General features: G+C 44.8%; 1 protein-coding gene, 1 long non-coding RNA gene and 1 pseudogene across 2 annotated transcripts; 1 reads left to right on the top strand and 2 right to left on the bottom strand.

The window, feature by feature from the left end:
- Positions 1 to 25,039: 25,039 nt before the first annotated feature.
- On the bottom strand, positions 25,040 to 45,316 carry LOC143267823 (uncharacterized). Its single transcript, XR_013043388.1, has 3 exons — positions 45,021 to 45,316; positions 27,323 to 27,635; positions 25,040 to 25,411 (listed from the first exon to the last, which is right to left on the bottom strand). It is a non-coding gene; the product is annotated as an uncharacterized LOC143267823 (long non-coding RNA).
- Positions 45,317 to 45,583: 267 nt separating this feature from the next.
- Mgst3 (microsomal glutathione S-transferase 3) lies at positions 45,584 to 68,732 on the top strand. The gene is made up of 6 exons (XM_006983237.4): positions 45,584 to 45,739; positions 62,682 to 62,805; positions 63,753 to 63,826; positions 65,601 to 65,658; positions 67,226 to 67,298; positions 68,482 to 68,732. Exons 2-6 carry the CDS (start codon positions 62,689 to 62,691, stop codon positions 68,616 to 68,618), a joined length of 459 nt encoding a protein of 152 aa, XP_006983299.1. The 5' UTR covers positions 45,584 to 45,739; positions 62,682 to 62,688; the 3' UTR covers positions 68,619 to 68,732.
- On the bottom strand, positions 56,743 to 57,299 carry LOC107401981 (dynein light chain 1, cytoplasmic pseudogene; annotated as a pseudogene).
- Positions 68,733 to 71,941: the final 3,209 nt, after the last annotated feature.

Here is a 71,941-nt window from a genome sequence, read left to right as displayed (position 1 = left end):
TCATGCTTAGCCTCTTTATACAGCCAGGACTAGCCGCTTAGAGGTGGTACCGCCCACAGTGGGCGGGTCCTTCTGGTCTAGGCACTTGAAATGACCCTAGATTGGGTCAACTTGACAATTAAGGCTGATTAACTGGGATATTCGCCCATAGTGAGATTTCCTTAAAGCTAAATCTATTTAAAAAGCTAAAGCTATTTAAAAACTTCCATATAAGAGAGAAAAGATATTTAACCAGACATCTAGCACTAGCTAGATGTACATCTAGCACTAGCATTTTCTAGAAACCATCTCATTTTAATCAATGACAATTATTTCTATCATTGTACATGACAAACTAAGGTTCAAATATATTTAATCAGGTCCTGGGATCACAAAGCTAGCAAATAATGGAAATAGAACAGAGTTCCATCTAATTCCAATGCACTTCATCCTCCAAATTGCCATGTTAACGGATTTTCTAGGAATCAAACCTGGGTCTCCCACACAAGGAGAAAAACAACAAATGAAAACCCGGGAGGACTGTCAATACCACACAGCAAGTTCAAAGCAAACTAGCAGAAGGACATGCACATCAAAACGTCACCTGTGTGAGCTCCTCCTTCCTCCCGAGTCTATCACATGAAGAAGCAGGCCTCCCACCTTCAACTCTGGTGCTCAATCAAGTGCCACCAGATGTAGCAGGAATCTTAAAAATTCTTATTAATAAAATCAAACCCGAGGCCAGTTATTGGGGTGAATACTGGAAGATCAGAGAGACAGAACAAGCCACAGCTATCTCACCTTGCCAGTTCCTCAGCTGGTCCTGTTTCCTCAGACTGGAAGCTTCTATGTCCTCATCCCAATGGCTCTCAGCTGAACTGCTGCTTAAAAGTCTGAATGCTTAACCAGCTACATGTTTAACCAGCCAAATACTTAACCAGCCAAATCTTCTAGTTTCTGGTCCTCAAGCCTTATATATCTTTCTGCTTTCTACCACCACTTCCTGGGATTAAAGGCTGGCTTTCTGGGATTAAAGGCATGTGTCACCATGCTTGGCTATTTCCAATGTGGCCTTGAACTCACAGAGATCCAGGGGGATTTCTGTCTCTGGAATGCTAGGATTAAAGGTGTGAGTGCCACCATTTTCTAGCCTTTGTATCTAGTGGCTGTCTGTTCTCTGATCCCAGATAAGTTTATTAGGGTGCACAATATTTTGGGGAACACAATACCACCACAACCAGACACCAGAAACAAAGATTGCTCTCTATCTCCTTCTCTACAGCCATGTACCCAAGTGACTTTCTGTTATCTGCTCAGTGGTCATAGCTCACCCTGAGATATCCTACCTAAGCCCTGGAGACACCGTGGAAAGGCACAAGCTTTCAATTTAGACAAGTCTAGGTTTAAATTCTGCTCTGCCATTCCCAGCTCTGTGGCCCTGGCACCTTTATCTCTCTAAACGCCAGCTTTCTTGGTAGGTAATGTGGATAATAGCTCCTTCAGTGAGCTGTCTGGAGATCAAACTGAGGTAGAATATTCCCTTTTCCATTGTGGGTGGCAAGCTACTTGCCTTGCTCTGCAGAGGTATTCCAGGCCAGGATGAAGAGCCTAGAATCAGCCTCTCCCTTCACTGACCCCTGTCCTTCCAACGTCTCACCTACTGAGAGACAGTCACCACAGGCACCAACCATACCATTACCAAACTGTGACTACTCAATTTCTGTCCTTTCCATATATTACTTCTAATGGCATAACCTTGAAGTTACATAAATTACAGTATGCTCATTTTAGAGACAGGCAAGCGGCCAGCTGAAGGTTAGAGCTGATCGTCAGATCCCAGGCCACTGACTCTCCCACACATCATGCTGCCCTCCAGCTCCTAGCTGCTAAGTCTCATGGCTATGTCAGTTGCCTTCAGTGAGACTCTTAGAGAAACAAACAAACAAACAAAACAACAAAACAAACAACAAAAACCCTCTCTCCTGGTAGAACTGCACAAACTCTCAAAAAGGCATTAATTGCAAGGCTTATACACCAAAAGCTACAAGTCATTACTGAGTGAAATTAAGGAAGACCCGAATTAATAACCCCCCCCCCCATCTTGAGTCTGTAGAAGCTCAATATTGTTGCCATGGAAATCGCTTCTCCAAAATGATCTATAAGTTGAAACAACACATATATCTCAAATAATTTATCTTGCAAAACTTAAAAAGCTGATATTAGTGTTTACACAGAAATGTAGAAGACTAAGAAAGCCCAGACACTCTCCCACCCCACCTCTCTCTGTATGTGTGCTCATGTGAGAACCAAGGCACAGCCTTGGGCACCCTACTCACATGCTGTCCATCTTGGGTTTTTTATTTGTTTGTTTGTTTTTAAGACAAGATCTCTTACTGGCTTGGAGCTTACCAAGTAAGTTTGGCTGGCTGTCCAGTGGCCCACAAACCTAACTCTCTGCCCCCAAAACCAGGATGACAGGTCTGCAACCACACTGGCTTTAAAAAAAAAATACATTCTTGAAATTGAACTCAGCTCCCCATATTTTCAAGGCAAGCACCCTGCCAACTGAGCTACCTCGCCAACCAAACTTACACTTAGTAACTGCAAAATTTTCCACAAAGCTACATAATGAAGACAGTGTCCTTCCCACTGGACCATACAGAGAAACCATATACTGATGGAACAAGAGTGAAATTCCAAAAACAACCCCTTATATTTAAGACCAATTTATTCTCAACAAAAGCATCAAGCAATTCAAAAGAGAAAAAAGTAAGTGCTTTGAAAAAAAAAGAAGTCCTGGAACAATTGGATATATATATATATATGTGTGTGTGTGTGTGTGTGTGTGTAAATATGGTATATAAATATGGTATATATATCATATATATGGTGTACATATATAAATATGGTATATATATAAATATGGTATATATATACATACCATATTTACATCAAATAGAAGAAATTAACTTGAAATTAATAACACACCAAAATTCAAAAGCTAAAACTATAAAAGCTTTCAAAGAAAATCCAGGAGAAAAATCTTTGTGATCCTGAGGAAGCAAGCGTTTTGCAGGTAAGATCTAAAGCACGATTCAAAAAGGGAAAAAATGGTAGAGTGCACTTCAGTAAACGAGACCACTCATGCTTCAAAATGCATCCACAATAAAGTAAAAAGACAAGGCACAGAGAAAACATTATCTGCAAATCGCATGTCTAAGAAGGGACCTAAAACCTAGCTCTATCAGGAACTGTGGGGAGCTGAGGAAGCCCTGAGTGACTGAGGTCCTGGGAGAATGCATGCTGCTGACATGGGCACAGTCACTTCATGGACCCTAGCATCAAACCCATGAGGAAACTGCGAAGCTTTCTCCAGGCTAGACTCGGGGAAATACCAAAGCCTTCCTTCTTGTCTGAGTGTGAATATTGATATCGTGTGCAGAAAATGTCCATCAAAGCTATCTCCGTCAGGATAGTTACATCCTGAAGACTGCTCCCCTGTACAGACTGCTTCTACTGATACACGCCAACTCGGCCTCCCTGATCCAACTGTTTAGCATAAGCCCTGCCTCCCTGATATCTAAAGGCAACAGCCCCACCCCCCTGTTCAACTGTACATGATAAACATGCTGAGTTTGGGGGATGCTTGGGTTTCTCCATCAGGAGCCCAGTCTGTCTGGCCCCAGCTGTTCCTGTGTGTCTGTCTATGCTTGTCTTTTCTTCATTTCCTCACTACCCCTAGGCAGGTCAAGTCCCCAGGAGCTGAGCAAAATACAACTAACCAGGCAAACCAACTTGTAAAATTACTTTAAAAGACCCACATAGTGGCTCACAATTACCTATAAATCCAGTTCTAGGGATCCAACAGCCTCTGCTGACCTCTGCTGCTGCACCTGAACCAATGTCACACACACACACACACACACACACACACACACACACACACACACACATTCAGGACGACACACAAACTCATAAAATAAAATAACAAATTGTTAAAGAGATTTAAAGTGCTCTTTAGCCAAAGAAGATATATGGATGGCAAACGGGTATATGAGAAGATGCTCAACATGACAAATCACTAAGAAATACAAATATAACTACGGTGAGGTGCCATCTCATCTGCCAACATCAGAATGTCAGGCAAGAGCAAGTGTTGGTGAGGCTGTGGAGAAACAGAGAAAGCAGTTCAGTGGCTTATTTAAAAGTTAAATATGGGCCGGGCAGTGGTGGCGCACGCCTTTGATCCCAGCACTCAGGAGGCAGAGGCAGGTGGATCTCTGTAAGTCCGAGGCCAGCCCGGGCTACAGAGTGAGTTCCAGGAAAGGCACAAAGCTACACAGAGAAACCCTGCCTTGGGGGAAAAAAGTTAAATATGAATTTACCAGACATGAAAGGAGGAGGAAGGAGATGAGCAGGAGTGGGGGAAATGAAGGGGGGAAATGAGATCACAATACAGTATATACCTGCAAAAATACACCGTGAGACCCATTCTACACATAATTGATATGTATTAGTAAAAACTTTTTAAAGCTATATACAACGTTCATACCAGCAGTATTCATAATGTGTATAAAGTGAAAACAATGTAAATGCTCATCCACTAATGGATGGATAAGTTAAAAGAAGCACAGTGAATGCTACTCAGATAAAAGAAAGAAAAATGAGGGGAAGCAGAAAAGAGGAAGAGGGGAAGATAAAAGCAGATTACTAATACATGCTTCCAGGATGACAGAAATACTGCAAGTGAAAGAAGCCAGACACAAAGGAGATAAATTGTATGATTCCATTTATATGAAGTATCTTAAAAAAATAAAATAAAAAAGTAAAAGAAACCATGCCGATTCCAGTTTCTCCGAATTTGAGGCTCAAACAGGCAGGTACAGGGATCTTTAGGGGGGTGACAGAAATGTTCTAAACATAACTGTGGTGATGTTTTAACACTGTACAGCTCTGTAGATTTGCTAAAACTCACTGAGTTATGACAGGTGATGTTTATGGTTTGTGGACTGTATCTTTGTAATCTGTTTTAAGTAGCATTAAGGAGCGTGACAAAGGTCACAAACAATAAATAAGAAGGAGGTCTCCCTATAAGTCTCCTCCCCAGGGTTGTTGTTTTTGATTCTCTGGGAAGGACTTGATTCTTTCTTGCAGCCGCAGCAGCTAACCCAGGCTGTCTCTTAGAAGAGGCAGCGCTGGCATCTAGCAGCAAAGCTCACCTTGCAGAAACACTGTAAGTGTTATAAATACTTTAGGGCCCTGGGGAGCTCTGCGATGGCACCAGTGACCTAGAGCATGTGACTGCCAGGGAGCAGACTGCCTGAGTGGGTGGCAGGCATTCTGGCAAGTACTTGTCTCTTTTGTAGCATGGTTTGAACCTTAAAACATCCTTGTGCTCTTCAAAAGTTAATTCCTACTAAAAGTATAGCCAACCCTCCCAGAAAAGCATTCTGAGCAGGTAATGCCAACAAAAGCCGCTTTCCCCAGTGGACAGGACTGACTCCTGTGTGGTGGGAGGCCCTCAACATTGATGTACAATCACACCACCTAGTGAGGTTTTTTAGAGTCCTGTTCTTGGTACCACCCACAAAGACCTGGATTTAACTCCCCCAGAATGTGGCTTGGGTAGCAATGTTTGTTTTTACCCTCTCTAGATGATTCTACTACATATCCAGGGTGGAGAATCACCAGGAAAACAGAGTAAAGCGAGGTCACCCCTCACTCCAGTGGTTTCCTCAAAGCCTTGCATTGCTGTGTTGTGCCATTTGTTGTCATTTACACTATAGGTGCTGCCCAATTACCTCGGAGCATCCTAAACAAGACAACTGGAAAAGGCTGAATTCTACACTCTGCGCATTCCAGAACCTTTCTGTAGACTGGGGACCACGAATGAAACCAATTGGCACCTAGAACAACAACAACAACAACACAATGTTAAAAACGTTAAAGAAAATAATCAAGCATGAATCTGGGACATCTATGACAGTTTAAGGCAGAGTTCCTTCTGGCTGCAATACACTGGCTGAGCCTCACAGGGCGGCTAGAAATTGAACTTGGAAAACAGAGGAATGAAAGCCACTGTCCAGAGGCAATAACTGCATTAGCTCTTATTTCAAACATTCTTTTATTTATATTTCAGAAATATCTTATATTCTTCATTTTACAGGTGAGAAAAAACCTTAAAAAGGTTAAAAATTGTCCAGTTTCACAGTCAATATGTAGAATCTGAACCGAGAATTCTGACTATAAAATCCAGGTATCCAGGACCAGGAGGGAATCCATTATTAGTGTGTCCTTTTAAAAAAAATTGTTGCATTTATTTCTGTGTGTGCGCGCACGCTTTATGGACATGTAAGAGTCAAAGGACAACTTACAAGAGTCAGTTCTCTACTGTGTGGGTCCTGGGGATGGAACTCAGGTTGTCTGAGATGGTTTGGCTTTGTGAAAAAAAAAAAAAAATCCAGCATGCTGAGAAGGTTAGTTCCTCCCACTGGGAGCAAGAAGAAACTGCCTAACTAGGATATTGTGACCAGAAAGCAGTCACCCCAGTTACTAAGATGACAGAAACAAGGAGAACTGGACCAAAGTGAGCTAAAGGGGGATTTCTTTTTTTAGAAGAGGAAGATGGAAAGAGAATCCAATAGGTTAGTATGAGGAGGGAAGCATAGATCTGGAGAAACCCAGGGGGAAGTATCACTGAGAGGCCTCAAGAAAGGCTGGGAGCCAGCTAGAAGGTTCCTCAGTGTGTGTCTGCTCTACCCATCAGGACCCTCCACAGTGCTGGGAAGGGCAGGTGAGCTAGGAAAGCCAGAGACGCTGGAGGACGTTCACAGAGTTCACTGAGACAACACAGAAAGTAAAGCCATGGCCGGGAAGACAGACAGACAGCTCCACAGCAGAAGGCTAGGGAGACAAACAGACAGCTCCACGGCAGAAGGCTGGGGAGACAGACAGACAGACAGCTCCACGGTAGAAAGCTGGGGAGACAGACAGACAGACAGCTCCACGGTAGAAGGCTAGGGAGACAGACAGCTCCATGGCAGAAGGCTGGGGAGACAGACAGACAGATCCATTGGTAGAAGGCCGGGGAGACAGACAGACAGACAGCTCCACGGCAGAAGGCTGGGGAGACAGACAGACAGATCCACGGTAGAAGGCTGGGGAGACAGACAGACAGATCCATGGTAGAAGGCTTGCTGTACAAGCCTGAGTGCAGGACACCAGCACCCACGTTAGAACAGAAAAAAGGCTGGAAAATGTCTCCCCTGGGCTGACAATGCTCTCTCCGGGAGCCAGAGACCACCTAAAAACAAACAAACAAAGAAAACAAAACACCAGGCATCAGAAGCCTTCTTCTGAGTTGTTGGTAAGGGTTGTCCACAAGACACCCAAAACATAGAAGCTGTTGATATTCCTCTTGGCTGCCCTCCAGAGGTGGAAGGAAAGTCCTCATGTCCACATAAGAATCACGCAGGGTCATTTAATTCCAATATAAACACGACACATTTGCATCAGAGGTCCCCTGTGTGCTCCTGACAAAGCAGACTCTCAGCCATGGAACCTGGGCTCAGGACTACCATGAATCCCTAGGAAGAGCCGGGAGTTCAGGAGCTGCCTGTGACCTGTGTTCTCAGAGCCCTGTACCTGTGGCTACATAACCTCCTACCCAGAACTGCCATCATGAGGTGAACTGAAGTCTTGAGTCATCGGAGAAAGAGGAAATGATAAGTGCAGTGTGATGTGGGTTTGAGGGTGAGGCAGATGCCAATCCAAATCTCCATTTAGCTTCTTCCCTATAGAGTTAGGGAAATAATCAAACCTCTGAGCAGTCGAGCTCCTCACCTGTAAAGTCCTCAAGGAGTGTTGGGAAGGGTAACCATGCAGGGACCATACCTTTTCTCCCTGATGACTTTAACACTAGGCATCTTAGCAGAGATCTTAAAATGTTAATGCCAGTGAGCGTAAGAAATTGAACACCTCTTGGAGCAGTTCCAATGAACACTTGGGTTTGCCCTTAAGTGTTTCATCTTTTTCATTCACCAGGAAATATTGCGCCGACATCCATGGCCCCCAGGACTTTGCAGACGCATTTCTTTCTGAAACACACACACACCTATACCTTTCATATTCTTGTAAATTCATTCTGTGCCTTCAAATTTTATCTCCACTTTAAAACTTCCCAGACTCCACAGCTGCAGCCCACCTTCCCCACACCCACTGCCCAGGATGGCCCACCGAACCTGACTCCACAGCTGTAGCACACCTTCCCCACACCCACTGCCCAGGATGGCCCACAGAACCTGACCAGACTTCACAGTCAGACCTCACTGTATTCGACCAAACTCAGGTTCCCACAGAGCAGTGACTATTCATCTTTATAAGCCCAGCACATAGCAGCATGCCTGCCCCCCCCCCCCCCCCCCCCCCCCCCCCCCCCGGAAGTATTATGTAATTGGCTGAGTTAATACATTCCATATGTAAAATGTGAAAAGTACAAAGTTGATTTTAAAGTCTTATTACTGTTCTTCTCAAAAGCCAGTTGAAATCGGAGGAAAAATAATCACACCAGTTTAGTTTTCCTTTTTAATATAAATCAGAATTACTCATCTTAATCCCCCAGCTTGCCCATTAACTTAGCTCTGAATTACAGAATTCACCTCATAGAAGAAATATTTGCTGAGGGCACCAATGAGACTGTCTCTGACTTTAGAGGCAATGTGAGCCAGTGTGACAAACACTAATAAAAATAATGCATTCTACAAGAATACTTTCCAAACACGGCATCTCTGAGGCAGCCAGCTCTCTCCCCCATATACAGAACTCCTGCCTGGTTTGACAGTCTACATACCATGTCTTGGTTCTTGTATTTCTAATCACAGTTCTGATACAGGGGTAAGAGGCACATTCTACATAAACATGCTGTCCAAGTTTTCCCTTTTAGAGTCCTTGCCCATTCCCTTTTCTTGCCATTTCCCATGCCTTAATTTACCTTTTTGTTCAAACCTGAGATTACAGGTATGCACCACCATGCCTACTAGATGCCTCAAATTCCTATTAAACTAAAATCTATCACTTTTTGAGTGGTTCTATATGACAGCCAAGCTATTAGAGGTTTTATGTACACCAGAACATCTTCAATCTCAGACACTCTATGATCAAGTACTAGAAGCAATCTCATACACATATAACTTAAAAGTGATAGAACCAGATCTCATCCCACCACACAGTTTTTAACCTAGGAAGAGCATGCCTTTTATTAGCTCCTTAAATAATCATATAACAACTCCATTATGGATTCAGGAGATGGCTCAGACAGTAAAAAGCTTACTGTGCAAGACTGAGGCCCTGAGTCTGGATCCCTAGAACCCACATAGAAAGCCTAGTAGAGCAACACTTGCCTGTTACCTCAACACTAGGAAGTTGGAGACACGAAGATTACTGTGGCTCCCGGCCAATCAAGCTAACCTAATTGGTGAGCTCCAGGTTCAGTGACATACCCTGTCTTAAAACTAAAGTCTAGGTCAACTGAGGAAGACAGCCAGCATCAACCTCTGGCCTTTATGCACACATGCACGAATGTGTGTGAATATATGCAAACAAATATGTACATACGCACACATGCGCACACACACAAAATAACTATGGATTACATACTGACTCAAAAGATGTCTCTAATTGATTTCAGATATTTAAACCCTTACAGTAACTCACAGCTTTGTAGCTCTGTGCTGACAGACAGAGTGCCGACATGGACAGAACTGTGGCCAACCTGAAGGAAGGCAATGCTGGGAGGGAGAAAGATGAACCTTCAAGACAGCCGAGCCTTGGTAAAAGAGCACCAATCATCTTTTCGGTCACAGGAACCACTGAATTAAATTTTATTATGACAACGTGAGTATTTATTTCACCCAAAACCTACACTGAACTCCTACCCAGCCCACTAAAGTGGTGATATAGAAAGGGGAGCATGTGGGGATGTACAAGGTCACGGGGGATGAGCCTTTATGAACAGAATGGCACCCTTATAAAAGAGGTCTAAGAGAGACCCCTCACCCCTTCTACTATATAAGGATAGAACAGAGACAGATGATCGGCGAGCCAAGAAACAGGTCCTTGCCAGGTGACTAACATGCCCTAGTCTTACTTTTGGATTTCCCAGTCTCCAAAAACTGGGAGAAGTGAATTCCTGTTGTTTGTAAGGTACTTTATGGTACTTTGTTCTCGCAGCTCAAATGAACCACTTAGCTTTTCAAACTGTTGCTTGCAACCCAGAGCCTTGTCTGATACAAAATGAATACTCAAAATGTTATATTCTAAGTAAGGCAGAGTAGCTTTTTGGGATTGTTTGTTTCACATCTGAAACAAGGCCTCATTATATAGCTCAGGCTAGTGTTGAGCTCAATTCTGCCTCCCAAGTATGGGGGTTGCAAGTACGTACCACCATGCCCGTTAGATGACTTTTTGAAGACCCACAATACCAAAACTTCATTATTCAAATGAGGACAGTTGTTTCAGGGCGAATGAAGTTGCAAATATCAAAGGTGGGAGCTCTGAAAAGATGCCCCCAAATGATAGGGCTGCTTAAGCATTAGCCTGTATTTTAGTTAATGTACATATTTAGAAGTGTAATTACTTCATGTTTTCATAGAAAGTAGCTCAAGCTCAAGCGATAAAAGTGGGGGTTAGTGAGATGGTGAAGTAGTCAGAGCACTTACTGCTCTTTCAGAGGACCTAGGTTCGGTTCCCAGCACCCCCTGACAGCTCACTACCATCTACCATCTCTAACTTCAGCCCCAGAGATCTGATGCTTCTTGACTCCTGATGCGTGTGGTACACAGACATACATTTAGGCACACACACATACAATTAAACTAAAATATATACACATTTAAAAAAAAAAAAAAAAAAACGATTTCCTTCTGGGAGCTGGGAAGAGGACCGAGTGAGCAAAGTGCTTGTGGCATTAGCTTGAGGACCTGAGCTTGAACCCTAAAAACCCACTTAAAGCCAGATGTGATGGTGGATGTCTGTAGCGCAAGCACTCCTACAGCAAGATGGAAGGCAGGGGCAGGAGAATCCCCAGAAGCCTGCAAGCCAGCTAGCCTGTGTACACAGTGACACACAAGACTCTACCTCATACAAAGTGCAATGTGAGGACCAACTCACAGTTGTCCTATGACCTCCACACACATGCTGTGGCACATATGTGCCCTCACTCACACCCAGACATGCACATACAAACACATGCACAGAAAAAAATTAAGAAAAAGAAAAGCATTTGCTTCTGCTCTCATTCAAACTACAGTGTCTTGCTCTATCTGTTAGCTCAAGAGAGGTTCTTCCTGGACATCGGGATGTAAATAATCATCTTCCTACCCACGAACTAACAGACTGCTCAGTTCTCCTCAAAATCAGCCCCAAAGTCCTCAGATGTTCAGACAGTTCAACGTCAGGCTCTACCTTTGGCCTCAGTCTCCTCTCACCAGCCCTGATTCTGTAGAGACTGCGGTTTCTCTCCTGGGACAAGGTCAGTGGTTCAGCTAAGGCAGCACATTTCCATCCGCAGTTCATGAGCAACGGCTGGCAGAGCTGCCCAGACTATTACACCAGCAGGGTCGGGTCACAAGACCTTGCTTACAGCAAACTCGTAGAAAAAAATACAAACCTCCCTTTGGAGCTGTGCTGTTTCTCTCACTGCGAGTGAAAGGATGTCTGAGGTCTTTGGGCAGTTATGGAAGGGCCAGAGGGGTAGCACCAAGAACTTCCTAGTTTAGGACTTCCAAGGTGAAGGCCGTCAGAATGCTAACCTGAGACTGGCCTCCACCAACACAGCCAAGCAGAGGAGTGTGGGGCGTTTACCCACCAACCCCACAGCTCCCCCAGAGTTTTCTTGAGTGTGAGCAGCAGGAAATATTAGATAGAAGGATTTATTGCAGAGAATATTGCAGAATTAAACAAATAGAAAATAAAGAACAGCCTCCAGAGGGCCTGGAACCTATTCCAAATGGGCCCTGACTGTCTCTGTCCCAGGGTATTTATAGAGACACCAAGGGGTGGAGCAGAAGACCTCCTCCCCCAGCACAGCCAAGTGCAGACCATCTCAGACACCTGCACTCAGGCCCGTGGTCCTGATCATCCTCTATGCAGACCTGCTGGGTAAAGCCACGAGGAACCCAAAAACGGGCTCCCACAGAGGAGGGAGAAGCTGTCCATCTGCCTGTTCCCAGAGTCCTCTTCAGCATTGCTGAGCTTGGACTCCACACAAGGCTGACCTCGCCGTCCTGACACAAGTGCACAGGAGCGGGTGAGACGGGGTTTAAAGCTCATGGGAGAAGCTCTGGTAACACGCAGCTGGCCCGGATGTAGAGGAACTGGATCCAGAGAACAAGCTGGCCTTCAGCAAAATCAGGAAAGCAGCAGACAGCTTCACAGTGATGTCTTTTAGAGGCACTGGGGGAACATTCGCTCCTAACAAAAAGAGAACCTCTCAAGAGTCTCCCCCCTCTTCCTACCATCACAGAGCACAGGCTTACTATCAGTTTCATGCCTGATACTCCCCAAACACCCCCAGAACTGTCTCTCAAGTCTCCGTCTGCCTTGCTGTTACTCGCCCCTGCTTCTGTTCCTGAAACCCTCTCTTCCCCGCTGATGCTGCTGTCCTCACCAACAACACAGTCATCCAGTTATCCCTCAGAGGTGCCGTGCACCCAAGAACCTGGTTCTTCTTACAAAGCTGAAGAGAAAGCGGTGTGTGCGTGTGTCCACTTCTGTCCTCTGTCACTTTGGCTCACTGAAAGGCAGACGCAGATGTACGGGAGTCTAAGGTCTGAAGTCAGCTGACCTAGATTGTCTGCCATTGACTTTGAAGCCATCAACCTAAGTTTTCTCCCCCTCGGTTCCTGTGCCACAAAGCACGTCAGCAGCAATATCTTCTTCACTGGGGTGTGCTGATGATTAAACAGAAAAGCATGTTTCGTCATAAAAATTAGCAAACTACACAGCAGGCCAGGACCATGGGTCCCCCAATCCTGACAGCCTTAATTCTCTACATTGGCTAGGATGTTACCAATGCATGGCCCGAGATCACTGTAAAGGGTTAATCATCTACTGAGCGACACAATTTGTTTTCCAAAGAAGCCGCTCTTCTCTATCTTGGCTAGGTTCTTCAAAGCTGGTTTTCTTCCTTGCATATGAGCCATCTGACCTACCAGCCTGTTGTGAGGTACTTCATGAATTAGAATCAGAATTTGTGTACTTCAATACTAAATCTGAACTCCATTCTCAGACCTTTGCTCTCGATAACATTTCTGAACCTCGGTTGACCATAGTATAAAGGTATTGCTGATCTAGGTGTCTCTCCCCTTAATGCATTTCTGGGGCCTCACAATGTTAAGATATACTGAACCGATGAGCTACACCCATGGCCATATGCTGCCTTTGAAAAAACTTTTCTGTTCAAGAAAGCAGAAAGCAGAAGCCTGACAGCGTGAGTTTTGATCCCCTGGCTGTATATGGTAGGAGAGAACTGACTCCTGCAAATTGTCCTTTGACCTACATACATGCATGCCCACACACACACACACACACACACACACACACACACACACACACACACACACATGTTCAAATAAATTAATATAAATTAAAAGCAGACAAGAAATAAAGAGGACTACATCAGAAAGGGAAAGTATATAGGATATAAGACTAAAGGAACAAGAAGTTAAAGTAAGTCACTAGACTACTCACACAAAAATACTAAAATCTTTCCTTCTAAAACAGCTAGAGAAGGGCTGGGTGGTTAAGAGTACTTGCTGCTCTTACAGAAGATACAGGCTTGGTTCCCAGCACCCACATGGCAGTTCACAACCATCTGGAACTCCAGTTCTAGAGGACCCAACATGCTCTTCTGGCGTCCCAGGAACTAGGCACACATATGTTACATGCACACACAGGCAAGCAAATACTCATATACATAAAATAGAAATAAATACAACTTTTAATTAGCAGATTGAAGGGCTAGGTATATGGCTCAGTGGGCAAGAGGGCTTGCTGCACAAGCATCAGGACCTGAGTTCACATCCCTAGAACCTACATTAAAAAACAAAAAAAAAAGTTTGGAGCTGGAGAGATGGCTCAGAGGTTAAGGGCACTGGCTGCTCTTTCAGAGGCCCTGAGTTCAACTCCCGGAAACCACATGGTGGCTCACAACCATGTATGATAAGATTGGGTGCCTTCTTCTATCATGCAGGCAGAACACTGTATACATAATAAATAAATAAATCTTTTAAAAAATTTAAAAAAAAAAGCTGGTCATGGTCAAAAGCACTTGTAAGGTGTGGAGACAGGAGGATTGCTGGAACTTGTTAGTCACCAGCCCAGATCCAGTTTCACTGAAAGTCCCTGTCACAATGGAATGAGATGGAGCGTGACAGAGCCCTGACCTCAACATGGGCACATACACCACACACACACACACACACACACACACACACACACACACACACAAAGTTAATTTTAAATTAAAAAATAAGAAAGCAAGTGAGAATTTTGTGAGCACACAGGGATCTACTGATTTGTAGCAAGAATCTCTTCAAATTACCCCCTTCATTCCTATGTAGAAAGGTGTCAGTATGACTATATTGGAGACTGAGTCAGGGGATACAAAAAGAGGGTGATGAAAACAAAATGGGGCTGGAGGTAATGACTCTGCGGTAAAGCACTTCTTACGCAAGTGTGGGGACCTGAGTTTGGACCCTCAGAACCCTAATAAAGCCAGATGTAGTCATGTGTATATGTAATACTAGAGTTCCATGCTGAAATGGGAGGCAGAGGCAGGAGACTGCCCAGAAGCTCGTGGGACAGCTAGCCTGGTGGTGAACAATAGATAGACAATGCCATCTTAAGGTAGAAAGCAAGGACCAATATCCAAGGTTAGACTCTCAACTCCACATATGTCTTGGCACGTATGTACACATGCAATGATTTAAAAAACAAAGAATGCCCTAGTCACCTGATGGATGAAGTACTGTCACCCTAAGCCAGGGATTGTGATTCAAGTCCCACCTGGGGTACCAAAAGACAGACAGACAGACAGATAGATAGACAGACAGACAGCAGGACTGAAGGAACCTGCACACAGTGGGCTGCTCCCTCCTGGACCCTGGATTAGACACAAACCACACCCAAACATCTATTTTCACAGAGAGATCCTTTATTAAGTGGGAAAGAAAAGTAAAGTGGCTGATTTCTCACGCAGAAAACATCAGCAAATGTTTTTTGGGTGTATGATTTTTTTAAGAGGAAAAAGGGGGAGGTCTGAGTTAGAATGGGCTAGGATGTGGTGGTATGTTTTGATTGGACATGTTAATTAGGGGAGCCAAAAGCAGGTTTTTGGTTAGTGCACTTGAATACTTTGATAGCTGGACCTTGGTGATCAGTCTCAGGAGTGAGTCTGGAATAAGAAAGTGTCCAAATAAGGGACTAGACCTTGGTGGCTAGCTTTAGGGATATAACCTATGGTTTACAAGGGAGAGGGAAGGGGAAGGGCAAGGCCTGCCAGAGCCCTTCAACAACATGGTGGCGAGATATCAGGATCGTGGTACCTACCTCTAGCACCTTCTTGATTTTCAGACTTCACTTCTAGAATTTGCCCAGGTGGAGAAAGACTAAATCCTTGTAGCACCTGCCTGGACAGCACCGAGTATCCTCTTCAACCCAGCCCCCCTCCCATGACTGGCCGTCTCTAGCATGTGATGAAGCAGTTCATGACTGCCCACTGGCTAGTCCAGCCTGAGGAGAAGCAGATGGAAGGGTATGCGATCTTCATTTTACAAGACCAAGGGAAATTACATTTGGTGCTGACTTTGTCTGCTATAGGGTCTGACAAAGAAAGCAGCTGAATTGTTTTTTTTTTCTTTTTTATTCCAGAGGAATTTAACTCCACTAAAGCTGGTAAGAAACTAAGAACTCCAACTGTTGTGTGCTCAAATTAGAAAGTTTAAATTTGACACTGAAATATACATAAATGTTCATAAAGCATTGCCCATTGATCTCTCCTTGGAGTTCCACTACATCATGTTTAACAAACAGCTCATCCACGTGTGGCCAGAGAGGAAAACACCCCCACAGGCCAAAGGAGGCCAACAAGCAGCCGAGGAAACTCCACACTCAAGATCGAATTTCACACTCGGACATTCAGGCACCACCAAACTGGGTTCAGCAACCTGGCTATGGCTTCTGATTCCCGAATCTGGTTCCATCTCTGAGTCAGAAACCTAAAAATGCCATACAGTCATCAGACATGACGATAACCCCGGGGGATGGAGGACTCCAGCCCCACGACAGCACCTTTCCTTTACCTTTATACTCAGCTCCTTGGAGGTGTGTTAGAGAGGATGAACATCTCAAGAACAACCAGGCCGGATGTGGAGATGCTCCAGAGACCTGAAGCTGTGACTTCTCTAGAGTGTATCTGAGGAACCACATGCCTACCTCCACCCTTCTGTTGAAGACACTGACACTCCTCAAAACTAACTTTTCTTTCTTTTCTTTTTCTTTTTCTTTTTGTTTTGTTTTGTTTTGTTTTGTTTTGTTTTTCGAGACAGGGTTTCTCTGTGTAGCTTTGCGCCTTTTCCTGGAACTCACTTGGTAGCCTAGGCTGGCCTTGAACTCACAGAGATCTGCCTGGCTCTGCCTCCCGAGTGCTGGGATTAAAGGCGTGTGCCGCCGCCGCCGCCGCCGCCGCCGCCGCCGCCGCCGCCGCCGCCGCCGCCGCCGCCGCCGCCGCCGCCGCCGCCGCCGCCGCCGCCGCCGCCGCCGCCGCCGCCACCACCACCACCACCGCCCGGCTAAAACTAACTTTTCTTAAATCTTAGCTCTGGGTCTTCACCACCTAGCTGAGAGGTTGCGATACTAGGGAGGTTTGGGCTAAAGAGAAAATGGAGAAGGGCTGACAGAGATCCTGGCAGTGATATTGGTTGTTCATTCGCTCCTTCGAGAAATATTCTTAAGGCTGGAGCAACTGCTTGGCAGTTAAGACACCATACAGCTCTCACTGGAGCTTGGTTCCCGACACCCACATCTGGTGGCTCACGACCACCTGTAGCCAGATGCTTCCTTCTGGCCTCTGCAGACACCTATACTCATGTGCACATACCTACATGAGTATGTAATTTAAAAATAAAAATATTCAGAACAACTCTCACATAGAATGTTATGTGATAGGGAGATAAGGAATATAAAAATAGTTGGTACACCCTGTCCCTAGATAAAGATCTACAGGCAATCAATGGTTGCTGAGACAGAAGTAGTCTTCTCCAAGGTACAGCCCCCCATAAGTTATCCAAATCCAAGTAGGCAGCTCTAAACAAATAACAAATACATGAGCAACACTAAATGGTCTCAGCGGATTGTACTCATGTATACATATGTATGGACACATATATGTAACAGTAATAATTAACCAGAGGTCACAAAGTTGAGAGGGAGTAGGGTACACAGGAAGAGCTACAGGGGAAAGACTGTGGTGTGGAAATGATGTAAATACAGTACTAAGGTGTGAAATTCTCAAACAAATAATAAAATTAATGTTCAAAAAATCAGTCGATACATCCTGGGCCCAGGGGTACAGCTCAACGATTAAATACATGCCTAGAATGAGTAAGGCACTGAATCTAATCTCCAGCAAAACCAAAAAAGTGGGGTGGGGGTAGGGAGACAACACTAACATATTTATCTTCTCTCTCTCTCTCTCTCTCTCTCTCTCTCTCTCTCTCTCTCTCTCTCTCTCTCTCTCAGCAAAGTCTCATATATCTCAGGCTAGCCTTAAACTCACTGTATGCCCAAGGATAGCCTTTCACTTCTGATCCTCTGGCCTCCACAATATGTATGTATCTTATAACAATAAGATAGAAAGCACTGATTTCTTGATGAGCGGTACAAATAAAGTACCATACCATACTCAGGAGCATCTGGGGACGCTTGAAATTATTTCTTGTGGAAGGGATCAAGAAAAACTTGACACACACACACACACACACACACACACACACACACACACACACACACACATCATTTAAAATGACCTGGGAGAGATGGTAGAGTGAAGTGGAAGGACTGGTCTGTGCGATGAGTCTCACAAGACACACAGGGAGCAAGGCATTTGCTTGGGTCCAGCTGAAGAACAACTTCAGCTTCCAGTAGGAACTGGGATTTGCATGCTAAACAAGGCGGGCTGTTGAAGGTTTGTGAGCTGGTGGGTGGTGTGGTGAGGCTTCCGGGCTGAGTGGGCAAGGCAGGTTAGAACAGAACAGAACCAGAGGCAGGTTGAATCAGGACAGACGTACAGTTGGATAGACAAGAGAGAAAGAGACACACAGAGAGACAGAGACAGAGAGAGGAGAGAGAGAGAACACTAGGGTATCAGAGAAGGCCTGCTGTCAAGTCCACAGGATTTCGTCAGTAGTGATCAGTAGAACAGTGACAAAAGATTATCCTGAAGTCCGTCTTCTGGTTGGTTGTCTATAAGGCTAGTAATACCGTTACCATGGAGACTGAGGTTCTCTTTGGGGGTTCTTATACCTATTAATAAAATAATTTAGAAACAGATTCAAAAGAAGCCTTAACAACAATTTTATTAGCATTTAAGAAAAAACTTATAGTACAGGATATGTGACAATCCCTGGCAGCCACCAAGAAAGGAGATGGAGAAAAGGCCACGTCTTTTATGTTAGACATGCAATAGAAACAGACAGCTTCTTTAGGAAGGAAAAAGCATTCTCAAGAATGGAAGTGGGCTAGTGAGCTCAGGAAAGAGCCCTAACAGCATCCGGCCACATAGAGCAGTGCAACACTCCTGTCTACTCCTTGGACTTTGTGTGCAGCTGGCTCCGTTGTTAGATGGCAGGGTAAGGAATGCTTCCAATCGTCCTCTGCAACGCAGCTCTTTTTGTCCCCACTTTCCTTTCACAATGCTGTCAACAAGAAAAGCACCTTAAAGGTGAAGGTGCCTGTGGGAGGGACGTACATGTGTGATATTTGCCATTGGCTAGGTGTGTGAGACTGGATCCAGGGAAAACACGAGTGGACAAATCCAGACCAGGCCCAGTCTCTGTCTTACTTCTCTACTGACCCCTCGCTCCCGGCATTCTCTGCTTGGATTTCTGGAGACTTTCCTTCCTCTGCTCCCCTCCTTCCTCTGTGGCAGCTCTTTCCTAGTCCCCGTGTGGTCCTTTTCTCCTGTTTCTACAAGTGGCCATGCTCCCAGAGCCTCAGCCCCAGTCCTCCACTTCCCCCACCCTCACCCTGTCCCTGCAAGTCTCACCTCTGCCCGTCCTCGTCCTCGCTTCAGCCGCCACCTGCATGAAGACCACTCCTGCCGAATGCAGTGATTGACAGCGCAGGCTGTGGGATCAGCCTGGAATCACATTCACATGCTTTGCCCCTTGTTGGCCATCTGGTTCTTTACAAAGAAGGAAAAAGTCATAGGCCTTGATGCCTCTGTCTTTGCCGTCTGTAAAATGTGGTCACGGCATTGTTGAGAAAATTTAACATGGGGATCAAAACAGAACTGGGCACATGGTACATCCTCAGGAAATGGTGGTTAGTCGTGAACGAACTGGAGATGAAAAACTCCGTCTCTTTCTTGATGGCCGCTTCCGTGCAGCTAGCTGTCATCTGGACAGGATCACGGCCTTCCTTACCCTCCATATTCCTGATACTCCCGACATCCACCCTATCAGGCTGGGAATTATCCCACATTTCCCCATCTCCTTAACTCCTACATCCACGTGCCTATAGCTTGACTTAAGAGTCAAAAGGTGTTATGGTTTAGCCTCTGGGACAATAAAAATAGCATATATGTATTCTACTCAGTAGCACACATTTTTTTTTCTCATGGGTAATTTTACACATTTTCCAAATGTTCTCTGTCAGTCACTTGATTATACTAAGTCAGTTTGGCCTACCTGATGAAAACCAACAAATTTAGAGGAAAGCCTCCTTGCATCCTGATCTTTGAGGCTCTCCTGCCATGGCCTTCCAAGGTCCCTACGATTTCTTAATTGGTTCTTTGACTCTGGGCCTGGCAGTCTTCCCCTGTACAGTGGCAGCTCTGTTTTCAGAGCTGTTTCCCAAAAGATGTTGGCAGCTGAGCTTGCAGTGTGGTGTTTAAAGAGCTGTTGATGAAAGGCTCTCTTCGTAATTCAGAGTGTTACAGGGCCCTCGTGAAGAGCTGGGACAGCACAGCCGCTCAGAGACCCGTGACTTAGACAATGCTGCCACCCATAGGTCAAAATTGAAATTGCCTCTGGCCTTCTCCCCTAATTAAGAGTGACTTAATGGAACATTTCCCAAGGACTTGGAGTGGTTACCAAAATTGTAACTGAATTGTTACTGCCATTATTACTGGTGTTTCAACAATAAGCTTTTGATATTTGCAACACAATTATAGAACAGGCCTATGAGTTTGGGTTGCTGCAGAAATGAGGTTCTGGGAATGCAGAATAAGAAATCAGTTCCAGCCCCCCAAAAGAATACAGGGAAAGAAAAATGGGCAAACTGCCACGGATGGGTGGGGATAAGTGAAAAAATAAGACAGCTCCAGTAGGCTGGGAGCCTCTCCTACACTTGGTGCATATTCGGCAGGTACCGTGTGAGAACGGTGCTTACTCCCAGAGGCACGGGCCAGCTTCTCTGACTTGGGTCTATCTGCCCTGTTCCCTGTCTATTTTCGGTCTGCTAGAGCAGAACCACCTGTGCTGTTCTTGCTCCGAGGACTCTACCTGAACTTGTCCTGATCACAGTTTCCTGCTGGAGTCTTGAGTAAAGCTTTAACATGATGGTTTAGTTGGAAATTTGAAGTGGTGGAGGACAGCTCTCCTGGAAAATTCGGTGCCTCCGATTCTCTTAACTCTTTCAGATTCTTGGCCCATTTTCCCTCCCCTCTAAAACTCTCTGCCTGGCAGTAGATCCAGGAACAGTAGAAAGCTGTGCCATCCCATCTGACAGCCACTACTTCCCAGTAGTTATCGGTACTTGAAATGGCCAGTCCACATCGATACACACCTTGTCTATAAAGCTACACTGATTCTAAAACTTTATGCAAAATATAAGCTCTCTAATGATTTTTATATTGGCAGTACATTAACATCACATTAATTTGGGATATATTAAGTTAAGGATATTGTTAAAATTAACTTCACTGACACTTTTTTACTTTGTAATTTGAAAGTAATTTATTGCATGGATGGGCACCACTATATTTCTATTGAGCATCTGTAGCCCAAAGATACACACACATACTTCTAAAGTAAAGGCATTTCTTATATAATTAGTACAAGATGCCAGGCATGAAACAGAAATCTATTTCCTCCTCAGTTGATGGACAAAAAGCTGCCACCTGAGGCTCAATTAAGACAACTATAATTATTAGCCAGGATTCTCATGTCATGTTGGAAACTAATGAAGCCCGACATTCTCTAGTTGTGTCTCTTGTGGGTGGCTGACTGGTTTGCTAATTATCCTACAGTTCCCATCCTACAGATTCCATTAACAACAGTGTAATTTATGTGCTAGATCAGGCTCAATAAAGAACATTGTATTTCTTACACTAAGGAAAATGAAGGGGGTGGAGAGATGGCTCAGCAGTTAAAAGAGTTTGCAGTGTAAGAGTGAGGACCGGTTCAGATCCCAGAACCCACACAAATACCAAGGGGACCTAGTGGCCCACCTGTATTAAGTCCAGCAAGGCTAGCCATATCTGCAAGCTCTGGGTTTGATTAAGAGACCCTGCCTCAATGAATAGGGTGAAAGATTAGTGGAGAATGATTCCCAACATCAACCCCAGGCCTCTACACACACACACACACACACACACACACACACACACACACACACACACACACACATAAGACATATGTACAACACACACAGGGAAATGGAAATTTTCTTCATGGAGCTCAGAAGTGTCTTCCAAAGAAAGGCTATAGAATGTTCTTAGCCTTGCCTAGTTAGATGCCTTTAAATAAGATAGAATGCTGTTGTGAATTCAAGACTGATCACATCCTAGATTAAACCAATTCAGCTCAAAGGCTCTTTTCCAGACTAACTAGAGTTTCTTGGCTCATCATAAACAACCATGGATAATTGTTGGATTCCTAAATAGAGTGCAAATTCAAAATTCCTAACTAGGGGTTGAAAGGCAGGTGCAGCTAGCAAGTCTCGGGGCTGATAAACGTATAAGCCCATTAATTCAAACTATATGGAATCACTTGGCTGAGGGGCCCTTGGAACAACGGTGAGCTGACACTCCAGTGCCAGCAGGAATGGACCTTGTCTGCCTGAGAATTCTGATGGTGTTCCTTTCACCCCTTATGGTCTACTAACATAATAGTGTGCGTTCCACACTTACATGTTTTATATTTCAAAGTACTCCAGATAAAATGAAACTATTAAGCCACATTCCCAAATCTCTATCCATTATGACACTGACTTTTGGAATAGGAAGACTGATTTCTGAAGTTCACCTTCAAAACTGGACTCTGATTCCTCACTCTTTGCAAAAAGGAACACTCCCAACTCATTAAACCAAAGCGAAAAAGTAACCATCGTCTGAGGTCCCCTAGGAACTCATTTGAACGCTGCACAGTGCAAACCTCAACAGATATCTTCTGCCAGCGCTTTCCAATTTTCTTTGCTATGTGTGATATTTTCCATGGATGAGACCAGAGATGTTTGGTTGCAAATGACTGTCAGATGTTTAAACAATTTTGCTGCTGAAACATGATAATTTCCAGAAGCTCCCTTCTGTACATGGTATCTTCTGGTAAGACCCACCACAAAGAAAATGAATTGTACAAGAAGGATGGCAGAAGATCCGGGAATTAACCAGAAAAAACTAGGCTATAACATGCCTCAAACAAAACAAAAAAAAAGTCATTAATAGGAAACAGGCCGGTTTCCAAGGGTCATGGAAAGAATACGCGCTGGATTCCCAACAACTGGCCACGTTTCAGAGTCAGTAACCTCCAAGTTGTCAGGGAGGATTGCGGTTAATGCTGTGAGAGACGTGTGCTGAAAGATTTCGAGTTGCCCTTAAATTCCTGAATTTCGAGTCAGGACATCATACCACACATGTGCAAAACAGAAAGTCTGGTAAAGTTTAAGTGGCCCCTGCTGTAAGTAAACCCAATATATAACATCTCAACTCATAAAATCAGTGCATTAGAAGGCAATCATTAATATTAAAAAGGAATTGACTCTAAAATAATTTAGTGCAATTTTCCCTATTCACATATTAGGTTAAGTTATATGAAAATACCAATATTTGGTTGTTTTAACAAAAACAAAACTCACACATTCTGATAATTCTGTATGATTCAGCCTATATATTTCATTATGTAAGTGCCAAAGATTTTTTTTCATGTGTATGCATATTTTGTCCACATATATGTATATGTACCACACGCCTGGCACCCATGGAGGCCAGAGGGGTGTGACCGATCCCTGGAATTAGAGTTATAGGCCCTTGTGAACCACCATGTGGGTTCTGGGGATCGAACTCTGATCTTCTGGAAGAGCAGCCAATGCTCTTAACTGCTAGGCCATCTCTCCAGTCTCCAGAAACAAAGATTTAAAAGAACAAAACAAATGGCCAGGCAGTAGTGGCGCACACCTTTAATCCCAGCACTAAGAAGGAGGAGACAGGTGGATCTCTGTGAGTTCAAGGCCAGCCTAGTCTACAAAATGAGTTTCAGGACAGACAGAGCTAAATATAGAAACTCTCTCTCGGGGAGGCGGGGGAGAATCTTCCATGGGGCTAGAGAATATTGTTCAGTCAATAGGATGCTTTTTGTACAAGCCTGAGGGCCTGAGTTGTGGCCTCAGGGCCATAGAAAAGAAAAGGGCCAGGAGTAGTAGTGCACACTGAGATCTGTCTCGGAGAGCACTCTCCACCCAACTTACACGTCCAAATCAAAAAGCCACTGTTGGAAGCTCCGTCTCTAATTCCAAGTGACACTGCTACATTCATCAGAATGCCTGTGGAATGTATCCTTGGAACCATCTTCAAAGCTACCCAAGAAAAACAGAACATTTCTTAATAGTCAATGTTTTTTATTTCTAAGTTCCAAAATGGCATTGGCCAGCTTCTTGTCATACTTATTCCCCAAAGTCCATTCCACATGCTTTTCCATGATTGGTTGAAATACATACATGTAAATTAGAAACTTGGGGAAGGGAACCGTGGCTACACTGGGGGGGGGGGGTGTCTGCACATGCCTGGTATAGTCTTCCCTTGCCATCTCTGTCTGCTCCTCAGCCATCTCCTCCCTCAGCACCCTCACCTGCTCTGGTGTCTTTAAACAGAGGTGATAAGGAATGAGGCAGTGAACTGCCCATCAGGGTGGACAACCCCAATCCCACTGAGAAGGAACAACTTCAGGGTATACCTTTGCATGCTGCACACATCTTACCCCATCCAAAATCACAAAGTAAGTGATCTATCTGCACCTACTTTCAGAATGTGGCAGGCACTTCAGGTGAAATCTCTATCCGAGGGAGAAAAATGCACTGTGGCACACAAATAACAAGCTGTAAACGTCTAATGGGTATTTTTAGAAAGTAAGGAAGATGCTTCTGTGGAAAAGACCAAGGGTAGAGAATAAGGAAAAAGATTTTCAGCTTCCTTATTTTATATAAATATTGACTTATTTTAAATAAATACTGCTCTGCCTGTGTCCAATGCAAGCACAATTTCACTTTAAAGATGGAGAATATAGACACTAAGGAGTAGGGAGTAAAAGTAAGGTTCCCCTTGCTGACAGTGATTAAGCCATTGGGGCTATCCCATCTCTCTTTGTAGATCTGAAGGAGCTGGGGTTTGTGTCCCTGGTTGGGCTCAGCAGACTGCCAGCCAGCCAACCACCAGAGCTTCCGGCTGGAGTGCCCTTGTAGCACTGGAATTGGTTTTCAAACCGAAGACCAGACCACCGGACCGAAGTGCAGGGCGTCCACCCCGGGAGCCAAGCCAACTCCACCCCCCCCAACCCCCCCACTCCCCCGCTCTCGGTGGTACACCAATCCACGCTACCACATGAAACCTGAACCTCGGTGGTCAGGTCCCCTCACCTGTGTGTACAGCAACATTAGCGATTGACTCTGGGTAGATATCCCTGAGAAGCCAAGGCTGTGCAACAAGGCTTCCCGTGGGCACTTGCCAAGGAACCCAGGAAAGGGAGAGTCAGTTGGCTGCTGTGTGGGATGTAGGAAGAGTCCACTGAGCGGCTGTTAGGATGTGGTAAAGCAGAGCTCCTGAGTCAAACCTGCCAACCTTCTCCACCTGGGACACGAGGACTGCAGGGTTTGCTCATCCCGGTAGATTAAAAACCAAGTCATATAAGAGTCGGTGATTGTGCAAGCTCAAAGAAGTAAGAGTCTGAAAGGAAAAAGAAAATGAGATTTCAGGGCGAGGGAATACTGTCAGGAGAAGAAGAAATCAGAGAGGAAGGATCAGCACTCCTCTGGCCTCCCTCTGGTCTAGTTTCCAATGACATGGAAACGAGAGTTTTGGCAGGAAGAGAAAGGGGAAAGACAACAAGCAGATGAGGAGATGTACTCGCAGTGCTTGAAAGAAGAAAACTGAGGCTGGGGTGCGGGATGAAGAGTGAAAACTGTCCACAGGTAGAGAATGCAGTGCGTAGATGATGATATTTTATTTGTACTGAAATGTGCTTTTATTTGTATGTTAATAAATAAAGTTGCCTGGGGGTCAGAGCTAATAGCAAGCCATAGCAGAAACTGGGTGGTGGTGCATGCCTTTAATCCCAGCACTTAGGAGGCAGAGCTAGGCAGATCTCTGTGTGTTCAAGGATACAGCCAACATGGAGACACATGCCTTTAATCTCAATACCAACCATAGAAGACCTGGAGGCCTATACAGATGGGCAGTGACAAGGAAGTCATGTGGTTGGGTTTACAACCAATGAGAAGGCAGAACAGAAAGTCTATAAAAAGACAGAGACACAGGAAGGAGGTCTCGTGCGGAGGGAAGGACAGGAGCGGCAGTGAAGGGTAAGGTTTTTAGCGCTTAGCTATTACTATGACCTCTTGGGCTTTCATCTCTGTATTGGCTCTGTGTTTCTTACTTAACAAGACTGTTCATCTACAGTGTTTGCGATTGAAGAGAGTGAAAACTGTCCATGCTTAGAATGAAGTACGTAGGCGATGGTGTTTTCTGGCCACTGTCAGGATGCTGAGAAAAGAGATGACTGCACTCGTGGGGAAAGTCATGGCAGACTTAAACTGAGCCAGCTGCTGAAAGGACAAGGTTAACGTACTCTCAGTCTTACGGCTGCCTCAACTCACAGGCTCAAAAGCCTGCCTGCAGCCCCAGGGAGGAATAGATGTGGACACAAGGACTCCCTCAACATTCAAGGTGCCTTCCTCAGGAAGCTTCAGAGTAAGGAAAAGATAATCCGTTCTCCTATTAGAATTACTTTGTATTTGTTTCAGGGCCAGTTGGTTTTTCATTAAATGGACATAAAACATGAAATTGTACTTACTTCTAAGTTTGTTATTATTCTGGAAGAAATACCTGTGAGTTCTTTGCTTCTTCTGAAGCATGTGTGGTATGTTTGCTCCTTTCAAATCACTGTACCCTCACCCACCTCCCTTCTGATATGTTGTGCCTGGGTGGATCCTATTCTCACAGTGGCTATGTCCCATTTGCCCAAAGTAACTTCCTACAGCGCACATCCATCTTAGTGAAGGTCATCACTGCTGGGATGAAACACCATAACCAAAGTCACTCGGGGAGGAAAGGGTTCATTTGCCTTATGCTTCCACATCACTGTTTATAGGAACTCAAACAGGGTGGGAACCTGGAGGCAGGAGCTGATGCAGGAGTCATGGAGGAGTGCCGCTTACTGGCTTGCTCTCCATGCCTTGTTCAGCCCGCTTTCTTATAGAACCCAGGACCACCAGCCTGGCGGTGGCATCACCCACATCAATCATTAATTAAGAAAGTGCCCTACAGGCTTGCTTGCAGCTTGATCTTCTGGAGGTTTTCTCCATTGAGGTTCCCTTCTCTCTGATGACTGTAGCTTGTGTCAAGTTAACATAAAACTAGCCAGCACACATCATTATATTGAATGTACTTCATTCCCAAGCTGGTTTCTTACTACCTCAAGGGGTGCTGGAATTCTGGCCCTCCTTATACACAAAGTCCCTCTCTAAGAGCTTTATTAGACTAGATCTTAGCCAACGGCCAACAAGTGATTCCTAGAGAACTTCACTAAAAAGCAAAGGCTCTCTTTTTTCATTATGGCATCATGTTGATGCTACCTACCTTATGCTTTGATGGTCTTCTGGGTGCTCTTATGAAAAGTTTTATCCTGATTAATTCTCTAAGCATCTCTGTCCGGTCAGCTCTCCGTTTGTCCCTTGGGGGTTCTCTTGCTTGGGTCTTGGATGTCAACAGCTGGAATCTGTCATCATTACAAGTCTCTGACTTTCTAACAAATCAGTGCAGCAGTTGTTTGGTTTCTGCTGTCTCCTCACTCCTCCTGTCTCTTCTCACATGACTGATCCACTTGGCCGAGGTCGAAGATGCTTTATCTGCTGGTATGCAGATGCATACTAACTATTTCAGGTTCTCAAGCCTTAGAAGGGGACAAGCAAGATGGTTACCTCAGATCCACCTGGCCATAAGGCGTCAGTATCACTCCAAACAACATGGGCAGTTTGATGTGTGTTGATTTTGATGTCATTTTTTAAACCCATCAAAATGATTCTCTGCATGATAAGGCTTAGGAAGCAAACAATCTGAGATGACTCACTCTACTCAACTCCTACTAATCCATCATTTCTTGAAAATACCACAATATTCTGACCACTTGAGGGAGACAAGCTCCCTCTTATTCCCACATAGTACTCTTGCATAGAAAAATTTCTAAATGATCTCGCCAACTCCTCAGCCGATCCTATTTCCTCAAACTGGAAGCCTCTGAGTCCTCATCTGAATGGATCTCAGCTGAACTGCTGCTAAAAGTCTAAAAGCTTAAAAAGCCTCTAGTTCCTGTTCCTCACACCTTATATACCTCTCTGCTTCCTGCCATCATTTCCTGGGATTAAAAGTGTGTGCCACCATGCCTGGCTGTTTCCAGTGTGGCCTTGAACTAACAGAGATCTGAATGGATCTCTGCCTCTGGAATGCTAGGATTAAAGCTGTGTGCTACCACTGCCTAACCTCTATGTTTAATATAGTGGCTGTTCTGTTCTCTGACCCCCAGATAAGTTTATTGTGCACAATATATCAACCACACTCTTGAGCAGGGAGAAATGAGTAATTTGTAGATAGAAATATATATATATATATGAGAGAGAGAGAGAGAGAGAGAGAGAGAGAGAGAGAGAGAGAGAGAGAGAGAGAGTTAGAAAATATAAGATAGCCTCAAGAGGGCAGAAGGGCCTGAGTCCTAACCCACCAGCCCTTTCTGTTTCTACTAAAGGGATGCCAAGGGATGGAGCAAAAGACATCCCCCCAGCACAGCCAAGTGTAGACCATTCCAGATACCTAGTGACCATGCACGTGGTCAAGCCATCTGCTAATGCAGCCCTGCTGTGTGAAACAGGCTCAGATCTCACTAGAAAATCTTTGTGGGCTCCCACAACCACTCTCCTTAAGATTCCTGAATCTTTATACTCTGGGTGGCAAACAGGCAGTGGGAGGAAAGGAAAGATGAGTGAGAGAATCTATATGTGAAGGCTGTTTCTCAAAAGCACTGACCAGAAGGAGTCGGCAGAGTAGATTGTTCTAGAAATAGTATGATACAGAGGAAGAAGCGAGGTTCCCGGGCAAATGTGAACCAGATGTCAGGTAGAATAGCTGTGAGGGGAAGACAGAGCACTCTTGTGGACTTAAGCACAGCTCTCGCCAGGTCCAAACTCTGGCACTTACAACCTGGGCAACTCCAGGCAAGCTACTCAACTTGGCTTCCCTGTCCATAACGGGGAGAAAATAATGGTACCAAATCCACACTTAGTGTGAACATTAAGCGAATTGATAACATTAAGTGCTTAGAGTAGGACCTGGCTTTTGGGAATTGTAAATAGGCACTGGTGATGGTGTCATCTGGTGAGTGGCATTCATTCCATGTGTGGGAGGAGCAGGGCATCTTCTTATGTTCTTATGTACTTCTTTCTTGCTATAGGCTAAACTTCCATTCAGGATATTAATTATGCAAGCAGGCTTTTTCGTAAAAACCAGTAAAAGCATCAGAATCTAACTTTATTTCTGCTGCAAAGTAGGGATGGGTGTGAATCATCTGGGGACAATGGAAGGTTCAGCAGCTATGGGTGACAAAATCTGTGGCGTCTTGTGCATGCCATCTCACACTCTCCTACCTCTCAGTACCACAATAAAATATATTGATACCACCAAAGAGAGGCCAAGGACTGCCCTAAGACCCACCACAAAAATTAAGCATGGCTTGTGGGCAAAACTCAAGCGACACTGATTTTCAAAGATGCACGTGTAATAAAAACACAAATACACAGGGAATATGAGAAGATACGGCATGTAATGGAGGGTGATAAGACGGCCACAGAGGGGCTAGGATAACAACCACTGAACGCTCCCTTTCTCCTCATTCTACACCAGAGCTCATTTCTTCTGCCCTTGCTCTTCCACCTCATAGTCTATGGTTTATCCTCTTCTGGGGTCCCCTCCCCATTTTCCTTTCAGCGGGTCTCCCTTCGCATTTGTATAACTACAGATCTTCTTGTCTTCTTTCTGATCCTCATTGCTCACCAGTGCTCATCACCCTTCTGAAAAATGGAGTCTCTGGGGTACCTCTCAGCCACATACTCTTTGTGGGACCTGAGTGAGGCTCATGGCAAGGTTCCAGTGATTTGGGAATTTCACCAAGTTGAAGCCTAGCAGCACTGAACAATTCTGGTACTTATGAGTAATGCCACAAAATTTTTCTTAGACTGTATGATCTTCTACAGAGAAATAGGTTAAGGTATTAAAATTGAGAGAGCCATGCCTTATTGGATTGCATAGAATTATAACCCAAATACAAGTAGCTTTGGGGCTAGAGAGATGGCTCAGTGGGTAAGAGCACTGACAACTCTTCCAGAGGACCTGGGTTCAATTCCCAGCACCTACATGGCAGCTGTCTGTGACTCCAGTTCCAGGGGGACCTGACAAGATAAGTAAATGATTTAAAAAAAAAAAAAAAAGCACAAGCTGCTCTTTCAGAAGACTGGGATTAAATTTCCAGCACCTAAATATTGGTCATAGCTGTCTATAACTCCAGTCCCAGGGAATCCAATGCCTTTTTCTGACTTTGATGGGGACCAGACATGCACACAGTATACATACATACACTCAGGCAAAACACTCATACACATATTATAAATATATGTTTACTTTTTATTTTTAAGTGGCTTAGGAGTTATGAGACCTGGGTTCTAGTCCCAGTTCTGGCTTGTGTCTTTAGCCGAGACACTTCTTCATGGCATCTCATTAGCTATAAAGTAAATAATAATATCTATCTTGTAGGATTAATAACATGTAAAGTATCTAACTCAATAAATATTAGTTATTCCTTTTCTCCTCATTTGCAAAATGAAGAACAGACCAGATCTTTATGATCCTTCCTATTTTTTTTCTAATATTTATTTATGATGTACACAGTGTTTGTTCTATCTACATGTATGCCTGCAGGCCAGAAGAGGGCACCAGATCTCATTACAGATGATTGTGAGCCACCATGTGGTTGCTGGGAATTGAATTCAGAACCTTTTAGAAGAGCAGCCAGTGAGTGCCCTTAACCGCTGAGCCATCTCTCCAGCTCATGTCCCTACCAATTTTAATTATTCTAGTTCTCTGTCTTATTACCATAATTATTCTATTCTATATCTTATTATCTACTATACATAAGCAGTGAATAATGAGGTACCTCCTAAATTGAATACATATCAGGAGCCATCACAATGTGGAATTGTATTACTTTATATTTCTAGAAGCATTCTCCACCGTTCCTTTCTCTCCTAACCTTCTGAAGAAGTAGGAAAGGTTCATGTTCTTTACCAAAGGCTGTATGTAAGTAAAAGGGGTCCTCATCTTGGACATGGTCCTTTGGAGCAGGGAGGCCCAGCAACCACCCAAGGCAGAGTACCCAGAGGCTCACACTGTGAGGCTTTTCCCTCATGAGAGTTTTCTTGTCAGTGCCCCTCTTAATCCTCTCAGGATCCCTAGGATACTGCAAATGCTAGTACCCAGAATGCTCTGGGTCAATACTAATGACTACATGAGTCAACTCTTCCTATAGATCCTCTGGTCTGAGCCTAAAGCTCCAACTTGAGAGATATGTTGCATTAATGACTCCAAAAGCTGAATGAACTTGTTGATTTGGTCTCCCAGTAATTGGTCTCAGTGAACTCCCTCAATCTCAGAAACTTCTTGGTGAAATCTGGCCCCTTGTAGTCTGACTGCAGGACAAAGGAATAGAACCACTTTCTGATTTTGACCTATTAGTCTTCTCTACTGGCCTTAAACAGAGTGAAGTTTTAAGTATAAAGCTTTAAGTATATAGTCACTCAGGGTCATGACACCCAGAACTTGGAAGCTTGGAGTTGATATTTGAGTTGATGCTTGTAGAACTTACTGAGGAACATGGGTTCCCCCGTGATGGGGAGTGTTATGGGCTGACTTGTGTCTCCCCACAGTTCATGAACTGATATCCTAACCTCCAGTATCTCAGAGTGTGACTGCATTTGGAGACAGGATGTCATATGGGCAGGCCCTCATCCTATATGACTGAAGAGATTAGGCATGAGCAGACACCGAAAGAAAGTGGTCATCTACAAGGTGAGAAGAGAGGTCTTAGAAGAAACCAACCCTGCGGACACATTGATCTCTATCATCTAGTCTCTGGTACCAGGGCAAATTAATTTCTATTGTTTGGGCCACTTATTCTAGGTGGTTCAGAAAATTAAAACAGGGAAAGTTACCAAAAAAAAAAAAAAAAGCCCCATAACTCTGCCCTTCCTAACGCCTCCAACCAGAGATATCTGCTTGGCTGTGTTGCTAGAGTTTTCCTGCCTTGCCCACAGTCAGGACAAATCTCTGTCACCCGCCAGTCCCACAGCCGCTCAGACCCAACCAAGCAAACACAGAGACTTATATTGCTTACAAACTGTATGGCCATGGCAGGCTTCTTGCTAACTGTGCTTATAGCTTAAATTAGTCCATTTCCATAAATCTATACCTTGCCACGTGGCTGGTGGCCCACCGGCATCTTCACATGCTGCTGGTCATGGCGGCGGCTGGCAGTCTCTCTTTCTGCCTTCCTGTCCTTTTATTTCTCCTCTCTGTTAGTCCCGCCTATCCTTCCTGCCTAGCCACAGCCGATCAGGTTTTATTTATTGATCAATCAGAACAACTTGACATACAGACCATCCCCCAGCACAGCCAAGTGCAGACCATCTCAGACACCTTCACTCAGGCCCATGGTCCTAATCATCCTCTATGCGGACCTGCTGGGTAACGCCACAAAGAACCCAAGAAGGGCTCCCACAGAACATACAGAACATCCCACAGCATGGCTGTATAAATTTGCTGGGCTGGATTCTTCATTGGAGAAGTAGTGAGGCAGAAGGACAATCAGAATCAAAATGGTATGGGTGACAAGTACCTGTAATTCAGGAGTCATGGAGGAGACAGAAGGATGCAAAGTTCAAAGCCAGTCTGGTCTACATAGAAGGACTCTGTCTCAAACAGCAGCAGCAAAACTAAATAAAATTACTTAAGGGTTGGCACCTGGGCTCTCTGCTTGCTATTGTTCAATCCAAATGTTCACTGACTAAGTGTAGTGTCCTTAAGACATCACCCGTGCATAACAGTGTACTTTCTAAAGCATGCTGGGTGCAAAATGTAAAAGTCTCTGGAAATAGACATCCATGAAAGACTATGGAGAATCAAGAAATAAATCAAATGCACATGGCATTGTAATTTATGGAAAACCTGATATTTTCAACAAGCAAAGAAAACACAGACTCACAGATAGGCTGTTAGGGGGAAAGCCATGTGCAAATGATCCTGGGATAGAAAGGATATTTCCAAGGGGGATACGAAGTCAGTAAGTTGTTTGGCAGAAGTATGGTAAATTTAATTACATTAAATATATGTTTCTGCTGTGGGATATCTTTCTGTATGCTGTGAGTATGTGTGGCTCCCATTGGATAATAAATAAAGCTGTTTTGGCCTATTGCAAGAAAGCTTACAGCCAGGTGGGAAATCCAAGCAGAGACAGAGAGAAGGGTGGAGTTGAGGAAGACAGCAGTGGCTGCCCAAGGAGCAACAGGATGCCAGTAAACCGGTAACACTACAGCCAAGTGGCAACATATAGATGAATAGGAATGGGCTAATTTAACATAAAGGAACGAACTAGCAAGAAGCTGAAGCCATAGGACATATACTTTGTAATTAATATAAGCCTCTGAGTGATTGTTTTATAAGCGGCTGTGGGACCTCAGGGCTGGCTGGGACCAAGAAACTTCTGGCTACAAGTTTCTCTTTGAGAAACAGAGGAAAGATATTTGCAGTACAGGAAAGCAAACAGCTAAGATCCTCAATTTGCAGTTTTATATAGAAAAAATAAAATATAAAAAGCAAAGAATATACAAACAGTTAAAAACAAAAACTGTGTATTAACAATAATACTCTGCCAGGTGGTGGTGGCACATGCCTTTAATCTCAGCACTCGGGAGGCAGAGGCAAGTGGATCTCTGTGAGTTTGAGGCCAGCCTAGTCTACAAAATGAGTTCCAGGACAGCTAGGGCTACACAGAGAAACATTGTCTCAAAAAAAATTAATAAATAAATACTGCATGTGGCACTAAGAAATGAGCGTCAAAATGATGGAAGATGTGTTTCTTCTGTGAGAGTGTCAGGCAGGGCAGAAGCCAGGAGCTACCAAGCCTGCGAAGGTACATAGTTTCTTTGGAACTATACAGCTCAGAAGCCCTAATGGGTCTGTGAGACCCATCCAGGAACAGTCATTCTTGTAAGCTATCAGATAATATTGTAAAAGTACTAATTATGGACTCTTTTTGGAGAAAAAAAAAAAACTGGCTTCGAATACAGCAACCCTACTGCTAGGAATCTGCCCTGAGTATAAACTAGCAAAATGTACCAGGATATGTCTGAGTTTCAAGGATGCTCGCCCTACATTTTTCATAATAAAAGAGGGAAATGGAACCAACTAAATTGTTCACCACAAACTGTTTAAGCATCTATGGAAAGTAGAAAGTATTTAACAAAAGGTTTTGAGGTAATTTTTTTCGACCCAAACTATTGATTGCTACATGTGATGGTGTGATCATGGTGCTGAATAAGTGTGTCTTTAAATATATATGTCTATAAATGTGGTGGCACCAGGCAAGATGGCACCGCAACCCAATGCTTAGGAGGCAGAAGAAGGAAATGAGGAATTCAAAGTTAGCCTGAGCTACATAGCAAGTTCAAGGCCAACTTGAGCTACAATTACAACTTTGTAAACTTTACTTTTTTTTTTTTTTTTGGTTTTTTTTTTGGTTTTTTTTTTTCAAGACAGGATTTCTCTGTGTAGTTTTGGTGCCTGTCCTGGATCTCTCTGTAGACCAGGCTGAGATTAAATGCATGTGCCACCACCACCCGGCCACAAATTTTAATTTGTAAAAAATTTTAAAAAAATTTTAATGTGGAAGTAAAAGAAGAAAGGAATAAAGGGTGGTCACAAAAGACTAAGAACATCTGGTTCCCCCACTGCTGCCACCACAGTGAATGAACCCTCCAAATGTCTTCACATTGCTGTTTGTGCTGGCTTTGTTCTCTGTTGCTGTGATAAACACCATGACCAGAGTTTATGCTTTTATATTACAGTCCGTCATTGAAGAAACCAGGGCAAGGAACGATGCAGAAACCATAGAGAAACTCACTGGTGCATGTTCATCGACATTTTGTACATAGACTAGGCCCTCCTGCCTAGGGATGGTGTTGCCCACAGTGGGCTGGGTCTTCCCACAGCAATCATCGATCAACAGAGTCTCTTGGGCTGGAGAGATGGTTCAGAGGTTAAGAACACTGGTTACTCTTCCAGAGGTCCTGAGTTCAATTCCCAGCACCTACACGGTGGCTCACAACCATCTATAATGAGATCTGGTGCCCTCTTCCTGCGTTTGCCATGCAGGCAAACATGCAAACAGAACACTACATATATAATAAATAAATAAATCTTTAAAAAAAAAATTGAAAAAAAAAAAAAAAGACAGTCTCTCACAGATATGGCTCAGGCCAATTTGATCAAGGCAATTCTTCAGCAGAGGTTTCCTCTTCCCAGGTAACTCCAGGTCAAGTCAAGTTAATAATAAAACTAATAAGGTCACTTCATTTTCTTAAGGATCAGAGCCAACGGCACATGCTCACACTCCCATGAAGCTCAGGGAGAAGGAGAACTGGCCCTGTAACGTCACTAAGTTCTGCCTCCACTGAATATTACAAAAGGAAATGTGGACTCTCTACAACCAAAACAGTCAAAGGAGCAGATGAGTCATCAAGGGAGAGTCGGTGAAGGGACTCAGGGAAGAGAGCAATGCAAAGAAGAAAAGAAAGAGAACAGTGCTCTGGAGAATCTGGAACACATTTTAAGTATCAAGAGAGATGAAGAGCCAGCAAAGACTCAGAAAAAAGCTGTGCTTGAGATGCTATGGAGAGGTTACAAGGCCAATGGTGACCTTTTAGAGAGCTGTCTGAAAGGTTTGGGAGCAGGAGCCAGATTGTAAGTGGAGAAGGAATTAACTGTGAGTGAAGCAGGGACACAGGAACTTCTGAGCCAAGGGCTGCACATCAAACCCCTGTTGTCTTACTGGAGCCTACAAATACATTAACCTGGGGGAGAGCACACAGGGCTCTGTACAGCACTTCCTTCGATCTTAACAAGAGCCTCAGGATAAAAATCCTTTTCCAACTTAGAAATAGAGGAAAGTATACCCAGTACCCAATACTGGAGAAAATGCTCACTCTTTTCCAGGAATGCCTGGTGTTTAGAGATACCAGATTTGAAGACAAATGTACTCTCTGACCCAGAAATTCCTCTATTTTTGTATTGTTTTGTTGTTATTTTGTTTTGTTTATTGAGATGGGGTTTCTCTGTGTAGCTCTGACTGTTCTGGAACTCCCTCTGTAGATCAGGCTGGTCTCAAATTCACAAAGATCTGCCTGCCTCTGCCTTCCAAGTGCTGGGATTTAAGGCATGAACTACCACTTCCCAGCCCAGAAATACCTCTTTAAAGGAACTTAGTTAAACCATCATAAGCACACATACAGACTTACTGACTGTGGTGGTTTGAAAGAAAACGGCCCCCAAAGGGAATGGCACAAGGGGAGGTGTGGCCTTGTTGGAGGAAGTGTGTCATTGTGGGGGCGGGCTCTGAGGTCTCTTTTCTCAAGCTTCACTCAATGTGACAGTCTATTGACTTCCTGCTGCCTCTGGTCAAGATGTAGTCAGCATCACGCGTCTGCCTGCATGCTGCCACAGTCCCAGTCATGATGATAATCCACTGAACCTCTGAAACGGTAAGCCACCATCTTAATTAAATGTTTTCTTTGCAGTGGTCATGGTGTCTCTTCACAGCAATAAAACCCTAAGACACTGACAGAATTGTACATTGTGATAGGAAAACTGAAAACAAGCTAACTCAAACAAAAGGTTGTGGCGTGAAGTGGCCTACAATCACTACCAAATAATGTTGAAGAATGAGCTGCAGTCAGTGAAGGGGAAATGGATTTATTAAATGGGCAAAACAAATAAAATACTACCTGTGGGAGCCCGTTCTGGGGTTCCTCGTGGCTTTACCCAGCAGGTCCAAATAGAGGATGATCAGGACCACAGGCCTGAGTGCAGGTGTCTGAGATGGTCTGCACTTGGCTGTGCTGGGGGAGGAGGTCTTTTGCTCCACCCCTTGGCGTCTCTATAAAAACCCTGGACCAGAGACAGTCCGGGCCCGTTGGAATAGGTTCCAGGCCCTCTCGAGGCTATCCTTTATTTTCTATCTGTTTATCTCCGCAACATTCTCCGCTATAAATCCTTCTATCTAATATTTCCTGCTGCTCGCACTCAAGAAAACTCTGGGAAGCTGTGGGGGTGGTGGGTAAACGCCCCACAGAATGGCGCCGTGAACAGGGACTAAAGAAAAAAAGGGACTAAAGAAAAAGGAAAAAAAAGGGACTAAAGAAAAAGGACAAAAAAAAGGGGGGACTAAAGACAAATAAACAGGGACTAAAGACAAAGTAATAGGGACTAAAGATAAAGGAAAATAATAGTTTTATTACAGAGTTTTTGGTGAAAGTGCTGAGTTAGCCCTGCCAGTGGAAAGGCATGCCGGTGTTATGGAATATATATATATTTTTATATATATTTTTTGGGAAGGCAGGCGTTTTATCCTCGAGAGAAAAGGAAAGCGGACTGGAAGGATGTCCGATGCTGCAGCGAAATTCTCTTCTGTCAAAATTTTCTATCTTCTATCCCTTTCTCAATTTCTATCTGTGATAAGTATAAGATATAGGGTAGTAATATAGTTTAAGAAAAACTTAGAAGTGTAAGATTGTGTAGGAAAAATAAGTAAGGCAACTAGACAGAAAAACTCTTCAATTTTATAACTTTGGGAGCTATAAACGCAAACTGGGGGAAAAAAATCTTTCTTTGGGCTTTTCGGGTAGTAAAAAAGCTCTTCTTTGAGCTTATGGGGAAGAAAAAGTTTCCTATGGAAGCTTTTGTCCTGGGGACAGCTGAAATGCTAAGTCCAAGCGGCAGGAGAAAGTAATTTCTCCCTGAGGCAAAAATGGGAGTGTAAGAAGTCAAAGTTTAAAGTTGGGAAGTTTTGGGAAAAGTTGGTCTTTCTCCTGGGGGGAAAAATCTTTCTCTTAAACTATAAAGCTTTTCTTGGAAAATTTGGGGGGAAAATCTCTAAAAAGCCTTAATCTTTCTCAAAAGCTCTTGAAAAACTTAAAAACTAAAGCCTTTCAGAACTTTCTCCCTCAGAGAGGACAAAAATTAGAATCACCTGAAGATATTAGTATGGGGACCACCTGTGATTAGCTCTAAGGGAAAACAACAAACTTAAGACAGCAAAACCTCTAAGTTCTCTTTCAAGCTTTAAAAATCCTCCCTGCAATGCAGGAGGCAGGGACAAGTTTCTAAAAACCTCTTCTAAGCTCTGTCTCTTCAAGCTAGTAAAAGACAGTGGGTCAGAGTACCCTGAGGGAAACACTTGGGAGAGTGTGGGTGAAGAGCTACAGAGAGCCCAAAAGGGCAGGAAACTTGACCTGAGAAAAGCAAAATAGTCAAGCTTCACAGTTACAGCCGAGCTGAGGCAGCAAAGGTTCTGAGTGAGCGTTTCAGAATGAAAAGGTGCTCCTCATCGTCCAATGCAAAGATTCCCTGAAACTGTTAGCATTGTATCCTCGCTTCTGAGCAAAAACCCAGAGGCGACTGGCCAGCGTCTCTGAGTTGGAGTGCATTTCGGGGATATAAGGGTTCCTGCAGTTGTAAACTTCCTGGAGCACAGAGATGAGGCAGGAAGGTGCAGGACCAGGGGGAAGATTGCTAATGAACAAACAAAGCTAAAGCTGATGGGAATGGCACAGTTATCTGCTTGCCTACAAGTCCTGGGGTTGATAGGTCCACAAATGCAAAAAGGAATCTGAGAAAAGCTTTCCTATCAGAGAAAGGACCTTTCTGGGAAAACAGTAAAGCTGAACTGGGTCTGAAGCAGTTGTGCTGCCGAGTCAGAACGCTGTCTGGGGAAAGAGCCCAGCCAGGGCAAGACCGGACTATCCAGGAGTAAAGCTTTCTTTTCTGTCAGAGAAAGCACCTCTTTGAGAAAGCTTTGTTTCAACTGACTCCCGATGAGATGAGGGAGTGTAGCCCTAAGGGGTGATTGCCTCTGGCATAAGCTCTGTCCTTGAGCACCCAGACAAGCAAACACAACCCACTGGGGGACTGGGCCAGGTGAAGGCCTGATGAGGCAAAGCACCTGTCCTAATGGGAGTTTAGAAACGGCAAAAACCTCCCTTGTTAAATTTTTCAGTCTGTACGCAAACCACAGACCCTGAAAACAGAAACGGACAAAAAGCCCCTACCTTCAGTAGCAGGAAAAGCCGCCACTGTAGTGTGGGAAACTGTTTCTGGGGTAGAGGGGATAAACTGAGACCAAACTGGATACTGTCAGGGAGAAATACTCTGAAGAAACAGAGGGAACAGATTCCTCCCCAGAAAATGCATGACCTGACAAAGCTGCTAGAGTTTGAGGCAGTTTCGGGGGGAGAAAAAGAAGCCCCTACCTCCAAAGGCAGCTAGCAGAGGTACAGAGCCGCAGACAGATAGCTGAAGCTCTGCATCTGGGGAAGGAAGGAACAAGCAAAAGGAGAATAAGATCAGTGGGAGAAAAAATCTCTGAAGGAGCTATGGAAAAGCTCTGTTGCAAATGATCTTGTTTTTCACTGACTGGCTAAAACAAACACAAGCCCCGAGGAAAGCTGCTATCAGAAATGCCAGCCTCAATGCGCGCTAACGAGGCAGGTGTGGTTCTGATTCGGGGGCCAGTGTCTGATGAAGGAGAGACACCTGTTGAAGCCAGCTGAGAGACCAGAAACCTCCCAATGTCCCATAGCTGAAAATGTAAAATGCTTGTTCAAATCTCCCGTTGCAAAAGCCAAAAAACTTTGTTCAAACCTCCCGGGCAAGAATTTGTAAACAAGTCTGGTAAAAGAGAACCAGTTGACTCTCAAACCCGATAAGAAATATGGGAAATGATATAAGGGACTGATATAAGGGACTGATATTATTATGGACTGATATAAGGGAAATGCATTCTGGGAAAGGTAGTTTTTCCGCTAAAGATGGTGACATTGCCCTGAAACACTTTTGTCAGCTCTAAAATTAAAATACAGCCTTTCAAAGAATGAGGAAAACCATCTAAGGGTTTAAGTGTCAGTTCCAATAACAAATTGAAAAGATATGGAACTAGGTGCTTCGCGGTTTGGGGCTCCGTTGGTAAAATGCCTTATTTACCCTAATAGCTGTGCAAAGTTTTTATGGTAGTTGGATGACAAAAAGCTACCTATAAGAGCAAACAAGCCACTTTAAAATCCTTAACAAGGGAAAGCAGTTTATACACTGAACGTTGTCTTAGATATGAAGAAACTTATGTTGAAATTAAAGTTCTTTGCCTTTTGAACAAACTGCCTGCAATGAGTAATTCCTTTGCAAATCTAATAAGGAGACAAGGAAACAGGCATTCAAAAAAGAAATGCCTGCTTTATAGATGGGAAACAAACTTCAGAAAATCTAGCTGTCTTACAAAAGAGTTGTTTTACCTGAAAGTTCCTTATAAGAAATCAATGCTAAATATCACCGCTGCTAATAACATCAGGAGTTAAAGCTAACGAAGTGAAAAGACTAAATCCTGAAACTCAAGTGAAATGGAAAGATCCCTGCTTGGGATTTGGAAGGGTCCGGATCCTGTTTTAATAGGGGGTTGAGGACATGTCTGTGTTTTTTCACAAGAGGAGAATGAAGCTCAGTGGTTACCGGAGCATCTGGAAAGGAGCATGGAACTAAGAAAGGTCAGATCCAATGACGTTCCTATAAAGGAACCAAAATGAAAGTGGCTCAATTAGTATTTCTGAGGTTTTGTCACTGGTTAATGCAAACAGTGAGGAAACAGAGTTCGGAGCTGTGCCGCTTTTGGCTTTACTAGAGCCTTTAGAAAAATACCTTATATCACCTAATAGCTGTGCAGTATTGGCGAAGAGCTTTACAGCAGCTAAATAAGATAATTTCACCCTCAGTGTGAAGTTTTTCAGTAGAGCAAACCAAAAGTACTGCTGTGATAGAAACGTTTGTTTGAATTAAAGTTCTTAGGGGAGCTATTATGAATTTGGGTGAAGGGACAGCCTCTAGTTAAAAACCGTTTACCGCTGACAGTGCATCTCTGCCGGTTCAAACGGCTGACAGAAATGGCAACTTTGGAGTGTGGCGTCGTCCGGAGAATGTTACAATCCCCTAGCAACAAGTATCACAACTCTATAATGACAACACTCACTAAATCCCAGTGCTTTATAACAAAGCTAACTATAAACTGTAAACTTTAGAAATGATGTACGTACTTCCTGTCTAGTTAAGAGAATCTTTATAATAGAGATAGTGATAATAATTAAGAGTAAGAAGTAGAAAAATGAAAATAAGATATGTGAGTTTGTAGAAATTCTGTCTTGTTAGATCTGTGTTAAGAAATCTTTAGGTGTTTGCTAAGTTAGATATATGCTAATGGTAGCCTATATAAGTTTGTAAAATAGATCTATAGAGTTCCTTTAAGAATATAAGCTTGCAAGAAGTATCTAAGGTAGTCTTAAGACATGTAGTAATAAGCTTGTAAGATGCTAGTTGTAAATGTAAGTTTAAATAAGAAATAAGATGGAATGAATTTAAGTATATAAGAATTAAAAAATATATTTGCTAAAGTAGTTCTATAGTTTCCTTAAAGTATAAATAAGCAGATGTTCATATGTTGTATGTGAGTTTGTAAAAACGTGTAAATGTTGAATATGAGTCTAAATGCTTTGCAAGGCAAAAAAAAATGGTATATGTGAGTTTGTGAAAAAGTGTATGTAAATGTTAAGTGTGAATTTATTCTTAATGTATATGGTGAAAGAACCCCGAGACACAGAAGGTTAGTGTCCTAGTAGACTGCAAAGTAGGCAGTCTGAATGGTTTCAAAAACTCCAGAAGCCGCTAAGAATGGCGGACGCCAGAACCAGCACAAGGCATCCGCAGCTGAGATCCGTGGAATATCAACGCAGCACAGAAAAACTTGAGCTAACAGCAAAAACGGTGCGGTTTAAAATATTACTATAACTAAAAAGGTCTGTCTGTGAGAACAAAAGTTGCAGAGACGCTTGTTTGAACAAAAATTAACTGCAAAAAGTTTTGGTTGAGAAACGTCTCTTCATATTTGGAAGTGAAAGCCTGATACCAGAATTTATTTCTTGTTTGAACTTTTTGAACTTAAAAATGAGTTAAAATTACAAAGATTTTGGTTATGGATTTCTTCAAATTTGGAAGGCTAGTACCAATATTTATAATTTGAATTTTGGTACTTAAATGGAATGAACAATAGCGATTTCATTGCAATGGGACAATTTTGAGCTTACTTATAGTAATGACCTAGGAAGAGTTTTCTGGAATTGGGTTAAAAATGGAACTGTTTAAATGAAGAAATGTATTTCTACTTAGAATCAAGATGCAATTTTGTGTATGCATATATGCTTTATTAACTGGAGATTTATGAATTGTTTTGTGGAACTGTTTATGTAAAAATGAAATTACTTATTGAACAGGTTTTGTGTTACAAATGGAACTGTTTAAACAGAAAAGTTTGGGTTTTCTAACTAGGCTTGAGATTTTGCTTAAAAATTATAAAGAAAAGGAGGAGCAATGAGATTGAATTATGTTCGCAGAAACCTATTGATATTAATGCACCCTGGTTTTGTGGAGTTGAGGAAATGTTTAAGTTTGATGTGAATACATCGAAGTTTTTCCTATGTTCTGTTAACAAGAAAATTCAAATGGTTGAGTTAAAGTTGTAAGACGGAGAAAATTGTTAACTATATATAGCACCATATATGCTAATTCAAATGGTTCTGTTAAGAGTTTGCTTTGAGTTGTAAGATTGAGAGAATTGTGACTACGTATAGCAATATTTATGTTAACCTGTTAATGGTAATGATGAAGCTAAGGGATTCTTTAAGTTTGTAGTCACCGAGTTTTGGTTTAGAAAGGGCTTGAGGCAGCTAAGACTGCTGTAGTCACCTTGGACGTAATTCAAAAGAGAAATGCCATCTATATCATCCTCTCCTCCCATACTGGGAGGTGTAACAGCTATGGAGATTGCTGTAAGCCATTAATAGTTATTTTTTTATATATTAAGAAGGGGGGACCTGTGGGAGCCCGTTCTGGGGTTCCTCGTGGCTTTACCCAGCAGGTCCAAATAGAGGATGATCAGGACCACAGGCCTGAGTGCAGGTGTCTGAGATGGTCTGCACTTGGCTGTGCTGGGGGAGGAGGTCTTTTGCTCCACCCCTTGGCGTCTCTATAAAAACCCTGGACCAGAGACAGTCCGGGCCCGTTGGAATAGGTTCCAGGCCCTCTCGAGGCTATCCTTTATTTTCTATCTGTTTATCTCCGCAACATTCTCCGCTATAAATCCTTCTATCTAATATTTCCTGCTGCTCGCACTCAAGAAAACTCTGGGAAGCTGTGGGGGTGGTGGGTAAACGCCCCACAACTACCCACACCACTACTCCATCCAGTGTGTACACGTGTAATTTTTTTTTCCTGTACTTTCCAAGGCTTCTACAAAAGACAAATACTGCTTTTATAAGGTTTTGGTTGATTTGGTTGGTGGTTTTATGGTTGTTTGGTTGCTTTTGAGGTGTGTGTGTGTGTGTGTGAGAGAGAGAGAGAGAGAGAGAGAGAGAGAGAGAGAGAGAGAGAGAGAGAGAGAGAGAGAGAGAGACTGACTCACTAAGTAGCCCTGGCCGTTCTGAAACTCCCTATGTAGACCACGCTGGCCTTAAACTCACAGAGATCATCCTGCCTCTGTCTCCTAAAAGCTGGGATAAAAGGCATTCCCCACCACCCCTGGCCTTGTAAAGTTTTTAAAAGAAGGTCCTACATAATCAATTATTGTTAGAGTCAAACAGGAGTATCTGGGAAAGAAGTAGCTAGAATTATCCTGATTTTCTGGCCATCCCTTCTACCACTTAGGCTGCCTTTTCTTATTATATAAAGCTAGAAGAGAATAAGCCCCCCCCCATTCAATAATGCAGAAATGCTTTTTTCCTGTTTGTTTTCTCAATATTCAGGTAAAACAGGTCCTTTAAACCCAATATACCAGGAACCCTGAAGTAGAAACTTTTCATGCACCTAAGGAGAAAGCATGAGAACAATTTTAAAGTGCTGAAACAGCAATAGCAAAGATTTTATGAACCTTCAAAGTATTTCTAGATGCGTGGGCATGACAAGCCAATAAAATCGAACAAAAATCCAGCCTCTGCCCCTTTTAGATTCTAGTCTTTCCCAGCTTGGAACTGTTAACACTCCCAAAACCTCTTTCTTAGAAGTGTAAAATCCCCCAAAGAAGAGGAGGGTGGGCACACTGGCACACACTTGTAATGCCAACACTTGAGAGGTAGAGTCAGGACGATTAGAAGTTCAAGACCAGCCTGGGCTACATGCCAATATAGCTGAGTTTGCGACCAGCCTGGGCTGTCAGAATGGAAGACGCAAGGAAGAAAAGGAGGAAATGTGAGCTGAAGTTAAGGGGCCGCCCCACCTGTGTTAAAGATTCCACAATGCTGACGGATTAGAATTTGAGGGATTGTGGCCGGGTGGAAACCAGGTCCTGAACAAACCATTGTGAGATATCTTTAACACCCTTGATAGTCCAAGTTCAAACTGTTCAATGTATTTGAACAGCTATCCTTGTACCCATGAGTCAAATCCTTTCAGACAGTACAAACTGGCCATTGGCTTGTATGAACTCAAGGTGAAGAATGTCATCAGATAGTACCAGAGGCCTATCCCAGGCTTTGCTATAACCTGCATGCCTGACGTTCCCCCCACATATCTGAAAGGGGACTTGATTTATAACTTTCCTTCGCTTTGTTACTATAAGTTTATGAAATACCAGCTGGAACGTGGCATTTGGGTAATTGTGTGCCCCTGGCCGTGGTCACTCATATTTGGCTACAGAATAAATTTATTTCCTTGTGTTTGTGAGGAGGGAGGGAGGAGACTTTAAGAGGTACTGTCTGACCCAGGCACTCAGACAGCAGGATGTCGAATCTCCAAAGGAAACGTGGAGCACTTAAAGAGACGGGGGGGGAAAAAATGCTACCTTTGGTGCCTTCTGTTATCGGTTTAAAGCAGAACTTACAGAAATCAGCAGCCAAGATCTGCTTCTGCCCAGTGGGTCCGAGCCAAGGCTCTCCTGGAGGCCGCCGCAGGGTGGCACAAGAGGGTGAGCCTGAGCTCTTTGTTAAAAAGTCTGCGGCCTCCAGAACTCGGGGGCGAGCAAACCCAAGGAGCCCGCCTGCGAGGGCGCGAGCGAGAAGGAGTGCGGCCCACCATGTGGGCAGGGCTGAGATATACGTGCCAACAACGCTGGCTGAGGGAGCTGGCAGACTCCAATCGCCTCTCACCAGGCGAGCTCAAAGGTGAGACTCTTGCCGCCCCACCAAAAAAAAAAAACCCTCTACTGCGCACGCGCGGCGAGGTGAGCTACGGTGGCCCTGCTGGGGACGAATTACTAACGCGCTGCCGTTCCCTCCAGCTCCAACCAAGCAGAAGGAACCGCCGGGACCAACTTAGGACTGTGGTCACGAAAAGATACTTGGGGAGGAGGAGAGCAAATATGTAGACTGGGGAGACAGAACAGTCAGCATGTGGACCACCAGGAACAGGGAGAAACTGCACTCTCAAGAGACAGCCAGAACTTCCAAAGCCAGAGGCGGTCCTTTCGGCTCGAGCTCCGCCCAGGGGCGTGGCCACGCGCTGCCCCGGGAGGAGTGGGGCGGGTCCTGCGGGACCGCTGGAGCCGCACCCAGGCAGTGCCGCGCAGCTCCAGTTTGCACCAGGCGTGTGAAGGTGAGCCAGGTAAGTGCTGGTACCTGCGAGCTGCAGGAGCCTTAGCTGTGCTGGGGCACCTGAACGCCTACACGCGCCCCCTCCTGTATCTCAGCCACTTGGGATGGAATAGGGTCTCTCTCCAACCTCTCTTTCTTATCGGTCAGTTTGGGCTCCACATTTCTACACCCTCCTCCCACCCTGCATCCCCTCCCTGATGGCGTGGCTTTGGAGACTTCTACCTCGCTATCTATAACTCAGGGAGATTCTCAAGGTCAGCTCATCTTCAATTCCTTATTTTCCTCTCCCCCTTTACTCCAGCTGTGTAAAAATCTGGGGCTCCTTCTTCCGGCCTTCCGGAGCCCACCTGACCTTACCCACTGCAGCTGTAGTACTGAGACCGGAGACCCGAGCTCTGCAGTGGAAACTGGCCATGCGGATCTAGCGCAGGTTTCATAAGTGTCGTGCAGGCGCCGCACCTGCTGTGGATGTGTTGTTGCTAAGATCCTTCCGGGGGGTCTCAGAGGGAATTGTATTTGTTTTCCTCTCGCCGCGTAGAAATATTTGCATTGAAACCTGAATGTAGGTCATTTTTCTACCTCTATCCTAACAGAAAGAGACTTCTCAGGAAGGGTCGAGAGGGGGCAAAAATCGTCATTCATCTTTTCCTTGCGTGTCTGCAACTTTCCCTTCTTATCTTGTGCCCCTACGGGGAGACCCAGAACCACAGGGTGGGGCAACTGCAGGGTGGTGGCAGGGAGTAGAAACTCTGTGAGTCACTCTAGGTAGTGGCTTCTGCTAATTCTTTGCTTGGGAGGCACCAATAAACAAGTAGCCTGGGGTACACATGAGTGTGGAAAAGGAAGTAGGGGAAAAGCAGAGACAGATGGTGGGATGGGTAGGAAAGGAACGCTGCGGGTTGGGACTTGAATCCCTTCAGTAGGGAAAGGAGGTGTCCCAGAGAGAAATCAGCTCGCTACAGACTATGCTGCTGGCTTAGGTGTGGCTTTGCGGAGGAGTCTGCTGCAGATTTTAGGGTTGGAGCTGGAGCCAGGGCTTCCCTGGGGAATATCTGTAGGGCACCTGCAGCCTGCAGTTTCCGGGAAGCACCCAAGGTTATTGGTCAGGGTTACAGGCGAGTTTTAGTTCTGTGTGTCAGTACCGAGAGTATATTGTCTGAGTCAGGGGATCCAGAATGTTTATTCTCACAGGAGCTAAATTTATCCAAGGAGTTAAATAAAACTTACATCTGAAATCCAAACAAGTGCCTTCACCCTGGGAAGTACATTCTGCTAAGCTTCTCTTCCTGACACAATGTTACAGAAATAGAAAACTTTGTCAAGTGATTTTTTTTTCTTTAACCAGTGTTACTATATATAAAATGTCAGTGATACTGTGGCCAGCCATAGAAACTGCACTCCTGGGGCTTCCTTAGACTGAGAAACAAAATCGTGTGGGATGCCGAGGCCTGCAGCTGGAATCCTAGCATCAGAGAGACTGAGGCAGGAGAATGGTAATTCAAGGCCAGCCTGGGCCATTGAGACCTTGTTAAAGGAAAAGGGCAGTCTTCCCTTTGCTTAGATTCCCTCCTGCTGACATAGAGTTCTGGAGGAAACAGTCTGAAAGTGAACTCCCTCATAGGAGGACAGCACAGAGGAAAAAACGCAAGAAAAATGTGTTTATCCAAAGAGATACTAAAAACGCCTGAAGTGAGCGGATGTCAGATGAACCTGTCAAACGTAGTTTAACACCTACTGATTTAGCTGATTTTAAACCTGTTGTCCCATGTGTTTATATTTAATATTTAATCTATTCCATTCCAAGTGAATCTGTATTCAGAGCACTATTGCTGGCCGCAGTTGACTAAGTACCTCTTAAATTATAAAGCAACTTGTCTTTAGAATATGCTGTTGTTATTTCCGCAACTGAAGTGTGTGTGCGTTTTCAAACTCATTTACACACATGCGCATAAGTATATGTGCATATACATACATATGAAGACCTGAGGTCAACCTTTGGTGTCTTCCTTAATCACTCTCCACCTAATTTTTGAGACAGGGTCTCTCCCCGAATCTCACTAATTCAGCTAGCCTGGCTGGCCAGAAAGTGCCAGGGATTCTCCTGCCTTTGTTCCCTGAGCAATGATTGCCCCCACCAGGCTTTTTACATGGGTGCAAGGATCTGAAGGCAGTTGCTCACACTTGAGCTGACTGAGCCATCTCCTCAGCCCTTACAACTGAATTCACTGATCTTGCTTGTGAGTGTACTGTCCTCTGGAATAAGAAGAACTTAGCTGTTATCGTCAGATGTCACTGTGTGAGATTAGTTCTCCCACAGGATCCACTTGTCTGTCTGTGGAGAGAAATGCAGCAACAAGAGCAGGAAAATCACATTGTTTTCCAGATGCATTTAGAATTTCATAGGTCCCCTTGTTACCCTTTCTTCTTTCCAGACTTTGCTCATCAACTGGAATATAACTTTTAATACTCTGGTGCCATTGCCCACCTTTTTGTTTTGAAGCGGAGTCTTCTTCACAGTCCCAGGCTTGCCTCGAATTCTCAGTCCACCTGCCTTGGTGCCCCACATGCTGATGATAAGATGATAAGCATGCCCATGACACCTGGGTTTTTCTCTTTTTAAGTAAATGGTACTTTATACTTCTCTAGCTTAAGAATGCAAATGGAGGCTGAAGCTATGGCTCAGCAGTTAAGAGCACTTGCTGCTCTTCCAGGGGACCTGAATTCTGTCCCAGGACCCACGTCAGAGGCTTACAACCACCTGTAACTCTAGCTCCAGGAGATCTGACACCCGTCTTCTGGCCTTTGCAGACACACATGCATGTGGCATGCACTCATGCGTTTCTAGCCTTTTCAGACATAGACACAAACACACACACGCGCGCGCACACACACACACACATTAAATAATAAAAATAAAGAATGGTGGTATTTGGGGGGAGGGGGTTCGAGACAGGGTTTCTCTGTGTTCATTTGGTGACTGTCCTGGATCTCACTCTGTAGACCAGGCTGGCTTCAAACTCACAGAGATCTGCCTGGCTCTGTCTCCCAAGTGCTGGGATTAAAGGTGTGTGCCACCACTGCCTGGCCAGTTTTTTTTTTTTTTTTTTTTTTTTTTTTTTTTTTTTAAGATAGAAAAAAATGCACATGGGGGCTGGTGAGATTTTTTTTTTTTTAAGATAGAAAAGAAATGCACATGGGGGCTGGTGAGATGGCTCAGTGGTTAAGAGCACTGGCTATTCTTCTAGAGGACCTGGGTTCAATTCCCAACACCCACAAGGCAGCTCACACTTGTCTGTAGCTCCAGCTCCAGGGGATCTGGCACCCTCACACAGAATATATACAGGCAGAAACCAGTGCACATTAAATAAATAAATCTTTTTAAAAAAGAAAGAAAGAAAGAAAGAAAGAAAGAAAGAAAGAAAGAAAGAAAGAAAGAAAGAAAGAGAGAAAGGGAAAGGGAAAGGAAAAATGCAAATGATTATGCCAAAGCCCCCTTTAAGTTCCAAGAGACAAGTTCCAAGAGACATGGGAGTGTGAAGCCAGATGAAATCCAGTGGCCTAGGTGGTTCCTTCATTTAAGAACTGGTGTCTTCCCAGGGTGTTAGCATCTGCTAAGAATTATGATTAAGATGTCTTTATTTCTTGTAATGGAAAATCCAAGTAGTGTCAGTGTGACTCATTCGAGACTTTTTCCTCTTCTGGAAGTTACAGCTTTGTTACCCTGTGACTTTACACTCCTGAGTAATGTCCATTAATGGACAGGTCTGTGGGCCTCATGATGTAGTGATGAAGAGCCAGCTTTTGTGCTGCCTTGCCAAGCTGTGTGCCCGGAGACTGGAAGAGGTGTTCTTCCCCCCACAACTTTTCTCATACTTCTTTCTGTATACTAAAATGAAAATGTTCTTTTCTGGATCTTTCCCAGGATTTCCCCTCCCCACACTCCTTTCCAATTAGAAACACCACAGTCTGTAATCAAGCATAGGCTTGGAGCTAATTATTAGCTCTACCTTCTCGTGAATGTATTTTACACTCAGGAGACGGTCGAATGTTGTCAAACTTGCTCTTCAGCTTGGTTCAGAGACAGCGTGGCCAAGGCTGAAAGGGTAGGATCTGGAGGCACACTGCCTGGGTGTGTGAGGATCCAGGCTTTGCTCTTTGGGGGTCACTGTATGATTTGAAGGACATTATTTAATCTCTCCAATGCTTAACTCCCTCACCTGTGAAGTAGAGGTAGTAATCCATTGTAGACATGCAGTGAGGCTTGATTCATCCTAAATAAGTATGCTAATAATAGCTGTCTCCTCCTACTCTTCCTCCAGTCTCTATAACTACCCTTCCGTCACACTGGCCCCCTTTCTCCACCATGTAAGTGTTGACGGGGCTGTAAGCCTCTACACTTGCTGTTCCTGTACCTGTGTTCTCGCTCACACATCATTGTGATGACCTCCATGGCTTCCACCCCAGTCTTCCCCCCTCCTCTATGTGCGTGCTCTGCTCTCACACCCTGACTGTGATTCCTGGAGGTTCGGAACCTCCTTCTCCGTCCTGATATCCGCCGCAGCCTGCACCTGGAGTGCTGTATGGCATTTCTAACAAAATGGAGAAGAGAAGGAATCACTCTGAGGGAGTGTGGTGGGCATGGAACTGGAGGCCAGCATTCCTCTAGGTAAAATGCTTTGTCCTAAAGTGAATTTATCAAGTCAACTTCACCTGATAATTTTTTTTTTGGGGGGGTCTCTTTTTTTTTCTGCTTGTATTCCATAGTATCTCTCCTTTCTCGTCTAAGATTGCTGCCTTCAAACCATTAGAAGCATAATGTGAGATGTATCTGGAGTTCTGTGTCCTGGGAGGCTCAGCTCAGGCTATCTAGCATGACCCAAGGATTCCAAGTCAGGTGTCAGGATACCCTGGTCCATGGAACTTAAAGCGTGGAGAGTCTTTGCCATCATGCATGCAGGGAGACCTGGAATGTTGTCTAACAAATCTAATGTTCTAGAATTTGTGGGGAACAGAATTGCCATTTCTTCCCAAAGAGGATTCATTGTCATCCAAGCATTTGTGTTTAGTGTCTCGTCATTTTCTGATTTGGCCTTAACTGGCACAACAGTGCAAGCTTGTCCCACATCACCAAGAGCCATTCATTTGGCTTCCAGCCTCCCTGACCCTTCCTTCCCCCACCTCCTACCAGCCCAGTAACATATTTAACCATTGTTTTCGGTCCAGACAATTCACCGCAGTGTTAGAATTAAAACATCATCTGAAGCTTGACTGTGGCTGAGCTCTGGGCTGTTTAGCTGTAGAGCTGAATGTGTTTGGATGAAAGGGGCAAGTCTTCCATCTTCCCAACATGACTAACTTTCTAGATCTGCTGCCGCTACATTGATAAGGAATTGAAGACTAGGAGGTCCTGGAAAAGACCTACTATGTCCTGCCTGCTGCAGCTGGCCTCACTTGAATCAGCAAGCGAGCGCTCAGTATATTAGGCTACTTTTGTCCAGCTACCTTTCTGTTTATCGCCCTTGAAGAAGTAACTACTGAACCTTCATGGCCACTGCGGGGTAGTATGTAGGTTCAGCACCTGGCTTCTTATTCCTTGGCTTAAACGCCTCTACGTTAGTGGTACTGGGTATGGTACCCTACACCTGTAGTCCCAGCCCTCAGGAGGCAGAGGCAGGAGGATTTGAGCAGAGCTTGTTTGAAGGTTTGACAAACAAGTTTCATGTGTGTGTTGTGGAAGTGGACCAAAACGGCCATTATGAAATGTAGGATGAACAAAGGGAAATCTCTCCTGTCTCTTTATCCTGGAGATGGAATTCCTCAGTGTTGCTTCCTCTCACTTCCTGCATTTCTCCCCCAAGCTTCTCATGGGCTTGGGAGAATCGGCGAGAGGTGCCCGCCCCTAGAATTCTGCTGACAGGCTCTCCCGGGAACATCACCATTCTCGTACTCCAGTTTTGATCAACCCCTTCTCTGATTCCTGCATCTGCCCCTGCTGGCCTTATCTCCCTGGGGCAAACTCCCGTCAGGGGATCCTTTGAAGGCCTGGTCCTTGGTGGAAACGTCCAGAGGCAGAAACCAAGCTGGACAGGAGAAGCTATAGGGAGTGAAGTGAGTCCTCTGTCCCACCTGGGAGTTTGCTGAGCCACATGGTGTATGGAGCTTTAAGAGACGTCCATTTTGTGTGATGGAGCCAACCGTTTAAATGATCGTCCCTGGGCCACTCTCATTAAATTGCTGGGGTTTGCCATATAAAATAATTGGGCTGGAAGCACAGCCAAGGAAGGGTTACTGTGAGACCTTGGAGGGATGATAGCTTCAAGTTGAGCTAAGAATACATTGTCATGGTTGACTTCCTGGTTGTGTTAATACAAAACAGCAGCTAAACAATTTGCAAGAGGACAGGATCACAAACTGGAGTAAAAGTTGCCGTTGTCCAATCTAGGTTTTATTTGCTTACAGTTAAAGAGAAGGCAGATACCTATGTCTCCAAAGAACCTGTCATTTAGGAAAACCTAAGGTACTGTGTAACTTGGTGACTCCGAGAGTGATAAATTATTTGGGGCAAGTGCCTACATCCATAAATCCTGTTCTTTGCTCTACTTATGCAATGCTGATTGTGCCCTGGGGAATTTCATTGGGCAGCCAAGAGGACTTGGGTACACAGTGGAAGAGAATGTTGCACCAGACGTGTTTAATTGAGTGCAGGCTTGCCCAGAACCCTTCCTGGAACCGAAGGAACTGTGCCCCAGTGAGATAAGGCCAGAAGTGGCAGAAGCAGGAATTAGAGACAGGGTTGATCAAAATTGGAGGCCTCGAGTACTGATGTTCCCAGGTGACTCTCTCAGCAGAATTCCTAAAAGGGAGCACCCAAGCCAAAGAGCCCATGACCCCCCATCTGACTGCCTCACATCCTGAAATGGAGTGTATTCTGGAAATGAGACAACAATACCACATTGTAAGGCTATATTTCATGGCTCTTAAATTGAGGGTGTGGATGGTGACTGTGGCATTCTTACAGTCCCTAGTGTCTGCTAACTTGCTGTACTGTGCAGCTGAGAGTGCTGTTCTCCCCCATCCCTACAGACATCAAGGGCTGGTTACCAGAGCACCCTCACTCTCCTGGAAACCCACCGTGGCCTGGGGCGCTTTAAAAAAAAAAAAAAGGTACTTTATTGAAATTTTTTTTTTAAGACTTATTTATTTATTATGTATACAGTGTTCTGCCTGCAGGCCAGAAGAGGGCACCAGATCTCATTACAGATGGTTGTAAACCACCATGTGGTTGCTAGGAATTGAACTCAGGACCTCTGGAAGAGCAGTCAGTGCTCATAACCTCTGAGCCATCTCTCCAGCCCCTGAAATTTCAAAGTTACTGATAGACATGTTGCTGTGTTTTGAACATAGCACAATAATTAGATTTATAACATTCTCAGTAGAGGCATTGATGGAAACCTCCTATAACATCGTATGTAATGGTGAAGAACTGAGTGCCTACTCTCTATATGGGGAAAAGGACAAAAGCGTCCACTTGTACCTCTTCTGTTTAACATTGCATTGGTTCTAGCAAGGGCCATACATCAAGAAGGAAATAACAGCAGCTATAAAAAGCCATTCTCATTGGAAAGGAAGCAGTAGCTCTCTCTTTCTTGATAGCAGATCCGAGCTCCGGTGTAACATATCCTAAAGACCCAGGAGGCTGGGACTTTGTACATGCGCAGTACCAAGCATGTGTAGGGTTGGCTCCCCAGTGCTGTGAAAGCCTAAGGTGAAACCAGAGGAGCCTCAGTTTAGCTACAGCCTGCCCCAGGCTGCTGTGCCTTTCCCTTTGTTCCTGGAACAGAAACGGGGTGCGGCTGTACCGCCCAGGACATAAGCTCTGCCCAGGATCGCTCCCTGTTACTGCTTCTCACTTTTAAGGCGCAAGCGCTGCAGAGTGACTTAGTAGTGAACAGCGTAGACACTGGTATCGGTCTACCAGACCCCAGACTTGCCTTCACCAGGGATGGGGGCTTAGGCAAATTGTGAATCTCCTCTTTGCTTCAGTTTCCTCCTGTGTACAGCGAGAGTGGCAGTGATTGCCACTGCCACCTGGGGTTATTGTGAGGATGAAGAGGGTTACTTTGTATTAAGTCTCTAACTGGCATGCACTTGGGCCCGTGGTTAGATATTCAACATGTTATTGGTGAAATATTTCCCATTTTGCTGTTTCTGCCAGAAAGAATGAAAAATCCCATGAGAAATTTATTGGAGATCCTAAGTCCATAAATATGTCTTTCACTTATTTATGGTATTGCTCATTTAGAATTTGAGGTGCAGCAATTGGTGGTGTGAGCCGTAACAGTCTCCCGAAGGCCGTCTTGTAGCACAGTGACCATCATTCTTGCAGCTAGTAAAGCCTTCCACGCCAGCTCCTTTGACATCTGGTGATTGTGACTGTGTAGAGAGATCCAGGAAGGCAGAGGCTTTCACAGGTCAGGCTCACTAGGTAAAGTCTCAGGGGAGAAGGAAAAAAAAAAAACTGTCTTGTCCACTTAGTGTTGAGCCAATTGTTAAACCTGAAAAGATACACGGGTCCTGTGGTATGTGTGAACTCCGGTATAACGATGAAAAGTTTAGCCTCAGCTCACCCTGCAGCCCCTTCATGTTCTAGAGATGCTGCGGGGAAAAGAAGGTTCCAGGAGCGTCCAGGAGAAAGCTTGGTGTGGATCACCAAGACTGGGGTGTGCTCTGGAGTGTGGCTCAGATACAATCATCACATCCTACAACTTCCCCTTTCCCTAAAACAGTGTTTTAAATGTCATTCATTTTCATGTGCACTGGTCTTTTGCCTGCATTATGTCTGTTCACCATGTAGGTGCTTGGTGCCTGTGGAAGCCAGAAGAAGGCATTGAATCCCCTGGAAGTGGAATTACAGACCGTTGTAAACATGGCCTGTAAACTGCCATGTGGGTGCTGGGACTTGAACCCCGGTACTTTAGAATAGCTGCCAAGTGGTCTTAATCACCAAGCTGTCTCTCCATCCCCCTAAACAACAGTTTTTAAAATGTGATCTCTGGGGGCTGGAGAGATGGCTCAGAGGTTAAGAGCACTGGCAGCTCTTCCAGAGGTCCTGAGTTCAATTCCCAGCAACCACATGGTGGCTCACAACCACCTGTAATGAGATCTGGTGCCCTCTTCTGGCGCGTAGACATGCATGCAAGCAGAACACTGCATACATAATAAATCTTAATAAATAAATAAATAAATAAATAAATAAATAAATAAATAAATAAATAAATAAAATAAAAAATAAAATGTGATCTCTGGTCGGTGATCAGCACACTTGGGAACTTTTAAAAGTTGTATTCACAGGCCCCACTGGAGCCCTATTGAGTCAGAAACTCTGGGAGGGGGCCATGTCTTAACTTACCCTCCAGGTTAAGACTGAGACCCTCAGCAGCACTCAACCGAGTTTCTGTATTTGTGCAAGTGACTATTAAAAAGCACAAATAGGAGGCTTATATCTTGTATTCTCTGTGTTCAGGTATGTGTTATGGTAGCCAGTTAATTCATCTGTGGGAAACACAGGTATAAGCATTTATTGCAGAGCTTCTGTGTCCAGACCATGAAGACTAGGTCCAGGACGAAGTTCTCAAATGCAAAAACCTTATCTTGGTGGGTCCATAAAAGAGCTGCAGGTACGTGATCAGCAAGATATGTACAGTCCACATGACTGCACACACCAGGGGGGGCTTGTATATCAGTTATCAGCTCCACTGGCCTGAGCCTGTAAGCTATCTGCTGGCTCTGGATTCTAACAACCCAGGGTGTGGCTGGGGCTGCCTGGGTGTGGACTCTGAACCGCTTTCCCCTTCTGGGTGCACCCTGACCCAGAGGCTACCCTCTAAGGACTGAGAAAGAGCATCCATCCCTTTCCCCTAGAATCTCAGAAAATAAGAATTTAGCTGTTGATAAAGCGATTTCGAACCTTGACTGACTGAATTAAGCTGATCCTATCCTGAAGGCCTAACCATGTTTACTCTTTGGATCGCAGTTTTTAGGAACTATGGTGCAGACCTCTGTATTCTAGATTCTTCTCTGTATAATTCGTAATCTGGTTTCTTCCATGGTTTCAGTAGGTGCTTTGATGGAAAGAAAAGCAGAAATAGTTCAGGTGAACATTTTATCAGCAGGTACTGTATAAGATGATGAACGATGTCTCTTTGTATGGGGGCGGGGGCTTTCCTGAGAGTCACCTGAAGTCGCGGCTCTCGCCATTTGCTCAGCAAGCACCTGCATCCACCAATGAGCAGTCCTTGCCAGGATGAATGCCAAACCACATGGTCCCTCCCACAGACCTCAGGGGCTGTTCTGTCTTCTCTGAGTGCAGACTGGGCATACAGAGTAGGACTCCTCACTGGCTGGGGGAGCATGTGGAGGTGTCGGCAGGGCTCTCCCACCATCCTGGAAGGCAGCGGTCAGGCTTTGTTCCTGTGTCTGTGCACAAGTGTCCAAAGCTCCTGCAGAAAAGCCCCTACCAGGGCTCCCCACCATAGATCACTGGTCTCTGCACTCTAGTACCAGACACCCCCTCCCCCACCTTCCGGTTAATTCTCTGCGTTTTTCGGTAGGCCATTACACCAGCACCTCTTTGCTCTTTTTTTCTTTTTAATATGGTTTTTAGGTTGGTGGGTTTTTTTGTTATTGTTTGTTTGGTTGGTTTTTGGTTTTTTTCAAGACAGGGTTTCACTGTGTAGCTTTGGAGCCTGTCATGGAACTCATACAGACTAAGCTGGCCTTGAACTCAGAGATTCGCCTGCCTCTGCCTCCCAAGTGCTAGGATTAAAGGTGTGCACCACCACTGCCGGGCACATACGTGTGTGTGTGTGTGTGTGTGTGTGTGTGTGTGTGTGTGTGTGTGTGTGTGATTTAAACATCTCCAACAGGTTTATTTTTAAAGAAATGGCCTAAGGGAGAAAAAAACAGGGTACAGAAGTATGGACTAGAAGATAAATACAAATGTAAGCTGTTTTACTAATTATTTTATAACCACAAACTGGTAATGCCATGTACAAAACACAAAAGATTCAAATGAGGTGTTCCCTTAGCAAGGCTGAAGAGTCAGTCTCTGGTATTTAGAATTTAGGATGCAGTCCTTGTTTTTGGGTGGATCACTGGGTGTTTGGCACAGTCCATGCTTTTAACCAGATGTGACCAGGAGAATGGCCACCTGGCCCAGGCAGAAGTAGATGAAGTGTTTGGTTTCGTGTGTCACATAACTACCGAAGTTCCGCCTCACAATGCAGTGCCAGGTGGGGTTGTACTTCTTATCAAACTCCGTCTTGATATGGGCGGCAGTATCCTTTTCTATGTTATACTTCTTCAGCGCCTGAGTAGCATACTCCACTGAGTCCTGCTGTATCTCTTCCTACACGTCAGCATTTTTGATCACCGCCTTCCGGTCACACATGGTTGCTGTGGAGCAGGGGCCAGCTGGCTGCTGTGAGCTCCTGGGAACCTAAGGTGCTGGCGCCACTCAGACAGCAGAGGAAAGCCGGTTGCTACCGAAGCCAGGGCGCATCTCCTGGCATATGTTTTTAATTGAAATAGAATTACATCATTTCCTGCCCTGTCTTCCCCCTAGCCCCTCCTAGCTACTGTCCCTCAAACTCCTCCTGTGTCCTCCTTCAAGTTGATAGCGTCTTTGCCTTTATTTATTTATTTATTTATTTATTTGGTTTTTTCGAGACAGGGTTTCTCTGTGTAGCTTTGGAGCCTGTCCTGGATCTCACTTTGTAGACCAAGCTGGACTCGAACTCACAGAGATTCACCTGCCTCTGCCTCCCGAGTGCTGGGATTAAAGGTGTACACCACCACCGCCCGGCTGTCTTTACCTTTAATATATATATATATATATATATATATATATATATATATATATATATATATAATTATTATTATATGTGTGTGAGAGAATGTATACGTATACACAAATATATATACATATACATATATATACATATACATATATATATATATAATCTGCCGAGTCCATTTTTATTGTGTGTATATGGTTCCAGAGCTGACCACTTTGCATTCAACAACCAGTAAGAGGGCTCACCCCAGGGAGAGGCTAATTCTTCATCTCCCACCAGTCATTAGTGGCCTGAAGTTCTTTACCTAGAGGTGGGACCCTGTGACATTTCCTCCCTTCCATGAAAACATATCCATGGATATTGCCATTGCAGCCATTTCTAGGAGAGACTGTTTCATAGCAGACTCTTATAATCTTTCCACCCGCTTTCTCCATGATGTTCCCAGAGGCGTAGATGCAGGAGCTGCGATATGAAGATCAGCTGGGGCTGGACTCTCCACAATCTCTGCATCGTGTCCGGCTGCGGTTCTCTGTGGTGGTCTCCATTTTCTGTAAAGAGAAGCTTCTTTGATCAGGGGCAGTGGCTACACTTACCTGTGGGTGTGAGAATAAGATTTAGTATGTAGTAAAGAATTATGTCGGTCTAGCAATGTGGCAATAGTGGATTATTTGCCAAGGTGATCTCTCTAGCCCTGGGTAGTTGGCTAGCTTTCCAGTACCGGGCATGATTTCCTCCTGGTGAATGGGCCTGAAGTCCAATTAGATAGCTGTTGATTGCCACCAAGCTGGGAGTAACACTGACTGCACCTTTATGCATATCTTGCCATGCTGATTATTGTGGTCCATAGGTAGGGTAGGACCATTTAATTGCTTCCTGCCCTTGACCGCTTAAATAGTATTTTCTGGAACCATGAAAGCTAGAGTGCAGGAAAGCGGCTTTGAGGTCAGATCCAGCCTTGAGTCATCCAAGTTCTGTGTCTAAAGTGTCACCAGCTCCTCTTGACCCTGGCTCTTGATTGGTTCATACTTGGTTCATAGCCAGGTTCATTCTTGTTATCATCACCCACCTTCACGAAGTGAGGAGAGTGACTCTCACCAGGTGTGAACGCCCAGCAGATTGCGTTTCTGCTGTAAAAAGAGGAGCCTGGCAGTCATAGAGTACAGAACAGTTGTGTTGGGAACGGTCCTTATCGGCAGTAGACAGCCACCCCAAAGGCACTTCTCTGGCCCGCTGTCTGCTCTTACACATTAGGAAAACAGTAGTCAGCGGCTAAGCCCATTCTGTTTTGCCTCGTTTTCATGAATTCTAAAACCTGACCTGGCCCGAGCTCTGCCCTTGTACGCTTGCGCCGCTGGACTTGCAAACCGAGCTAGAATGGATATGCTTCACTTCGCTGTCCTTACCAAGGCAGTTCTGACAGCCTTCGGGGCAGCTTCATTTGCGGTGCCTGTTTGGTCCCAGTGGTTTGACTACAAGGATGGCAAGTAGGCTCGATCGCTTTTTATCTCCAAGGAGGTGTTCCGAATTCACGCTGCCTTTTGCTGTGTAATTACTGCCATAGCTTCTAGCTTGTGTTGACTTTATAAACTTGAGAAGGAAGGAGAAGAAACTTGGGAGACCATCCAGGCCCCTTGTTCTCTGAAGCTGGGTAGGTGGGGCTGCTGACCCAGAGTTACCTCGTGCTGAGTCATGGAGGCAGTCTGGCCCCAGTAAAGGGCAAGTGGGCAGGGCAGGGTAAAGATCATAGGAGGGAAAGCTGGTGAGGATTGCTGTGTGCTGTGAAGGGGGAGGAGATTTGTCTGGGGGGCTTAGAACTCAAATGTCATCTTTCTAAGCTAGGAGAACCTTATTTTGAAATTTATTTTTTTTTATGTGCATGGGTGTTTTGCCTGCATGTATGTCTGAGCCACATGGATGCAGTGCCCTTGGATGCTAGATAGACGTGACCACTGGATCCCCGGGGCCTGGAGTTAGAGATGCTTGTGAGCCACCACGTCAGTGCTGGGAATCAAACCAGGAATGGCATCCAATGCTTTTAACTGCTGGGCTCTCTCTGGTCCTGAGAAGCTTACGTTTTTAAAGACCCAAACAATTTGCTCACCTCCCAGATTTCATGTTGAATAAGATATTGTGGCTCTACTGTTCATTCAGCTCTCAAATTGCAAGCAGGACTGAAAGCGGCCATTGGAGCGAGATGAATCTGAATAATACTTCCTGCTTTAGACTCTGAGTGCCCCACATAAGCTCTGGGTGTCCCTCTGATGGTAGGGGCCCTGGAATCATGTCCCTTTGTTTTTAAGGATGACTGGAAACATTCTGCAGCAGGATACCACCCTGAGCTGAATGCTGGGGAAATGAAAGCAAAATATTCATCAGAGACAGACTATATTTATTTGGGTGGGTGTGTAGCTGTATGGGGTGGGTGTGTTTGCATATACATGCATGTGGACGCCATAAGACAATTTGGGTTGTTGTTCCTTAGGAGGAAGCCATCTTGATTTTTGAGACAGGGTCTCTCACTGATACCTGGGGCTCTCACCAATCAGGCTATGGCTGTCCAACAGTCTGTCCAACAGTCTGTCCAACAGTTGCTGCCACCCTGGACACTCCCTGTCTTCAGAGCAGTAGGATCACAAGACCATGCCATCTTGCCTGACTTTTTACATGGATGCTAGGAATTGAACTCAGATCCCCGTAGTTGCTCAGCAAACATCTTACAAATTAAACTCTCTCCCCAGCTCTTAAAGGTATAGCACAGATTGGCCTTGAACTTACTATCTTCCTGCCTCATCCTTTCAAGCATTTGCCTACTGTTATATGCTTTCCACAACCACTAAGAGATGGGCACTTTTTCTCTCTCTCTCAAGACAGGGTTTCTCTGTGTAACCGTCCTGGCTGTCTGGGAACTTGCTTTGTAGACCAGGCTGGCCTTGAACTCACAGAGATCCACCTGTCTTTGCCTCCCGAATGCTGGGATTATAGACATGCTCCACCACAACTCAGTGAGATGGGCATTTTTAAACTGAAGCAGTCACACAGGAGCTCCTGGCTTGGGCAGCCTTGCATGTGGCAGTGAGCCACCTTAGCATGTTCTAAGGTGTTGAAGTTGCCCTTTCCGCCGGCATGCTCTACACCCTTCCATCTCGTGTTCAAAGCTCACAGAGGTTAGTGGGCAGCCGCATGGGCTCTGAGATGCTCAGGGCTTCTTCCATCTGCTAAGTTTGTCCTCTGAGACAAGAGTGCTAACCCTGAACACTGCAAGATGAGCCGGGACTTGCTTTCTCTCAAAGCCGTTTATGATGACAGCTCCTGTGTGGTCAGAAAAATTCCAAGAATTGTATCTTGAAACCACACAGCTACTACCCCATCTATAGTTAACATTTGTTCCGCTTGTATTGCCAACTTTTCATGGATTTCAAAATAAGTTTCAGACATCGGGACTCCTGTGGGGCTTGTGTTGAAGTGATGATTTGATGGGCAGCCTGGCTTCTCAGGATCCTGCCAGACTATGTGTCTTGTCTACACCATCCGCTCAGGAGCCATGCTTTGATGTCAGAACACCAAGCAGGGTTTCTTCACTCTGGCTTCTCAAACTGTGCCAGCATGTGGCCAGGATCAAGGTGCAAGGGCCAGGATCACAAGGTCCTGACCTCACAGTAGCCCTCCCTGGAAGCCATCGTGGTAGATGCCAGATGCCACTTTGTTAAAGGGTGTCTTGTTAAATATTTTCAAATGCAAATTTTAGTGGCAGACTACAATGGCTACTGCGACAATACAGGTAAAATTTGAAATGGATGTTGAATCCTAGAGAACATATAGCTAGTTATAGTAGCGCACACCTGTAATCTCAATATGTGGGAGTCCGAGGCAGGATGACGGCTGTGAGCTTGAGGCCACTCTGGGTTATAGCTTGAGTACCAGACCAACTTGGGCTACATGGTCTCAAAAACTGAAATTAAGGAGCCCGTGAGATGGCTCAGGGGGTCAAGGTGCCAGCTGCCAAAGCCGGTGACTGGAGTTTGCACCCAAGGGCCCACATGGAGGTAGGAGAGAACAGAATCGTCCATGTGCACACTGCTGCATGTGCACACGGGCGTGTGTATACACACACACAAATACATAAATAAGAATGGAACAAACTCTGTTTTTAGAACCGAAAGGAAAAGATAGAGGAGGAAAAAAAGGTGAGGGAAGGGAGAAGGGAGGAAGGAAGGACCTGTATGATTTTATACTTTTCTGAGATTACACTGTTTACTGGAGTAATTTTTAATTCTGTCATCTAGTACACAGTGGTATTTCTGATGACCTCTTAAAAACATCTTTTTTTTTTATGTTGGGCAGGGCGTGTGTGTATCATATGTATGTGTGATATATATACATATATATGTGTGGTGTGTGCATTTGTGATGTATGTGATATATATATACATACATATATGAATGGTGTGTACATTTGTGATGTATGTGTGATATATATATATACATATGTATGTGTGGTGTGTACATTTGTGATGTATGTGTGATATATATACATATGTGTGTGTGGTGTGTACATTTGTGATGTATGTATGATATATATACATATGTATTATGGTGTGTGCATTTGTGATGTGTGTATGATATATATACCTATGTGTGTATGGTGTGTGCATTTGTGATGTATGTGTGATATATACACGCGTGTGCACTTGTTTGTGCAGGTGCTCTCGCTTGCACGTGCTCGTATAGAGGCCAGTGGTTGGCGTTGGGTATTTTTCCTCTCTTACTCTCTACTTTCTTTTTACGGCGTGTTCTGTCACTAAACCTGAAGCTCACCTTTTTTATTAACTGGCTAGCCAGTGAGCTCCAAGGATCCCCTTGTCTTCATCCCCCACACAGCCCAGCACGGAGTTACAGGATGCCAAGCATCCAGGCTCAGATCCCCTCCACGTTTGTGCAGCAAGCAATTTACCTGCTGGGCTGTCTTCCCAGCCCTGAGATGTCTTTTTGATCCGTAGGCATCTGCTGGTAAGGAGGCACCGTGCTCTCTGAGGCCTTGCACCACACGATGCCCGCGGTGTTGGGTTAGTTTCACACTGTGCCGTACTTTCTTCCACAGAGCCAAGATGGCTGTCCTCTCTAAGGAATACGGATACGTGCTCCTCACTGGCGCTGCTAGCTTTGTGATGGTGCTCCACCTAGCCATCAACGTGGGCAAAGCCCGCAAGAAGTACAAGGTGGAGGTGAGTGGGGTCACAGGTGGGTGCTTTGTGTGGGCTCTCTGAGACCACAGGCTTATCCAAAGGCGAGTTTTCAGTCATGGAGGGAGAGCGGAGTTGTGGGTGTTGGTCGTAGCTGTTTCTGGACAGTGCCCATTAGAATTCTGTTCCTGAGAGACAGGAAACACTAGGTCTACTAGAATGTAGTTTACACCTTGTTGGACTTCGGCTCCTTTGTAGAAAGACCGAGCCTACTGGGGTTAAAAGTCCATTTTGACCTCGAGCTATCTACTAGGGGCAATGCTCTTCTCTTTATAAAAAGGATGGAGTAGCAGCACTGTTTCCTAAGTAGAGAAGAGATGCTGGGCTTAACCTGGGTTTAGCTGGGAGCTGTAGAAAGGAAGTCTGTTAAATACTTCCTTTTGTTCTGGCTGGACTAGAAGGGAAACTTCTAAAGCTGTCCCTGGTGAGCAATTAGATATCTGTTTGCATGTAGCATCTTGTAATTACACTCCCTGGTGGAGCGTCTCTTCAAGTATTCATATCCGGCTGTTTCCCTTTCTTCTAATGGACGCTTGCAATAGCAGTCTCACACACTTCAATTATCTGTTCCCTATTAAGGGGAATCTTAAAGGGACGTGGCGTGCGCGATGACTCTTGGGAGCCAGCCATTTCTCTGTGGCGTCTCAGTAGTGCATCTGCAGCCCACCGCTGCTTTATGACATCAGTGAGACCCACGGGCGCGGCAGAAGCCACTCCTGTCTCTTTTGCAGCCCCAACCTAGTCACAGGTTCTCATTCCCTTTGGTGGCTAGAAACACCAAAACTGCTTCTGGGCACTGAAGACCTCTTCACTGCAAAGACTGAAGCAGAAGTCCGTCAGGAGTGCAGTCGGAGGTCCTTGGGAATGTCTCCGTTTCCATGCTAGTTAAGTCTCAACACTTACGCTCTCCCTGGCCTTTGCATTAACAGTACCCGGTCATGTACAGCACAGATCCTGAGAACGGGCATATCTTCAACTGCATTCAGCGAGCCCACCAGAACACGTGAGTGTCATGCTGCCAGGTGGCACAGATGTCCATCACTTCAGTCCTGAGTCTCTGAGTTTGCCCAGTGATAACATGGCAATCATGGGTACCTCATTCAAAGTATGATTAAGACATTAGTGTGGTATGTAACTGAAAGTTTTCCTGATCTTGCCCGGCTCCCGCAGCCACTCAGACCCAAGTAAACACACAGAGGCTTATGTTAATTAAAACTGCTCAGCCATTAGCTCAGGCCTACCACTGACTAGCTCTTACATTTAAACTCAGCCCATTTCTGTTCATCTATATGTTGCCACGTGTTCTGTGGCTTTACCTGTGTGCCTTTACATGCTGCTCCCTGGACAGTAGGCTGCTATCTCTTCCTTGCCTTCTTCCTGTCTCTCTCTTTGAATTTCCCACCTACCCCTAAGCTGGCTTGCCATAGGCCAAATGGCTTTATTTAATCAACGAATCAGAGCAACACAAATTCACAGCATACAGAAAGACATTCCACCATCAGTGGTGGGGGCAGAAGCTCAGAAAATTAAAGCACTTTTTGCTAAACCTGATAACCTAAATTGATCACCATGTGGTGGAAGAAGAGAACCAAGTCTACCTTATACATGTGAGCCGTGGCATTGGCATGCATGCACACACACACACACACACACACACACACACAAATAAAAAAAAACTTTTAAAATCACTATGTAAATAGATTGAATACTGAGAAAAACTAAGCATTTTTAAAATGGAAAAACTTCAGAGCTGGTCTGTGGTGGCACACACCTTTAATACCGACACTTGGGAGGCAGAGGCAGGCAGATCTCTGAGGTCAAGGTAAGCCTGGACTACAGAGTGAGTTCCAGGACAGCCAGGGCTACACAGAGAAACCTTGTCTCAGAATAAAAATAAAAACAAAACTAAGCAGAGAGTGATGAAGACCTGCTGTTGCTCAGCTCCTTTCTCTACACAGTTCAGGCCCCAACCTGGGAATGGTGCCATCCACAGTGGGCAGTTCTTTCCACCTCAGTTAACACACGATAATCTTCCATGGGCGTGCCCATCTCCCAGCAGTATTAACAGCAGCCATCACAATGTCTTCAAGGTGGCCCTCTGCAGTTTTGGCAGGTCCCATCTAGCTGATTACATTCATTACTTCTCATTGTGAAATTATATATAGATTATATATATATATATATATATATATATATATATATATAATTATATATATTATATATACCTGACAAAGGACTGAGCAGAGGAAGACTTTATCTTGGCTCATAATTTAAAATAACAACAACAACAACAACAAATACCCCAGGACAGAAGGGATAGCAGCAGGCCTCTCATTGGTGATGGCAGAGACGTATAGCTAATCACAAAGGCACACAGGAAATGGTCCTCTGCTGGGCTATAACCCTCAAAGCCCACCCTCAGCGGCCTACACCTGCCCATCAGGCCCCTTTCCAAAAATATCCCACAGCCTCCAAAAGCAGTGCCACCAAGTAGAGACCAGGCGTTCAAACACATGAGCTTGTAGGACGGTTCAGATTGTGTTTCGGTGAGGAGACCTACTCCAATCCAGGGCCTTCCTCGTGAGTTGGTAGGATGTGAAGTTCTACTCATTCCTATCCACAGCAAAAGCAGGTGGGCACTGGTCTTCTCCCCCACCCCCCAGTCAGTGTGTTCCCACTCTCGAGTTCCCAAACTGCCAGCAGGAACGTGAAGTCCTTTGGTTCTGTATAGACATAGTGAGGACACTCTTTTAAAAGTTACTTTCTGTCCATTCCAGGTTGGAAGTGTATCCACCCTTCCTGTTTTTCCTCACCGTGGGAGGTGTTTACCACCCGGTAAGTTTCTCCTGGGGCTGTTCATCCATTTAGATGTAGTTCCCCCGGGCGCTACTCTCTGGGTGCAGGGTGGAGGGGATGAACATTGAATGAGGGATGTTGGTGTCAGGGTGCCATGTATTTAAAGTAGGCAGTATTTCACCTCATTTTTGCAGACCGAGGGAAAGCCTCTTAGACACTGTTTAACTTCCATGGGGTCAGATAAGCCACAGAAGAATGGAACTTTGAACCCAGATCTGTCCAATTGTAGAAGGTCCACAGGGAGTGTTTGTACTTTCCTCGTGTAGAAGGTCCACAGGGAGTGTTTGTACTTTCCTCGTTCACCCTTGTATGCAAAAACATCTGCCCACACCCATGGTTACAGCAGTGAATCAGACAGGCAGACACCTGGATTCACTGACCCTGCCTTTTACTGGGGTCATAAAGAGCATCGGAAATGAATTACTGGGTGTTAGAAGGTGCTGAGATGCCCAGTAGCAAACAAAGGGAGGCGGAGAAGGAGGGTGGGGCTCAGAGATTTTGAATGGTGTGGTCAGGCTCAGGGCTGTTACTGAGAAGGGGACAGTTAAGCAAAACTCACAAAAGGTGAGGAAGCAGGCGCTTCGGCTGTCGGGAGCACCCGGCACTGAGAAGGCCATGGAGTCGTGACAGCTACCACAGACACTGACTCGTACCTGAGGTTACGGCAGTGAACGGGACCGGCGAGCATCTGTACACCTGAAGACAGCACCAAACCATTGTTCCAAAATGGCTAGTACTCAGCACTGTGGTGGTAAAGCCTGGCCTAGGGGAGACCAAGCTTACTCAGAGAGTAACCGGGGCTTTGTCTCTAGTACCTCATCCTCCCGCCAATACTGCTTACCCAGAATCAAATAAACAAACAAAATCCTGCCATAACAACCAGCACCACCGACAGCAGCACTACCAAATTGGAAAAGGACTCGGGGAGGGTCACCTACTCAGCCTACCCCAACCTTTTTACTCTTTCTGGCCAGATGGGTTACTCGGGATGAAACAGAGGAAAAGATTTTTCATCCTGCATAGGTTTTACTCTCTGCTGTGATGGATGTCAGAAAGGAGGGGTGGGAGAACTTTTTCCTCTCAGAGTACATATATTTGGGGTTCACTATACATTCTCCTCACCTTCCCTCATCGAGCCCCACCCCTGTTGTGTGTCCAGTCACTTCCAGCAGGTGTTGTCACTGAAGACAGCGCAGCCCAGCCACTGATGAGTCAGACGGCAGGGTTTCCTCTTCCGACGCACCCTGGAACCTTGAGGTCTGCCTGCCCTTGACCCGAGCTCCAGCCCCAGGTCCCTCAGTTGCCCAGAGCAGAAAACAGTCCGACACCCACTGGGAAAGCTAGTTCCCACCTCCCAGTTATAGACAAACACCGGTCTTGACTTTTCCTGACCCAAACACATAACTCCATTCTTTCCTCAGTGGCAAATACATTACCAAAGGTGTGAGATGACTTTGGCCAGCACAAGTGTAGCCAGCTCTAGGCATTCGTCCTTAACCAAGGTCTGTTTCCTCAATGTAAACACAAAATTGTCCTTTTGTCTTAGCGCATAGCTTCTGGCCTGGGCCTAGCCTGGATTGTTGGGCGAATTCTTTACGCATATGGCTACTACACAGGAGGTAAGTCCATGTTGACATCTGCCAAGGAAACAGCTTTTACATTTATCTTTTGAAGCATGTTTTATGTATCCAGGTGCATGTACCCACAGAGGGCAGAGATCATGTTAGATCCCCTGGAGCTGGAGTGACAGGTGGTTGTCAGCCGCCTGACGTGGGTGCTGATGGCGGAACGCTGGCCCTCGGCAAGAGCAGCACGTGTTCCTAACCGCTGCCGTCTTCCCTGCCCCCAAACAAATGTGAAGTGACTGTATTTTAACTCTTAGCAGGGCTTTAAAAGGGGGAGGAGGGGTAAGGCTGCAGGACCCAAGTTTGATTCCCAGCACTCACGTGACAGCTCACAATAGTCTGGAACACCAGTTCCGGGGGATCCATGCAAGTGGTGCACAGACACACCTGCAGACAAAATCCCCACACATATAAAATGTTAAATGAGGAAGTGGCTTGATAATGAAGATGAAAGGTCCGTTCTCTTGCTTCTTACTGCCCTTAGGACAGTAACAAACCTTTGAGCATTTTCTATATGCCAATTGCTTGTCTATGAGCTTTATGTATGCTATGCAATCTTGTAGCCATTCTGTGTACAGATAACAGCTTTATGGATGTGGAAACAGGCGTAGAAATATTGGGCTGCCGGACGGTGGTGGCGCACACCTTTAATCCCAGCACTCAGGAGGCAGAGCCAGGCAGATCTCTGTGAGTTCGAATCCAGCCTGGTCTACAAAGCGAGATCCAGGAAAGGCTCCAAAACTACACAGAGAAACCCTGTCTCAAAAAACCAAAAATAAAAAAGAAAGAAAGAAAGGAAGAAAAAGAAAAGGAAAGAAAGAAATATTGGGCTGCTAACCATAACCCCCAGGAATCAAACCTAGGTGGTATAATGGCAAAACCTGACTACCACTGGGTAAGTGGATAACAAAGAGAAAGGAAAAGGCTGTGCTTCGTTCTGGAAGAAACACTCAGAATGGTCCTAAGACAATGCTGCTTTACTCACAGAGTTCTCCAAGGTCTAGGCAATGCTATTGTAGAATTACTTTGCACATTTTGCACGTAGCTTCTAGCATACTGACGGCCTAGGCTGAAGCTGGACAGCCTCCCAAGAGCAGGTGGTTGAACATGCGGCCTCAGATGCTAGAACAGAATGGCTGGTACATGTTCTGGTAACTTCTGCTCTCTTGTTTTCCAGACCCTAGCAAGCGGTATCGAGGAGGCGTGTCGTCTCTGGCCCTCTTTGCCTTGATGGGCACAACTGTGTGCTCTGCTTTCCAGCATCTCGGATGGGTTAGACCTGGCTTGGGCAGTGGGTCCAGGTCCTGCCACTGAGGAATGGTAGGCCTTCCCACTCTCGTTCACTTTGAACGACTTACCTTTATTTCCAGTTCCACTGTTTTTTTTAACTATAATAAAAACTTCTCTGGCATCAGCCTCATACCTAAAGCTCCGGACTCTACTATGCGTTTGTTTTTCTGTCTCTTTCCTAAATATTTAGGCCATTTCTACTAAGTAAGAGTAAAGCTGTGAGTATACCTCCTCACGTTATCTGTGAAGCTGAGAAAAAGTCTGATTGTGGTGATGTGTTCATGATGCCACAGTGCTGAAATATTACATCTTCACTCTAGTTCAAATGTACTACTTGATGCTAATAATTAACAGTATGGACTTTGTAAAAAAAAAAAAAAATCTAGCCGGGCGGTGGTGGCGCACGCCTTTAATCCCAGCACTTGGGAGGCAGAGCCAGGCGGATCGCTATGAGTTCGAAGCCAGCCTGGGCTACCAAGTGAGCTCCAGGAAAGGCACAAAACTACGCAGAGAAACCCTGTCTCAAAAAACAAAAAAACAAACAAAAAATCTATTGAAGGTTGCTTATATTGCTTAAAATATAAGGTTAAGTAACTGGGATCTAGTCAGATGTCTTAGCAGGTAAAGACACTTGCCATGAAGCCTGATGGCCTGAGTTCAATCCCTAGGACCCACATGTTAGAACTAACTCCTACAAGTTGTCCTCTGACCTCTACATGTACACTGTTGCACATGTATGTACACACACATACAAATAAACATAATTGTCTAAAGCTTTTTTTTTTAAGTTAAGCAATAGACATGGATGATGGAACTAGGTATGAATATAAAGCCAGAACGACTAACAGCCCATTTCATGAGGAAGCAGGCTTAGAAATGTCTGTGCCAGGGCTGGAAAGATGGCTCAGCGGTTAAGAGCATTGACTGCTCTTCCAGAGGACCTGGGTTCAATTCCTGGCACCCACATGGCAGCTCACAACTGTCTGTAACTCCAGTTTCTGGGTATCTGACACAATTGGCAGAACACCAATGCACATAAAATAATAAATTTTTTAAAAAGATTGAAAAGAAAAAAATGCCTGCCAATGTCTGATTAAGTGCAAATAGGAAAGGCTTTACAATTTAAAGAATGATGTAAATTGGCAAAATAAGATCATTGTTTCAAAAACTGAAGTTTGTAAAGGGAAGTTTCTTGTCCTGACCACCTGTTCCCAAATACCTGGCAGCCACTTCCCAAATTACCACACAGAGGCTTATATTAATTGTAAATTATAAATGCTCAGCCAATAGCTCGGGCTTATTACTAACTAGCTGTTCCATTTTAAGTTAACCCATATCCCTTATTTACACTCTGCCACATGGTAGTACCTTTATTAGCATGGCATGTTCATCTCCTACTCCCTCTGTATCTGGCTGGCTACTCCTAACTCTGCCCTTCTCCTTCCCATCATTCTTAGTTTGGTTGCCCCGCCTATTCTTCCTGCCTGGATACTGGCCAATCAGCATTTTATTAAACCAATTCAAGTGACAAATCTTTGCAGTATACAAGAGAATTATTTCATAGCAAAAGTTGACTATGAAATATGAATAAGAATTGTGTCCAGCTGGGCGGTGGTGGTGCACACCTTTAATCCCAGTACTCGGGAGGCAGAGCCAGACGGATCTTTGTGAGTTGGAGCCCAGTCTGGTCTACAGAGCGAGATCCAGGACAGGAACCAAAACTACACAGAGAAATCCTGGCTTCCCTCTGTGGAGCACTGGAACTAAGCAAGTGGAAACAGCAGCTTGGGGTACCTTCTGCTGTTAGAATCCTTATGCACATAGTTCCTAGGCATGCCTCTAGGTCAGTGGTTCTCAACCTTCCTAATGCTGAGACCCTTTAATACAGTTCCTCATGTTGTGATCCCAACCATAAAATGATTTTTGTTGCTGTAACTGTAATTTTGCTGTTATCAATTATAATGTAAACATCTGTGTTTTCTGATGGTCTTAGGCAACCCCAGTGAAAGGGTTGCTCAAACCCACTCACCCCAAAGGGATCGTGACCCACAAGTTGAGAACCACTGTTCTAGCCCTTGGCCCAGGGTGAAGAAGACCCTTGGTCTTAAAGAGGGCGGCTCTCTGGAACTCACCTGGCAACCAGCGACTGCTTCTCATCGCTGCATCCTAACAGACATTGTCCTCCTGTCTCAGTTCTGCCCTCTGCCCCTTGCCGTCTCTGCCGCTGCCACCTTCCTGCCCTCACTTTCCTCACACTGCAGCTGCGGCCACTTCCCTGTCAAGCAGCCAGCCACCTTACCCCTTCAGTGGCCTGAGCTGCCACTCGGTGCTGCTTTCTCCATGCGGCCAGCTGTACTCACATTACCAAAAGCAGGCCAGACCAGGGGGGAGACAGCTTTTATTGGGTTTAATGATGTGGCTCGGGAGAGGCAGCAGAGTGTCTCCCCGCCTAACTCTGCGCTGGGTAGTATGTCCCAAAGATTCCACAGCCTCCTAAAACAGCAGCAGCTGGGAACCAAGTTTCAAGCACATGAGCCTGTAGGGACATTTACATCCAAACCCTCATAGTAAGGAATTAGAAACATTTGAACACTATTACTGAGGATCCAGTGATCATGCGTGCCCAGTAGAAGGCACTCAAGATCAGAGGCGGGTCTCAGGCTCCCACGAGGTATGGTAGGAAGCTTGGGCGCTACCTGCTGGTGTAACCTAGCAAAAGGCAGCAGCCAAGTTATCCGTGTTCTGCCAGAGTGTGCCCAACTTCCCCTTTCCATCCCTAAGATGCTCTCCCACCTTAATCAAAATGGCCAGTCTTAGGCCAGAGAGACGACTCAGCTAGAAGAAGCATTCACCACCAACCTGACCACCTGAGATGGATTCCCTTAATCCACATGGTGGAAGGAGAAAACACCTGGGTGACCTTCTGATCGCCACACTCATGCCCACACACATCCAACTTATACCAATATATAAAAAGCAGTTTATTTCATCCCTCTTATGCAAGACTATTTCCAGTAGAGTTTTCTGACATTACGTACTATGTCCAATTAACTAGCACCTATGTGCTGCTACTGGGGGCTTGATATGTGGCTAGAGCAATAACTAACAAGCTTTTTACTTCATTTTTATCGAGCTTAAGTGGCTACGTGGCTAGCAGCTACTACTGTACTTAGTACTGAGTGCTGTTTTCAGCTCCAGCTGCCTACTCAGTTCACCTGGGAACCTTTTCAGATTCCAGATGCCCAGATCAATTAGCATCTCAGTATCTTAAATGCTCAATAGGCAGCTCTAATGAAGAGCCGAACTTGAGAACCAGTTCTCTCAAAGCACCGCCTGACGAACTACAA

This window comes from Peromyscus maniculatus, chromosome 11 (genome assembly GCF_049852395.1).
Source record: "Peromyscus maniculatus bairdii isolate BWxNUB_F1_BW_parent chromosome 11, HU_Pman_BW_mat_3.1, whole genome shotgun sequence".
In the NCBI taxonomy this organism is placed as follows: domain Eukaryota; kingdom Metazoa; phylum Chordata; class Mammalia; order Rodentia; family Cricetidae; genus Peromyscus; species Peromyscus maniculatus.
Note: the sequence above shows the minus strand (reverse complement) of the source record. Positions and strands in the feature narration are given on the sequence as shown.

Bases quoted from the DNA above. Each gene is read 5' to 3' on its own strand.
- Mgst3 (XM_006983237.4), top strand. From the start codon at position 62,689: ATGGCTGTCCTCTCTAAGGAATACGGATACGTGCTCCTCACTGGCGCT. The intron at 62,806-63,752 runs GTGAGTGGGGTC...TTGCATTAACAG, and splicing joins GCAAGAAGTACAAGGTGGAG to TACCCGGTCATGTACAGCAC. The intron at 65,659-67,225 runs GTAAGTTTCTCC...CTTTTGTCTTAG, and splicing joins TGGGAGGTGTTTACCACCCG to CGCATAGCTTCTGGCCTGGG.